We start from the raw sequence: 72,089 nt of genomic DNA on the forward strand, positions 1-72,089 counted from the left end.
TATTGACTGTGACATGCAAGAAAATGAAAGAAACAAAGACAACTTGCGTCGTGCACATGTGCTTGTTATGTAAGATTCCTCCAATGCATGAGTGATGGGATCGTGTAGTTTGAGTGGAGGAAGCATAATCTGTGTGTGAGATTGATCTTCAATGCATACAAATGAGTGATGAGGAGCCTTGGGTGTTTGAACAATTTCCTGATTAGAATTGAAACCAACCTCAGGACAGCGAGGGCCTGACATAACCATCAACTCAGGTTGAAGTGCTTCGACAGTCTGCGGGGTTTCAACTTCGTCAATAGATAGATCATCATAGACCAGTGTCTTAGACATATTAACAACGATTGAATCAACATCATGATCATATGAAGAATTAGAGAGATCACGACAACCAAGATCAGAAACTTTAGGATGTTTGTCGGCATCCTCATGATTTGATGAATCACACAGAGGGGTAAATGAGAAGCACAAAAATTCATCCTCTATGTTTCCGAAAAAGGTAGATGAAAAATCAAGTGGATTTTCAAAGAATGATTTGTCCTCTCCATTGTCAGATGATGGACTGACATCCGGTGTGTTTTGTGAATGATCAACAATGGGTGCATCCATAGACAGAGATACACATGCGAAATCAGGGATGGCAGAATCACCAAAGATGTCAGGGAAAAATGGAGGAGGTGTAGATAGAAGGGAATCATCCTTCGCCATGGGTTGATGCTCAGGCTCCCATTCATACTCTTCATGAATGACAGCGCAGGTTGGTTGTGCAACACCAACTCCGTCGATAGCTTGATCCTCGTTCACAACAGGTGTAGAGTCTGGAATGGAAGAACACAAGATAGTGCAATCTAGAGGATCAACAGAACACAAAGACGGAGGTTGAGGTAAGACATGCATGTGACAACCCATGGGCTTCGCAACCAAATCTATGTGAAAATTGAGAGAAGTGATGTTGGGAGGATGTGACCATTTAATGGATGTGTGTTCATGTTCTCCCACATCACTCTGCGGTGGTGGAGCTGGGAGGATGTGACAATTTAAGGGATGTGTGTGCATGTTCTCCCACATCACTCTATGTTGGTGGAGTTGTTTGATGAGGCGACAACACACAACCACTTGTGACAGCGACTGTGTCTGTCTGTGATTGCGTAGCTCCATCACAAAGTATGTTGAGTGGGTTTTGAGCTTAAAATTCTTCATGGGATTGACAGGTTTGGTAAGACAATATTCAAATCTGTCCATGAGATACTGGAATTTCATCTGACTTTTCGGAGCTTGAAACTGCAATACATGGAAGCGGTCCCAAAAATCCATAGGTGACTCTTACGGGGTCTTCCGTTTTTTTAACAGTTTTTGGTCAAGAGGTTCTAGATCAAAATGATGGATAGTAGATTCAATGAGATCACATAACTACTCAAGTGAGTGCACGCTGCTAGGTGGTAGACTCTAGCACCACCATCGTGGGGATTCGCAAAGTGTGTATGCAAGTAGCACGTTGGCCTTTTTTGCATAGAACTCATCTGCAAGGAATGCATAGAAGTCTTCTAAGTATTCAAGCCAAGCTACTTTGCCTTCACCAGCATACGTGAAATCAAACAAGAGATGAGAAAACTCCCTCGTGATGTCGATAGGTTCGGCATGCGAAAAATATCGCGGTGGGACGAGTCTCATAGTATCCATGATAAATATACGAAGATTCAAAACAAGACGAGAGGACACATCTTATCATCTAGCCCTCCTTCTAGCGCCAAAAATGTTGATGGTGCTGGACCTGCCAAAATGTTAAAGGATCTCCCCGGCAAGAAGTCCCAACTAGACCTCAAACCGTTTGGTGTAGGAGTCCTAGCAGTGGGTCATACATATCACCTTGAATGTAGTTGCGCACAAAGGTAAGTAGTATGTCCTTGTTGGTAGAAAGGGTGTGACATGCACAGCAAGCCAAGGAAGGTGCATGAATGGTTCTAACACACAGAAGATAGAATGAGTGTGCCCTTTAGAAACTTGTGCAAACACGCAGCTTGCAAGGGAACACACGAGAAAAGATGCATCACGAACTGGAAGGAAGGTGAACCAACAATCCAAAGTGATGGTTAAACCAACAACACATTTGAGTAAGATTCATACATACATATACATAAAGAGTCTATACATACATGTGTAAGCAAACATCTATATATATATATATATATATATATATATATATATATATATATATATATATATATATATATATATATATATATATAAGTATAAGTTAACTAAAATACAATAACAACATATGCATGAAACGTGTTGGCTCTATTATATTAAGAAGTGAATGTTCCAATCATACAGTACAACCATGACTAGCCACTAGTCCTGATAACGGAACATTACAGTCACTGTTGCCTTCTCCTCTAAAGAGATGTATTAGCTCTGCACTGTAAAGAAGCCAAGGCTTGTTACAATACTCTCCAAGCTTTCTCTAAGATACTCCTATTGGAAGCTTGGCTAACCAAAAGCCCTTACAATGAGTTATGAGGTTCTATAAATAGAAAAGGGTGGGGTGACCCTTGACATTCCCCTTTGTGACTCTTCACCTACCCTCATGACTCTTCAACTACTACATGATTGTTACATTCAACTTTCGACACTTGGACTTTCACTTTACAAGATGTTACATCAAATCTTCACATGTACCCATGTGAGATAAAATAAGCTTGAGCAAGCCATGCAAGCTATCACTAACACTCAGATAGTTGTGGTAAGACCAACTCTTCGACATCCTTGTGATGATTGATGATGGCGGACTGATGCCAATCTTGGTTGTCCATGATGGTGTACGTGTGTTCAATGGTGACATCCTTTTGAAAGCGAAATCTTGCCTCCGTTTCATTTGGGTACACCAATACGACTCCTCTATCCAACTCATTTGATAACATGCACATCATCGTCTTCAGTGCAGCTAGACCACCAACATACTGATGCATAGTGTCTGTGCTGATCTCCAACTGTGTGCTTGTGACTATGTGTGTCAACCTATCGAGATACATGTTTAGCTCCAGTCGAACTTGGTTCTTGTCTTCACCTCGGTGAGTGTGCCAATGGGTGGGATCACATGCGTGCACATAATGACATCCATGCTCCTGAACACCCTTGCATGCGATTGATGGAACTGCTCACCCTGTCTGCTCCATGCCAGTTGTTGGGCTAGGTCTATAACCTATATGGAAGTAGTTTCATCATTTTGTACATGTTGCGCCTCCTATTGTACTTTTTCTTATTGCAACTCCTTCTCTTCTCTATGCAGCTCCTGTTCTTCCTTAAGTTACCACTTCAACACCTGCAACTCCTTCACTATTTCTCTCTCTTCCTTCACGCGATCCTCTTGTTAGGCTATCACCCCATAAGCTCAATCTCCAAAGCTGCTTTCATCGCAATTGGATTTGCTTGAACTGCAACTTTTCTTCACCTCTTCACTGTCAACAACCTTCCTCTTGCATTTGTCGCATGTAGGTCTGCTACCCTCTGCTATTGCTTATGGTGTTGCTCGCTATGACAATACTGCCATTTCACCTTGATATCCTTGTCCATGAACAACTTGATATATTCATAGATAGGCAAGTTCATATACACTTAATCGACTGGATCCCCATTTGCGCTCTCAATGATGTATTTGACTCTACTGTTCTGGAAGCCATTGTACCTATGCTGCTGAGAGGCAGACGAAAACTTGTGATACCTAGAGACATAACAACACTCATAACAAGAAATCTATCAGTTGAAAACCAAAACAAACTAGAGGACTGACATGCAACATACATGTGTGACTGTCTGTGAAGATTGCACAATTTTCACTTGGAGGCTGGGAAACTAACTGCTAGAACTGCGCAAGGCACAGTCTAGGATATCGGGAGGCTGGCTGATTGCTAGAACTACGCAAGGCATAGTACGGGCTATCGGGAGGCTGACTGACTACTGGAACTGTGCAATGCACAGTCGAGCCTAGCCTGCTGAGGACTGAAACTGTGCAATGTGCAATTTCAGCCAGTAGCGACATGCAAACCAGCAAACTGCATTGCATAGTTTCTAGGGCTAGCGAGGCACTGCCTCCCAAAATTGCGCAATGTTAGCGGGGCAAGGCAAGGTCCGAGCCAAGGCAGCCCAGACGCGCCAACGGGCGATTGAGAACATGAGAAGTCTAAATGCATGGTGAGATTGAGTGTAAACAAGAGTGAATGATCATGCATGAAGACAGTCAGTGCACGATTCAGAAAACGAGAAAGCATGCATGTCTGTGAAGCGAGTAGCCGCAATGGTGACCGTTGGTGCAAAAATAGTGTCATGCATGCGACAACAGTGAGATGTGAACGAAAACTGAAACGATGCTTTTACAAGCTAACATACATTAAAATGACAACAAGCACTCATTTAAATCAAGTAGACAACACTTACACAAAGCAAAACACAAAAACTGATAGAAATACGACCTAAGACATGAGAAGCAGACTTACCCTGAAACAGCTAAGATGAAAGTGCCGAAGACTCCTAGATGCAATGTGGGATGTCAGAGCTGCAAGATCGATGTGAGGAATGAGCTTTGCAGTGTCTGATTCATAAGTTTTGATAAGATTGAGGTTATGACGTGCATGCCACAAATCTAGGAAAAAGTGACACTTAGTGGGAGGTTTCTAAAACGATCTTTGCATGTAACCTCCAACTACTAAAAATAGATCCCTCAAATCTAGGGATGCCTTTTGCATGTTGCCTTTTGCTATTTCAGGAAAAGAAATTCATGCATGCAAATCAACTTTGCTCGGTCCTGGAGGGAACCAGACAACCTGAAGGGACATGCATCGGTCTGTGAGCCTAGGATGAAAATTTGTGCAGTTTCTGGGCTGAGGCCCAATGATGGGTCAGATTGTGTAGTTTTCTAAAGGAGGAATATCTGACTATTCTATGCAATTCTAGAGCCCAACAGGCTGCTTGTGCAGTTTCTGGGCTGAGGCCCAATGATGGGTCAGATTGTGTAGTTTTCTAAAGGAGGACTATCTGACTATTCTATGCAATTCTGGAGCACAATTTCTGGAGGGAAGGTTGCTTCCCCTCCCGAATTGTGTAATTTTCTGGGGAAGTGTTTCAGCCAACAAATAGTCTAAGTCCGCAATGTCGACCTGCAAGAGGGAGACAAACAAGCTGACATGCATAGGCCGGCAGGCCACTAAAACTCAGCTGAAGCTTAAGTACTTGATAGTGCAAGACATGCTCCTAAGGATGGTAGGTAGGGAGGCTCCTAAACGAAGCTAAGGAAAAATTTTGGAGGGTGGTTGTAGTCGGTACAACAGGTATTATTTTGCACAATAGAGACACTTTTAATGATTTGTTAGGCTAATTAGACCCATTGAACTATTAGAGGCTCATATAAATAGAAGTGAGCCCTGATTTGTAACTCATCATCACTTGGATTTGGATCATTATTTCTTTTGGAATTTTTCTATAGCTATTGAAGGATGAATTGAAGATTCTTTAATGCATTTTGATGTTTGGGTTAATGTTATTCTATTTTGAGTTTCTCTCTTACAAATGTGATGGATGGATATATTTTTCTCCATGTAAGTTTCTCTTTTATGTGAAATTTCCATTATATAATGTATGGAATACTACATCATGATGCTTCTTGTTCTCTAAATTATGCATAAATCTTGAATCACTTTGGTAGTCTTGATCTATTGCATGTGTTATTCCTTGGGAAAGAAAAAGTGAATGTTCCTAAGGGTTGTCTTTGAAAATCTAACCCTAAAACTCCATTATTTGAAAAGTGGAAGTATAAATTCTTGTTGTAGCTAGGTAGTTGCTTCATTAGGGCATGCAAAGATGCAATTAGGCTCCTTGATAGAGAAAAACTCTAAATCAATCTCATTCTTGACTCCATTCTCTCAACAAACTAGGCATTGGTCCTATATCCTTGGTGATCACATCAACTTAATTAAATATCATTCTTTCACCTCTTTTTTCCTCTTTTCTTCATCCCCTAAGGATAAGGAGATTTTCCTAGGTCTTGGTGCGAAATTTAGGGAGGATAAACTTTAGGATTCCATCGAGAAAAGTTTCTTCATTTATGTCTCCTATCAACATCCTCCAATTTTGAATGAATTCCGATAGTGGAATTTCAAACAAATTGATTCCCTAGCTATTTCACCAAGAGGGAACCCTTGGAGCTCCTTTAACTTGGGGATTTCTTGAAGGTTTTCACTTTGTAGTTCATAATTCAAAACCTTTTCTCTTAACTATATGTGATCATTAGATGAGAACTTACCACAATATATCTCTCAATCCTTAGTCTCTTATAGTATTTCTCTCAAGGGTTTTTTCATGGAAAGTCACCCTAGATTCTCCCAAAGGTCACACTTTAATTGAATCTTTTCATTGGGTGAGCCATCCTTGCCTCACTTTGAACCCTAGTATAAAAACATCAATCACAAGTGAGTGATTTTGGAATTTTTTATCTTAGGAATTCATCATTTTTTAATATTCCTAAACCCGAGATCATCCTTCCCTCAAGCCTTTCTTGGAGAGCCTTTCCTTTGCCTCTAAAAAAAACAACCTATTATCTGAGCCTCTTCTTTGAATGGCCATTTGAAATGATATTGTGCATAATTATTGATCTCATCATTCTAGTGATTTCCCTTTAGCAAGACTCCTCCCATCGGTGAAAGCTCATAAAGAGCAGGGAACATTGACTGAGGTGACAATGGGTCCTTCTCCCATTTTTTCCACTTGATCTAGTAGTAGTCCCTTTGGAACCCCTCCTAGGGCCCCTACTAAATTAAGCATTAACATTTTTCAAGAACAATTATAAAGAAGATGGATACTTGACAAGAATAAAGCTAGGCTTGTGGTAAAAGGTTTTTCACAGAAGGAAGGGGTCGATTATGAGGAGAATTCACCTCACACCCCCCCCCCCCTCCCACAATAGAAAAATGGGATACTATCCAGACACTCTTTACCTTGGTAGCTCAAAACGGTTGGAAATTCCATCAAATGGATGTAAAAAATTCTTTCTTTAATGGATATCTGAAATATAATGTTTTTATGTCCCAACCAGAAGGATTTCTTGTGAAGTGTCAGGAACACAAAGTATGCAATCTTGTAAAATCCTTGTATGGCTTCAAACAAGCACCGTGAGCCTGATACGAGAAGTTGGTTGAGCATCTTTTGAAACTCAATTTCAAACATTATGATCTTGATGATTCAACTTTGTTAAGTTGCAAAAATAGTTGTGTATCTTCTGGTGTATGTAGATGATCTTTTGATTATAGGGAACAATGAGAACTACATTGCATCCATAAAGAAATAACTAAGGAAAGGTTTTGAAATGACAAATTTGAGCTACGTTCACTACTATCTTGGTATTGAAGTAACCCAACATCCGAACTTTATATTCCTCCCTCAGAAGAAGTACATTGGAGATCTGTTGAACAAGTTTGGCATGGTTGAGTGCAATATTTTAACTACTCCAATGGAACAGGATGTAAAGCTCACATCCATTGAAGGAAAAGAATTTGAGGTTGCGACAAAGTATAGACATATTGTAGGAAGTCTTAACTACCTTACTACTACCAGACAAGGCATTTCATTTTCTATTGGGATCCTCTCCAGGTTTATGCAAAAGCCTTGTGAGGGTCATTAGTTTGCTGCAAAAAGAGTTATAAAGTACTTGGAAGGAACTCAAGACTTTGGACTCAAGTATACATAGGTGGGTGACTTCAGCTTGATTGGATACTCTGATTCAGACTTTGATAGAGATAAATAAATTGAAGTATCTACTTCTTGTTATGTTATGAGTCTTGGATCAGGAGCTGTCTCCTAGAAGTGACACAAATAATCAATTCTAGCAGATTCCATAACTGAGTTAGAATATGTGGCAACAACTGAAGCAGCCAAGGAAATTGTGTAGCTTGGGAAAATTCTAGAAGATTTGTAGGAGAGACTAGTATATTCAACTCCTCTTTTGATTGATAATAGTTATGAAATAAATTTGGCCAAGAAACTAAAGTTCCATGATTGAACGAAGCACATCAATACAAAATACCATCTGATTCAACATCATGTTGAGGCTAAAACAATCCACCTACGACATTGTTCCGCAAATGAGAAGATTGCAGACATCTTCACAAAAGTGTTTGGAAGGGAAAAGTTTGAAAGATCCAAAATGATGCTTGGACACACCAACATCCCTTTAGATGTGGGGGAATGTTGAAACCTAATCTTTAGGATTAGGAAAACTTATGTAAATAGAAAAAAATAAAGGAAATTAGAAGACAAAGACACATTGGGAGATGAAACCCAATAATCTCCCTCTCCTTGTATATATTCATATTCTCTCTTAATGAAAAACATAATTTGATTCAGATTTACAAACCTGGCCTAACAGGAAAGACACTTAGAATAATCATATTAGGTAAATGAGAGTAGTAAACATATGATGGAATGATAACAAGCACAATCCTTAGACATTTGTTTTCCTTTTATGGCATGCGAAGCATCAAGGGGCTCATACAAGATAATTGAACAAGTATAGTATGAAGACAAGGGTAATGTGTAGCATATGGGATGAACATATGAGGGTAGCATGAAAGCATGTAGAGAGGAACCCATTAGAATGAGTTGAATCAACTAGAGTGGACATGGCATTATAGCGCATGAGTCGGGTGAGCACAAAGGAGCATAACTAACTATTGATACGGGTTGGTACAAAATATCATTTGGGCAAAGTATGTGATACATAACATTAACCCATTCGAAATGGAAGGATGCAACCTTCTTCAATTTGCAATGATCTCTTGTAAATGCAACAAGATAGTTGGCTAAGGAAACAAGAATTTAACCAAGTACCATTTGGATTATAAGTGCTAACGTGAGATGAAGAGTTGGTGAAGGAGTTGGAGGGGCAATGCATAAGTTTATATGGGTTTGGATAGTGTGCAATCACCCAATGTCTAACATGATTGGGTGGGTCATTGCACAAGTCATGACACAATTTTCTTACATGACAAAGTGTAGGGAGATAAGTTATTGTTAGTCAGAGGCAAAGATAAGTATGTAAGAACAAGATAAATAAATACACAAGATTCTACTTGAATAAAGAATTTCTATTCATTAATTATTCTCTCATATACATCCATCGAGCTACAACTATTCTCTCTTCTTGCTTCACATTACAATGGCCCAACCACATGTATATAAACACCAAACTTTTTAAATATGGAATCATGCAAACTCTAACTTTCCTTTCCTCATGCAAACTAAGACTTCACGCTTTAACTAAACTTTTCTAACTTTCCTTTAACTTAACTCAACATTTTTCTTTTACTTGACTCAACTTTTCTAGACAAAGCATTAACCTTCTAACTCTGGCTCACTTGACTTCTAATATTAGACTCAAATTTCTTTCCTTAACTTAACTCTACTCTTCATGCATTGCATGCATATGAGAGTAACTACTATTTATAAAACTTCCCCTTAATTACTACCATATGAATCAAACTTAACTTAATCGTTACTCAACAATGCATGCTACTCTTGCAATCAAAATTGACTAAAAATACAATGCAATCTTTTCTTTTTCATTTCTTCCATATTTGTACCTTTGAAACTACTTCATTTTCGGTTGGCTTTCTTGATGTAAGCTCCATATTTCTTCACTTGCTTCTACTGCAATTTTTCTTTGACTTCTTTTATATTTTTTCTAAAAAATAATTTAGGCTTTCAAAGCCTATCTTCTATAGCTTCCTCTTGAAAGATTCATTCACTCATGGACTACTACCACAACTCTTCATCTTCAAACTATGAAATTTTCCATGCTTCTTCCGCTTCATATTCTTGATGTTCTTTCTGCCATATTTCTTGATAGTAGAATTTGATCTCTTCTTGACTCCATTGTTGAAAGGTTGTTTCAATTCTTTCTTCTTTGTCTTCAAAAACTTCCATGCCCTTTCCTACATATTTTTCTTCATCTTCTCTTTTACCTATAATTGTAACTGGATTATTGTCTTGTCTACTTGCACACTCAAAATTAATGTTAAAAACATCTTCATTATGCTCTGCAGTGAGAGCTTTCTTTGCTTCTTATTTCTTCTCTGCCTCTTCAACTGCATTGAGGCTATCTTCCACTGTTATGATGTTAGTGGATATTCTCATAAAAAACTCATGAATCACTTTATCCTCTTCTTAATCATCAATTGTTGCTAGATCACACATTGCTTCATGAGAAATTCTAACTATTGCTTCATAACTTACTGCTATAGTGATATCTTCAACCTTCAATTCTTCATAAAACATGGAACTTTCCATATTTCCACAATCAATCCTTGTTTCAAAAAAAAGACCACAAATTTCATCAACATAATTTTTGTCCACTCTATGGTGAGATATTTGAGCATGCATGTGCTCATTAACAATTTCAACTTCACTAAATTCATCATTTGTTGTTGGATTCATGAGAGATGCACTTTCAGCTCTACAAACCATTACTTCTTATGAAAAATTGTATTTTTTATTCTCAAAATTAAATGCCTCAAACTCTCATAAAAATAGGTCATCATCAACTACAATCATAAGAACTAGATCACACATGTTATTCAATTTTTTATTGGAAGCTTCACCATCATCAACAAGGTCTATTATTGGATTCACCAATTCACAAATCACTTTGCAATCACCATCCACATGTGTCTCGTCACAGTGAGATTCACCATCATCTTCACCATCCATGTTACAGTGGGGTTCTCAAGAATCTATATGCTCTTGCTCTACTTCACACGTAGAGGCTTCAAATTCTCACTCTACAATATTTTTTGTGTCTTCTTCATCCATATGCATGTCTGCATGATGGGTTTCACTTTTATAGTCTTTATGACCATCATCCACATTTGAGTGGGATTCTCCAAGCTTTGTTTTCCTCTTAGAGTCTTGCTCATTTACTATCAGACCTACAGTTTGCTTTCTATTGATTCTGTAATAGATTGTAACAAAATTTGTTGCATTATGTCACTTTCCTTTATACCAAATTCTACTTCTAAGGTCTTCCATGCTTCCTAGGAAGATGTATCTTTTGCTACCTTACATAAGGACATCTCATCCAATTCATGTTTTATAAGATCCAATATTAAGGCATCACGTACTTCATCATATGGGTTATTAAACTGATACTCAATCAACTCTTTACATCGAATAAAATTTTTCATTTTGACAGTTCCCAAAAATTAAAATTTTTACCAGTAAATTTTGGAAGTGTTACCAGATCTATCCTGATCCATTCATCCTCAAATTGTTCTACTTCATCTACTTGTATTTTAGATGCCTCGATTGTGGTGAGAACCTCTATGATCTCTTCGAAATACTTTGGCTCTTCCTTTCAATTTCTTTTCTCGGTTTTCTTTAGTCTTGATTTGTGACCCATGACTGTTGTCTTTCTTTTCTCTTCTTTCCTTATTGTGTCATCCTTCTAGAAATGAATGTCACATACACTTGATTATCTTTAAAACTAAACATTTTAACCTTCACTTTAACGATGGCTCCCAACAACTACTAGCAACTTTGCTAAGTTCTTCTATGCAGACTCTTATGGAGGCTCATGGCTACAACTTATGATGGAGACTCATTCTTTGGTCAGTGGCGGTGGCTCTTTCCTCTTGATATGGTGGTGGCTCTATAGGCTACTCACCCTAATATTTTAGTAGTTGGGTTTACAAACTCTCAATGAGATATAGTTTCTACTTATGGATCAATGGATGCAAACTTTGATTTGTGGGATACTCACAATAGCCAAGGCTCTTAGTGGAAGTAGCTCATGACCTTCTTAACTCCTTTGGTTCTTTGAAACCTTGCTAAACCTTGTTCTGATACCACTTATTATTTAGAGGTAGAGATAAACATGCAAACATAAGACAAATAAGTACACAAGTTTCTGCTTGAATAAAGAAGTTATATTCATTAATTATTCTCTAATATACATCTATTGAGTTGATGTTATTCTCTCTTCTTACTTCACATTACAATAACCCAACCATGAGTATATAAGCACTAAAATTTCTAAATATGGAATCATGCAAACTCTAACCTTTTTTTCCTCGTGCAAACAATGACTTGATGCTTTAACTAAACTTTTCTAACTTCACTTAAACATAAATCAACATTTTTCTTTTCCTTAACTTTTCTTGACAAGGCATTAACTTTTTAACCCTAACCTTGACTCACTTGACTTCTAATATTAGACTTAACTTGCTTTCCTTCACTTAACTTAACTCTTCATACATTGTATGCATACGAGAGTACTTACTATTTCTATCAAATTAAACGTTTTTTATCTATGACAAAGTTGCAATCAAAGGTAGTAAATCAAATAGGAAATTTTGGGATAGGTTTGTATGAATTGTGTGCTCTTATAATTTTAAATTGCTATACAAGACTAGAGTTCACGTGGTTGTAACATATTTGAATATTTTACAACTTTTAGGCCAGTTAGGTTGTTGATTATATAAGGTTACCTTCATTCATATCATTTGTATATTGGTTATGTTAAGGCATAATTGTATGGAATGATTATCTACATACTTCAATAAGTTTTAAACTTGTGAATTTTAATAATCATGAAATATAAAAAGTGAGGTGTAGTATGGAATCACGTAGTTTCAGATTGAGAAAATTGATGAGATGAAATGAGTCACGATGCACCACAAACCTATAATGATGGGCCATCTTGGTGCACTAAGTCAGCCTCTGATGTGGGTGACTATAGGGGCATGCAAATGGCTTTTTAGGTTAAATTAAAGTTTATACTAGAGGTACTCTTTCAACCTCATTAATAATTTGTTTCCCTAGTTTGAGATGATATCAATTACTAATATTACTTATTTAGAGGATGTTCTTTAATTCTTGGATGAGGAGTTAGTTTCTAATTTCTTGCAAATTTATATCAAAGTTTTAGTTGAAGTAATTTAAAAAATTTCATATATTTAAAAATAAAATAAAAAATTAGCTCATGGAGTGTAACTCAATTGACAATCACCTTGTTATGAAATATTATGTAAAAGCATGAGATTCAAAGTTCAAATCCTTGTGTGTTAAGCCAGCCAAAAATAATATTTTTTTATCTATTTATTTATTATATTTTTAGAATATGGTATGTATATTGTAATTGTTTTGAAATCAAATTATCTTTAATTTATTACTTTTATGTAATTTTTAATATAATTTTCAAATAAATATACATTAAATTAAATACTTAAAAATTAGTTAAAAATATTCTAACTTTTCAAAATGTTATATTTTAATTTTATAATTAATTAAAAATTAATATAATTAGCATATTCTAATTTTATATTTAATTTAAAAAGATTAATGAAAAAGGAAAAATATAATATAAAATAAAGAAATTAATATGATTAAATTTCATGTTCTTTGAATATCTATTTTCAAAAATTAAAAATATAATTATTCCCTATCCACTCATGGAATCTTTGTGGAATCTTCCCTGATGCAATGACAGACAAGTTGTCTCTAATGGTATTAGCAAAGATCAAAATGAAATAAGAGGAATTGATGTCCTGGAAATCTTGTCAAGAAAAGTTGTCCTGTTCTTCAGAGTAGGCTACCCCACAAAATAAAGAGCCCAAAAAATCATTGATGTGTTCTTTAGAGTAGGCTACAACAAATCATTGTCTTTATCTAAGATAACGTGAATGGTAAGAGAAATAACAGTCTCGATATAGGTGTGAGATAGTAGTAGCCTGGAAGCTGGCTGACTTACTGTCAGAGCCAATTTTGCAGGTGTTAGATAATATTGTCTTAAATTGATATGGTTTTGCATTAATTGTTAATTGTCTTAAATGAGTTTCGTTTTAATTGTTATTGTCTTAAGTGGCCATTGTCTTAAAATGCTTTTGTCTTAAATATAAAGTTGTTTTAAACTATTTTTGTCTTAAATATAAAAAAAAATTCTTAAAATATTTTTGTTTTTTGTCTTAAAATTAGACTATTCAATTTATGTAAAATGTAAAATTTTAATGTAAAATTAGACAATTCAATTCATATTATCCACCATTAAAAGGCCTCCCAAATCCACAGGATATTATCCACCATTAATAGGCCTTCCAGCAGTTCCACAGGATACAGGAAGGGAACTGTAGTATGCGTAGTTAAATAAATTTATTGAAATTTATAAAGTAAAGAAGGAACGTAAAGATAGGGCCAGGCTGCAAACAATATCAAAACCTCCATACATACCAACACTGCCAAACTTAGCGACGAAGTTGTTCAAGAATTCCAGGCATCTCATGTATCCAACATGCATGAAGATGTAGTAAGTAGAAGCAGGTGAGCCTGATAAAGACCCATCTTGACTTTGAACATCCAGTATTCTTTCCCACTCCAACATATCTTGAATGCCCTCCAAAGATGACAACAGTGTTCCGCCATGAATTTCGGCCCTGGACAGACTGCAACATTCATTTTTTAGAATTTGCATAACATTAAGTAATATGGTCTAATTCAGTTGTTGAATTGACAATATGTTAATTCGAATTCACATACTTGGCTGTCTCTACTGTCGTTTCAACTGGAGCATACGCACATAAGACAAGTCGTATGAAAGTCCAAGGTGCAGAGATTGAGCTTCTCTTATCAAGGAAGGAAAGATGATCTCAAAGTCTATTACCAAGTTGTCTTCATATCCTTCATCCTTTATTGCTTCCAGACTGTTTTTTAATGATTATTACCAAGAAATTTCTATATTCAAAATAATTGTGGGCATATGCTAAATAAATTATTCCATATTATAGAGAGAGTCAAATTATTTTGCCCCGCACACCAGGCGCGCACCGAAAATTATGCAAAAAGACAGGGTCAATCACCTGCCAACATCAACACTATCAGTAACCAGGGCGTCCAAATTCAATTATAATTCTGTGTCTCTTCTTCCTTCCCGTCTCTTTCTGCTCCTATTTACTCAATTTCCAATTTCACGTCACCCCAATTTCTTCCTTCCCTCTTCCAAATGACAACTATGGATCGATTGGGTTTTGCTCGTAACCATGGTGTTCATTTGTCAATTATCTACAGCCTTGGTGGTTGGGAGGTTTAATGATAACTTCTTCACCTGTTTCCATTCACAAGATATGATTATGTTGAAAAAATCTTGAAAAATAGATTCTATGTACGGCTATGTCGGGGCTTTTCAGTACTAAAAAAAAAACCATGGTGTTCATTTACAACTTGAATTTTGTGTCTCTTCTTCTTTCCATGTTTCTTGTACGACTGGTTGACTCTATTTCCAATTCCACCGATCAACATCGACATCTATTTCTTTCCCATTCAATTACATTGGTTTTCTTTCAAGATAATGCATAGTTAGCAAATTTTAATTTGAGTAGGATTGTATATATTGGTTTTCTTTGAAGTTAATCCATAGTTACCAAATTTAAATTTGAGTAGGATTGTATATCATAGATTTTTTTTTTTCACAAAGATATTCCAATTTATTTATTTTTAATATTAATTTATCATGTTTAAGATGTTATAGACTTCTATCTAGAAATGAGAAATAAAATACATCAAATTTACTACCATTGCAGTTTGGGAAAATATGTAAAAGTAAGATTTAATATGAACCATGAAATTCAAAGTTGGATTCCTATGCAAAGATTGAGACATTGGATATTAAAAATATGGTCTATCAAAAATAAAACTAATATAAAGTCAAATAAGGCTTCTACAAGTGGAAGAGATTGAAATAAGATACAACTCCCATTAAATTTCTAATTGATGATAATCTTTTCTTTTCTTTTTAAGGAGGAAAAAACTAAACATTTTCATTAATGAAATGTTTTGCATTTTCTTACATCTTGTTTGCTTTTTGCTAAAAAAATATTACCTATCTAGATCGGTCTCACCAACATCATACCCTGCATGTTAGCAAAATAGAGTAGATAAAGAAAACGACTGCTCCAGAGAGAAAATATACTAAACCAATAGACATTACCATGGATATATCAATTGTAAACATGGCAGAAGATGATCGGCAACTACCCAAAGAGAGGAATCACACAAGGCTATCCAAAACACTCATCATGAAAGAAATGGTCCAGGAAACCATTCTGCCAATCAAGGAAAAATAGAAGGAAAGAAAAGTCAAAAAAGAGACAAAACCATCCCCTGTGCACACCATTGGATGACCCAAAAGAAACCCAACAGGGACTGAGCTAAGACCGAGCAGAGCAAAATAACAAGGCAATGAGACTCGACAACTACTGCGAAAACTCATAAAAATACAAAAGAGCCCTGGCTCTGAATAGTATTGACCACAACCTTTTCATAGTGCATAAGTCCAGGCAGAAGAGATAGAGCTCTCTTTGAGAGGGAATCAATTTCACAGTTCTTTTCTCTGTGAAAATGTTGGAAGGTGACCTCCAAGAATAGAGCCTTAAGGACAATAATTTGTTGCATCCAATTATGAAGAGATGGAATCTGATCAATGAAACGACCTTGGATCCATCGGATAGTAGACAGGGAGTCACCAACCACTTGAATTCTTTCAAAGTAGAGTCACTAGGCCACCTGTAAAGTGCCCCATAACCCCAACATCTCAGCTCGACTGTTGTTACCTAGGCCACCAAACCATTGGAAACAAAAAGATATAGAATGATCCATATGAAGTGTGACACTGCACCCACAAGTCGAAGCCCCATCAAAATAACAAATAGGATGAATATTATTCAGATTAACAAAAATTTCATTCTGACGGAAAGCTTTGGGGACCCATGGTCCAGTCTCCATAAAGTGTGAAATGACATGGAGGGAAGACAACAGTGGATTTGGGGGTGATCCTTCAAAAATATATTCACTACGAGCCTACCAAATAACCCAGATAATCTAGAGAGGGACTTCTCTATAAGCCTAATTTTGGCTTTCCCAAGAGAAAATCCAATCAACCACTAAGGACATATCAGCTATAATTTGTATGCCCATAAGAGAATTCACCCCCTTCCAGATATCCCTAACGAAAGGGTAGAGGATGAAAAGATGGCGACAATGTATAACTGTATATGTTGTTTATTTATTCTTTTCTTTATGTGTTGTGTTTAGCTCTGAAAGTAGGTGGAATTGTTTTTAGGGATATATTGAAGCAATTGAGGATAGAAGCTCCTTTTTTTAATTTTTTTCAAATGGCCTTGGCTTAAATTAATATATAAATTGAAATTTTTAGAGATAAATTATTTTCCATAGGTAATACATGTAGATTATTTAGTTGGAATTTTTTATTTCCAATGTCTTGACCTATGTTAAATGTAATTTTGTTTTTCGAATTTATGGTATAAAGATAAAAAAATAATTCTTTTGGAAAAAATAAATAATTTAGTTCTCAAATTATAATATTTATGGGATATCTTTTAACAAAACTCTTAGTCGTCCATTGTGTCTTGTATAAATGATGATCAAGTGTGCTATTAGGGCACTCCTATATGTTAAGTCACTGGTTCAATTCCCCACTAGATTGGGCATTATTCATGGACATGACCATGATGTAGCCTTACAAATGCAGAACTTAAAATAAAAAACAAAATCAAAAAAGTTATATTGAATTTGTACTTGAAATATTCAAGATTGATTTATTGAATGCATATTACTATTTCTAATTGATCCTCTTTGCACATTTCCACTCAAACGATCATATTCTTTCATATGTGTTTAGAGTAATATCTATTAACAAAATATTTGGAGTAAGCTCTTGTATGAGCTAGGAAATGTATTATTGAAAAATGTTGCAATACTAAGAGGTCTATCATTAAGGTAAACTCTATTTGAAAAATTATAAAATGATGTTTTGGTGTCGTGTCAAAGATGTGTCTTTAAATCCACATCCCATTGCATGAAATTTGATCAAATCACATTAACGATTTCAATTACACTATTACAAAGGGTTTGTTGTATGTGGTTAGGGGTAGACCATGGTGACTATGATCGTGAAAAATTATACACAATTTCTATCAACTCTATATTGTATTATGATGAAATTGAGAGATAAAGAGATCTTTTTTTGGTCTTGACACATTTGACTTACATGTGATGAGATAACCATAAGTTCTAATGGTTGCAACAAAGCTTGAGATACATCCCTAAGCTCGAAATCATTTGATTTAGCATTAGGTCACATAGATGGTCTTAATTTGAAAGATTATTATTGAGTTAAGTAGCACAATGCAATAATCCCACCCCACATTGTTTTTCCTCTACTTCCCCTATTTGTCTTTCCTAAAATGAAGAATTGTGAATTAAATATTAGAAATCAAGTGATTCCTCCTCTAGTACATAGAATCACAAGTAGAATAAAATTTTTGGATTAAGCAGGTAACAATGAATTAAATATTATAAAAGTGATTCTTCCTCTAATACATAGAGTCATGACTAGAAAAATATTTTTGGATTAAGCAAGGTAGCAATGGAATCAATGGTATAACCATCATTATTTGTTCATAAAGAGATTTTAGAAACATTGATCATTTAATGTTTCAAGCTTTATTTAACATTAAATATCACAATACCTAGAAACACCTATAAACCTAATTACTCTTGTTCATATCTTCAACATTTGTTTATTCAACCTCTCTAGGGTTCCATGTTTATCAAGGATCTAAAAAAATATGGCACCTATTTTAATATAAATTTTAAATTCTAACCTAAATGTAAAAAAAAAAAAAAAAAAAAAAAAATTATATATATATATATATATATATATATATATATATATATATATACTCCAATGCATTGGGGATGCTACATAGTGTTGGAAAAGTAACTAGGTTCGGTCTTCATATCAATTTGTATTTATGTAAATAAAGAAAAATAATTTTATTTGTTCAAGCATGGGTTTCATGCAAGTCTAGGTTAAGAATGTTCTTCATGCTTCTACGTTTTGATTGAGTCAAAGAATTAAATTTGAGTCAAAGTCCACTTGGACTCTTTGTATGAAAAAGGAAAAGAATGTTGTTTAAGTAAAAAAGAGTCAAATTGACCTCCATAAGACCAAGTCATCCCTCCATATGGTCAAGTTGGCTTACTCAAAAGGATGTGTCTGTTCGCATGTAAGAACAACTATTTATAGGCATGATTCCTCCACCAAAAAGAAGACATGTCGTGGTTTATTCTGAGGTAAGATATGTGATTCCCTGTAAGAATATATGTGATTATTTTCCTGTAGCAAGTTTGTGGAAGTTCTCAAATAAAGATCACTAAATTTTTCTATAGAAAGTTCATGGAAGATCTGAATGAAGACATAAGAACATGTGCGAGTTTTCTGTGGAGTAAATTTAAGTTGTTTATAATTAAGAATTATGTGAAACAATATGAGTTATAACATACTTCCTTCATGATGATATGTGAGCTATTGGAGGGTTGTAAGATCCATAAAATACAAGCTACAAGAAGGACAAGGAATCGAAGGACAAGGAATCTTTTGATAAATCAAGTTATCTTATTGAAGATGAATCTTGATAGAGAATGGAGGGTTGGCTTGGTGTTTGGAGGAAGTCTTGGTATTTGGGTCTTGGAGGTCTCATTTTGATCTGATTCTATAAGAAGAGGATTGTTAAGGTTTTCCCCATTTGTGGGGGTTTTCCCTAGCTTGGAGCCTATACCTTGTGTTCTTTTTGTCTTTGTGATCTTCATGATTTGGTAATTTCTTGATGAAGAAGTAAAACTAAATAGTATAATGCCAACAAAATATCACAAGTAATTATCACGTAAGTAAAATCAACATTAATCTACAAATACCTTGATTTTCCAAAATGGTATTAGAGCTAAGGTCAGTAAAAGGAGGCCTAAAGATCGCTCTCGTTGGCTTTTAGATTGAACAAAATTTTAGATCCCCTGTAGATACAACAATCTAACCTCTATAACGTGAAGAAGACCATAATTTCAACTTGATAATTATCAATAGTATGGATTATACCATGTGATGGCTTACATATTGGTTCGATTATCTTTGTAGAAAGATTACAACGACTTGAATGGCATGACTACGGACTCATACTTTTTTTGCTAAGGCTACATTTATGATCTGAAGTTAACATTCCTTGTAACTACTCTCATGTGGTTGTGATCTGTGGTTTTCATGGATTACAAACTAGTCCCTTTCATAGTCTGTTTCTGCTTGTCATCAAAAGTTAATAAAAGGAATCGAAGTCTGCACTTGGTGATCTAATCTTAAAGGTTGGAGTATGTATTGTCTTTGCTTTCATATAAAGAATTGAGTTCGGGGTTTGAACCATTGTCAAGAAAGGAATCTGAATCCTGAACTATTGCAAAAGATCGAAGTTGGTTTAGGATAGAGGTCTGTCACAAGTACAAAAGTCTGAATCCTATGACATAACAGATAGTTGAAATTTGTAGTAAGAAAGGAAAGGTTTCTAAAATTGATCCCTGTAGAAGAAGTCTGTAATATCCAAGTTCTATTATCTCTCTAAAAGGATATGAGTTCTGTTCCTGTGAAAGAAGAAGAAGACTATAGTACTAAATTAGGAGTTTGTCAAGTCTAAGGAGCGGGTGTATGTTCTTCTATAAATATGAAATTAAGATGAAATTCTAATATAGAGCATCGACACATATACAGTGGTGTTAAATCTATTACAAGTGGCATTACCTCCATTCTAATGCAACTTTTCTAAAAATACTTTTGTCAAGAAGGATCAAGTTCTCACGGAGTAAGCTCGGTTTTATATTTTGAAATCTAGTTATGCTCATGGAGGACTTGTTCTTGCAATTAAGTAGTCAAGGGATCATATTAATCAAGAGATCTCATAGAGATGTAGTCCTTATGGAGGCCGAGTAGGCCTATTAGGGCTACAAGAAGAAAAAGTTCACTGGTGCATATTTTTCAAATGAAAGTTGAGCACAGGAAGGCCACTTTCCTTAGCTCCAAGAAGAAGACGATAACATGACAAGAGAGATCGGATGGTCAAGTTAGAAGGAAACTATGAGCACATGTTTAGGAGCTCATCTAAAGTGAAGGAAGAATATCACACATTCTGATTTCTTGTGTTTTGAATAGGGCTGAGTTATGAGAGATACTGATAGAGTTTATTAGCATGGTTCTAGGGATACACTTGGGTAGAATATCTCATAAATAAGGACCAAATATTTTGTGTATGTTTGAATAGGACCAAGTCACCTGTAGGAGGGTTGGACTACGATCATGTGACCTGCATTGGAGTTGAAATACTGGGATGAGGGTTCTAAGAGACACAACGAAGAAGGGAGGTTTCAATTTTGAGGTATGCAAAGCTATTGTAGGAGGTTTTGAGGCCAAGTTAGGGTTGACGTGTAGCTGTTGCAAATACCCTAAAGAGGACTAAAAAACCTTAGTCTTTTGTCAGAGAACCAAGACCTTGTGGGAGTAGATTAGACTTCAGTTCAAGGTATGTATCTTTTCTTTCATGTTGATGAATTCAAGGTGATGATAGATAATAGTATTTGTGCCCTAGTACAGTGAATAAGGAGAATACTTTCTACTATTAAGAGGGAAGTCTTGGAAATCCTATGAACTGATAATTTTGGAACAAATATCAGATAATGAACTTTTTGTTCAAGCCCTAGGTCTATCATCTTAGAGTAGCCAAGAGATAACAAGAGGGAAGATTTGGTGATGTCATAGTTCAGTGAGTTCATTGATAGGTGGGTAGATTTGTGGAAGCCTTTAGAACATTGAATGTAAGAAATTATTTAAGAATCAATCAATTTTGTCATCTTAAGAGTAGTAAGGAGATGGTTACTGGGCAGATTCTTGTATCCCTAGTTCAATGATTTGATAAATTGATGATAAGAGGGCTAAGTATGTAGACCCAAAGAGAAGTGATGTTAAAGCAGTGTTCTCATTACTAGAGGGTAGATTTACTAAAATCCCTAAGAATTGGATACATTGAAGAAATAAGAGAAGAAACTAGAGGGAAGAATTATTTGTGTCTATGAAGTTGTGTTGACTGATAGAGATTGATTGGAAAATTCAGCCAAGTTGTGTTCAAAGTTGAATAAATAATGGATTGGTTAACCTTGTATTGTGATTATCAGTCAATTGAAGGATCGTGTGATGGACTATTTTCAAGGCAGGAAGCAATGAAAGAAATAATGTTGGACACAGTGAAGGATCCATCAAGTAAAGACCTCGAGTGCAGAATCATGGACTACTAGGAGGTAGATTGCGAGCCCTAGTTCAATAGTTTGCAGTAGGGAAAACTCAATGATAAGATGGTTGGTTGAGGAAGCTACAATTATTGCATGTAGCTGATGTAAGGGGAGTATGAGTACTTCCGACACAATTTGAGGCTTGTTGATGAATTCTCCCTATTTAAGAGGGAGTTAGCATGGACTTTTCCTATCAGGTTGAGAGGGAGTAAGGTTGGACGTTGGTTCTCCCTGTGTCATGTACTAGACCAAAACTAATCATTGTAAGTCTAGTGCATGCGTCAAGGAAAGGGAGAATGGATTGAATACACATGATTCTCCTTGTGTCAAGTACTGTGATGGATTAGGATTTATATCCTAAGTCAAGTACATGGACATGGATAAGGAGAATAGTGGATTGGATAAGCATCTTGGATATACATTCTTGAGTCATGTACTATGATGGATTTGGATGGAAATCCTAAGTCAAGTATATGGAATTGGATAAGGAATGGTCTGATGAAAGACATACTTTGGGTATCGTAAGTGGAGTATGTACCTTGGTGAGGTGGTGTGATGTCTCGTGAATGCCTCCCAACATTATGCTTTGATCTTCTGGAAAGATAGAGTGTACCTGTCAAGCCCTTGGTACTGTGACAATGATGGCTATGATGATACTGTGATGCTTATCAATTAAGAACCCTTCTTATGAGAATATTTCAACTTGAGATATACATGTTCAATCATTATGAATAACTCCCTTGTTAAGAGGAAGTGTTGGAAAAGAAACTAGGTTTGGTCTTCATATTAATTTGTATTTATTGTAAATAAATAAAAAAGAATTTTATTTTTTCAATCATGGGTTTCATGCTCAAGTCTAGGTTAAGCATGTTCTTCATGCTTTTAGGTTTTGATTGAGTCAAAGAATTAAATTTGAGTCAAAGTCCATTTGGACTCTTTGTAAGAAAAAGAAAAACAATTTTTTTTTAAGTCGAAAAGAGTAAAATTGACCTCCATAAGACCAAGTCAGCCCTCCAGATGGTCAAGTTGGCTCACTCAAAAGGACGTGAATGATCACATGTAAGAAAAACTATTTATAGGTGTGATTCCTCCACCAAAAAGCAGATAGTTCATGGTTTATTATGAGGTGAGATATGTGAGTCCATGTAAGAATATATGCAAGTTTTTTCTTGTAGCAAGTTAGTGGAAGTTCTCAAAGAAATATCATTGAAGTTTTATGTAGTAAGTCTGAGGAAGATTAGAATGAAAACAAAATAACATGTGCGATTTTTCAGTAGAGTAAATGCAAGTTTTCTATAATTAAGAATTATGTGAAACAATATGAGTTACAACATGCTTCCTTCATGATGCTATGGAAGTTATTGGAGGGTTGTAAGATCCATAAATACAAGCTACAGGAAGGACAAAGGATCACTAAAGGAAAAGGAAGCTTGTGACAGATCAAGTTATCTTATTGAAGATGAATCTTAAAGGGAATGGAGGGTTGACTTGGTGTTTGGAGGAGGACTTGGTCTTTGATTCCTAGAGGTCTCATTTTGGTATGATTCTATAAGAAAAGGATTGTTCATGTTTTCCCCAATTGTGGGGTTTTGCCCTGGCTTAGAGCCTATATTTTATGTTCTTTGTGTCTTTGTGATCTTCACGATTTCGTAATTACTTGATGAAGATGTAAAACTAAATAATATAATGCCAACAAAATATCACAAATAATTGCCATGTAAGGAAAATCAACATTAATCTACAAATACCTTGAATTTCCAACACATAGGACCATCAATAACATAATACTCAAATATAATCACTAAAATACATAGAGAATCTGCATAGGACCATGAACAACCTAGAACCCAAAAATAATCACTAAAATACTTACCTATGTAATAAACATGATCCTTCAAGAAACATTGTGTGAAAATCATTTAATATAGTGAATTTTTTACGTTTTATGAAAATGATTCTAATTTTATGTAGCTTTGGTGTATATTACAATTTTTTATATTAACATAGTTAACTTTTCTATTATTTTTTAGAAGGATGTATACTACTTACTTGGAGGAATGGGGCATTAGAAAAAAATCTTCTTGGTTGAATTCATTGGAAGATCATAAAGGCCTCCCATATATGGTTTCTTAGGAAATATGGATCACATGAAATGAAATATTATTTTTGAGTAGATATTTCTCTCTTCTAGGATTCTTCCACCCACACACACGCAATTGTTTATAAGATCCTTGGAACATCTAGTCCTTAAATGGTGCACAAATCATATGTATGGGGTTATTTGGATAGTGTTAACTAGGGAAATATAGGTCCATGAGGTGTTGGAGGTGTCTTCTATATGCCTAATGGATTAAATTTTTAATTTAGTATATCCCTAGGTCCTAGATCCAATAGTTAGATTAAAATATGTGTAATTTTAAGCCATATGAAATTGGTCTTCAAAAAACATTTAAAGAACATAAGTCACGAGTGACTCTATGTTGGTTATTGAATGGATTCAATGAATTATTACACTTCAAACCTTACTCGTAAGCAATTTTTAAATCAAATAATCAAAGCTATTAATTTATTTAAGATAATAAGATTCAGTAGTCCCAATTGAAAATACAATTTTAAAGCCAATAATCTATCAAAATTAACACTCATATCAACACACAAATAGGACATCTAAAAGTGAAGAGATTGAAATATCAGTACAATCCCCTCCAAATCCCTAACTAATGATAGCCTACAAGTGTATATGTTGTTAATTTCTCCTTTTCTTTATGTATTATGTTTAGCTCTGGAATTAAGCAGAACCTTTTAGGGATATATTGAAATATTTGAGGATGAAACTCTTCTTTTTACTTTTTTCAAATGGTATAGGATTAAACTAATGTTTAAATTGAATTATTTTTTTTAGAGTTTAATCAAATGTGATAGGTAAACCATTAGGAACATTTAGTAGAAAAATTGTTATTTCTAGTGCCCTAACGCATGTTAAATGTAATTTTAATTTTCAGCTTTATATAATAAAGTTGCAGAATTTTCCTTTGGAAAGAATAAATAAATTAGTCCACAAATTTTAATTTTGGTGGGTTAAACATTCATATTTTGAATGCAAATGTCGTCACAAAAACTATTAGCCTTAAAATATATTGAATGTATACTAGAAATGTTTAAGATTGATCTATTGAATGCATATTATTGCACATTTCCAATTGATCCTATTTGCACATAGCCATTTGAACATTCTTATTATTGCATAGACATTTGCAGTAATATCTATTAATTAAATCTTTCGCTTAAGCTTTTTTATGAGCTACTGAAAGCATTATTGAAAAACTTTGTGAGATGAAGCTCTATCATCAGGGTAAACTCTATTTGAAAAAATATCAAAGAATATTATATTATTTTTTTCTTAATTGTTATCCTTAACATATTTTTTCATTGTGCATTATTAATATAGCTTATGCACCATTGGCTCTTTTATTCTTTTATTTTATTTTCATTTCTATTTATTCTCCTTTCTCCCTCACTAAACTCGGGACTCCCATGTGCTGATGCCCAATATCCAAGTGCTCCCTCCAAAAGGCTTAAAATACAACCTTTATTATTCCCTACCACAGCAGGGTAATAACGTATTCAAAAAATATTGATGTTGACATTAATTTTAAATTTAACAAAAATTAAATGATCTTATCTAATATTTACTTTTGAAAAAAAATTAATTTACTTTTTTATTTTTATTTTTAAATATATTTATTTCAATTTTGATTGGTTCACCTCTTATTTTACAATGATTACATTGCACCACAAAATCTGTAATTTGTTATACCATAAAATCTTTTGTTGTACATACTGACATTAAATCACTAATTGTAACATTAATTTATTTTGAAACAAAATCATTAACATAATTAAAATTGTACAAGTTATTTTAATGTATCCCTCCATTTGGGCGTTGAATACAAAGTAAAGGTCAACAAAATATCACACCCAGTATTCCTAGAACCCTGCAAATCTGCGATGCACATTAATGATTAAACCAATTACTGAGTTTTTAGTTTTCTACTCACTACCCATACGCATGCGTGCATTAATATATATTCATTCACGTTCAACTTGGTTAGTGGGTTATTTGTGGGTTAGGCAGATGCTAGTACAATCGTCTAGACTCGTGTTGACTCAACTGATGTGGAATATGAACTACTGTTGAGTTTCCATACCGCTTTTGTTTTCGGCCTGTTTGGTGAAACTGAGCCCATCCTAGTTTTAAAAAAATTATGACATTTTATTTATTTTTATTAAATATGTATGTGAAAAGGAAATGGTGAAGGTTGTATAAAACCTGCCAATGCTTTAAAACTGTTTTGTTTGGGTAAGAGATCGTTTTATTTGGACGTAAGGAAATAGTTTAACAACTTAACTTAAGACCCAGATACATCTGGCAAGAATGAAAATTTTCCCCCTTACGAACTACTACCAAGTTATTCCAGGTAGGGTGGAATAGTTTAACAACTTAACTCAAGACCCAGATACATCTGGTAAGAATGAAAATTTTCCCCCCTACGAACTACTACTGAGTTATTCCAAGTAGGGTGGTTTTCCTTGAATAACAATGATAAGTCAACCTGCATTCACAGTTATTCCAGGTGGGGTGGTTTTCCTTGAATAATAATGATAAGTCAACTTGCATTAACAGTTAACAACCAATGATAGTTGTCTTCACCACTAATTTGACAACTAAATTATATTAAGTTTTCCCACCATATATATATAAAAAAACCAACAACAACAAACAACCAATGCCCTACTTCAACTTTCAAAATTTTGATATAAACCTTCTTCCCATTTCAATCCATGTAAGATTCATGCAACCCCTCTGGTTGACATAGAATATGGACAATGCTCTTCATATGATTAATTAATTAATTAATTTATTTATTTATTTTTAACTAATAATGTTAGATCAAAACTCATCATAGCAATACAAAGTAAATTAATAACTAAATCAAACTAAGCGGCAGGAATGCTAGCTATGCGGCCTTGTTTTTATGTTATTATTACCCTGCAATAATGTATTCAAAAAATATTGATGTTGACATTAATTTTAAATTTACCAAAAATTAAATGATCTTATCTAATGTTTACCTTTGAAAAAAATTTAATTTTTATTTTTATTTTTTTTAAATATATTTATTTCAATTTTGATTGGTTCACCTCTTATTTTACAATGATTACATTGTACCACAAAATCTGTAATTTGTTGTACCATAAAATCTTTTGTTGTACATACTGACATTAAATCACTAATTATAGCATTAATTTTTCCATATTGATTGGGTTGCTGGGTCAATCTGTTTCACTCTGCAGACTTCCAAACGTGACGGGAGGACTATTGGAACACAAATTTGCAATTTTTCGCCACTATTTTGGAATGTGAATTGTGCCCACGCTCCACGGGACTCGAACTAGTAACCTCTGCACTGCACCATACCTGACATTTAATGCTTCATGGCAGCCATTATGACACTTTCGCATAACGACCTGTGACTCCCACGTTGTGCTTTCACTTGTTGACGTTGCTGCTAGGTAGGATTAGCAATCTGTCACTTCAAGAAGCTGCCAACTCTTATGTCGATGCCCAATATGCATTTACAGTAAGTGGTATGACAACCTTTCCCGTAAGATATTTAAATTTTAAAATATTAATTGAAGTCTTTTAGTGAGACTTAAATTTTGAATTTTATATTAGATTTTATTTCATAAATAATGAAATAAAGTTCAATAATTTTATCATAACTTTGTTTAATAAAATTTATTTAAATTAATAGAAAAATATTGTAAATATAAAAAAAATTATAAAACTTTTAATTCAATAAATTTTTAATATAGAATAAAATGTTAAAAAAAAAAATTAAATGATTGATGCAATAATTTAAAATAAATATCAAAATATTTATTTTAAAACATATTTTTTATTTGAAAAATAAAAAAAATTATATATAAAAATTAAATACATTATAATTTGATTATAAAGTATTATATATATATAAACAAAAAGAATTTAATATTATAAATAAAGATAAATTTCAACTTTATTTCATAATTATTATTAAAAATATTCTATAGATATTTCATAAAAGTTGAAATCTCTACCATAATATAGCAACATTTTTTGTGTTTTTTAAAATTATAAAATAATATTCTTGAATATTTATTTTTAATCTTAAAAAAATATAAGACATTACTATAGATTTTGATTCTGTATAGTTAATTATAGAACTGCTCTTACGATATCCAATTTGGCTACCGGAGCAAACGTTTCTCCAAAATCTATTCCCGGTTGCTGCGAGAATCCTTTTGCTATAAGTTGTGCTTTAAATCTGTCAATTTCACCTTTCTCATTCAACTTTGTCTTGTACACCCACTTTACACCAATGAGATTTTTGTCCTTTGGTAAATCAACAAAATCCCATGTATCATTCTTTTCAATAGCTTCAATTTCTCCATCCATGGCTTGCACCCAATTTTCATCTCTGATTGCTTCTTCAAACGAAGAAGGTTGGCATGACAATAATGCAAAATTTGAACTAACATCCAAATCATCATAAATATCTTTCAGACTTCTTATCTTTCTCTTACCATTGCTTGATTCATCACCTGATTGATTGCTGGGAAAATCTTCATCTGTTGATCTACTTGAATATCCATGCTGCTCTGAAAATCTTGGAGTCCTTGTTGGTGTGTCTCTGTTTGGTGTCTTCACCTATGATTCTTGTTGCTCCTTTTCTGGTACATCATCTTCTTCCATTAGTGGCACTTGTGCATCAACTGTTTTGTCTACAGTTCCATTCCATGACTCTTGTTCCTTGAACACAACATCTCTACTAATTATGGTCTTATTTGTGACAGGGTTATACAATTTGTAAGCTTTTGATTGCTCACTATAACCAATGAATATGCATTTTTCACTTTTATCATCCAATTTGCCTCTTCACTGCTTAGGCACATGTGCATAAGCTACACATCCAAATACTCTGAGATGAGATATGTTGCAAGACATACCTGACCATGCTTGTTCTGGTACTCTGTTCATCACACTCTTTGTAGGAGATCTGTTGATCACATAAATAGCACATGCAACTACTTCTACCCAATACTCATTAGACAAGTTTCTTCCTTTCAACATGCTTCTTACCATGTTCATAATTGTCTTGTTCTTTCTCTCTACTACACCATTCTGTTGTGGTGTGTACCTGGTTGTAAACTGTCTTCTGATCCCATGTTGTTTGCAGTAATCATGGAATGCCTTTGAGTCATATTCTCCACCATGATCTGACCTCAATACCTTGATCTGTCGATCACTTTGGTTCTCTGCTAAGGCTTTGAATTCTTTGAACTTTGCAGAAGTTTCAGACTTCTTTTTCAAGAAGTAAACCCAAGTCATTCTACTATAATCATCAATGAATATAAGGAAGTAACAACTTCCACCAATCGACCATGTCCTCATAGGTCCACACAAGTCTGTATGCACTAGCTCAAGAGGTTGCTTTGCTCTGTATGCAACTCCCTTTGGAAAAATTTCACGGTGTTTCTTTCCCAAGATGCAACACTCACAAGTATTAGTAGGTTCTTTGATGGGAGGTAATCCTCTGATCATCTGTTTCTGTTGCAACAATCTTACACCAAAAAAGTGCACGTGTCCAAATCAAAAGTGCCATAACCAATAATCATTAGAACATGCGACTATAAAAGAACTCACCTAACCACCGTAATTCAAAATTAGAGGAAAGAGTTTGTTCCTCATCATCTGCACCTTTGCTACCAGCTGCTTTCTTGGGGGCTTGTCATATATAACACATTCTTGACCTTGAAAGATAACTCTGTATCATTTCTGTGTCAGGTCACCAACACTTAACAAATTATGTTTGAGACTAGGAACATAATATACCTCTGAGATTGTCTTAAGCTCCCCCTGCTTGGTCAGAATGTTGACCACTCATTTTCCATCTACTTCCACAGCCTTGTCAGTCCCCAACTTTACCTCTATTTTCACAGATTGATCGAAATTGGAGACCAAATCCTTGTTGCCTATCATTTGGTTACTACAACCACTGTCTAACAACCACACACTAGCAGATGGTTCATGCATGGTATGGCAAGCTAAGAACCTGGTGTTAGAACTCTCTGTAGTGACATTAGCTCTTTGGTTCCCTTAATCAACTATCTTCTTCCTGCAATCATGAGTATAGTGACCAAATTTATTGCAATAATAACATCTCACGTTTGATTTGTCAACTCTTTGATTATTGTTGAAGCTTCTATAGTTGCTTCCACTTTCATGTTCATGCTCTTCTCAGCCATCTCTCTGACCACCATATCTTCCGCTTCGTCCTCTGCCTCTCGATCTACTTCTGCCTCGACCTCTGTCTCTTGAAATAGAAACCTGACTTTTGAAAGTAGTCTCTAAAGTGGAATCCTTATTTCTGTCTATCCTTGCCTCATGTGATAGAAGTGATCCCATTAGCTCATTAACTATCAATGATGCCAAATCCTTGGATTCTTCTATGGCTACTACCACAACATCAAATTTGGTAGATAAAGATCTAAGGATCTTCTCAACCACTGTTTGATCTTTAATCTCTTCACCATAAATCTTTAATTGATTTACGACAGTTATGACCTAATTCATGAAAGAATTGATGTCCTTTGTTTCCTTCATCTGCAGACTTTCAAAATCTCTCCTAGTATTCTGCAACTTAACAATATTGACTTTGGCCATACCTATATAGTTTGTCGCCAAAGTATCCCATGCTACTTTTGTTGAAGACGTGATCATAATCTTCTGGAACACTGCTCAGTCCACTCCTTGCTGGATAAGCTGCAACGCTTGTGCATTCTTCTTCTTGTTTTTCTTCCATTGTTCCCTCTTTGTATTACTGAGAGCTTGTTCTTCTTCTTCATTCTTAGGTTCTAAAAACCCAAATTGGACATAATCCCAAACATCATGTGCCTGCAACGTGGTCACCATCTTAATGGCCCACACATCATAATCTTTCCTTATAAACGGTGGGAACTAGGGCTGGAAATTTGAGAAAGCCATCTTTCTTCAAAAATCCCTTTTTGAAAAAAACCCTAAATTTCTCCTTTGTAAAACTCTTTTAAAAAAAAAAATACACTTTTAATAAAAGGCAAAAACACCCTTTTTGAAAATCTCAATTAATTTTTATATATAAAAGATTTTTTTTTTTTTAATCTTTATATATAAAAAATAATAAACCTTTATATAACTTTTTAAAAAACAAACTTATGTTAAAGTTTCACATGAACGGCATAAATTTTTATGAAAAAATATAACAGTAGACCTTATTACTCCCATGCAAGTTTTTCCTGCTCCAAACCAAAAACGACATAGGTAATTTTCCAAATTTTCCAAACCCCTGTTGACTTTTAACTTTTTTACGCATTTGTTGTGAACTTCTCATGCGATTAACATACTGCACGATGCCCAGCGCCGACATTAGTCTGTTAATGCCATGGAAACGAGCTTGAACCGCGTGTTTGGAAAAGTGCTTAAGTCAAGGCTTGTTAATCCACCTGAAAAATTATATTTCTTCTCTCATAGGGATTGTTGTTAATCTTTTTTTCTTCACTTTTTGTAACCTCGCTCTGATACCAATTTGTTGGAAAGGCGGAGGAGACAAAGAACAAATAATTCACACATAAACACGAGTTGTGAACTGTGTGCTTGCTGAAGATGTGATCATAATCTTCAGACTTCTTAATAAGGATCATAATCCGTTCTTTAGGATCATAATCTGTTCTTTTTGCTCTTTGTAGCCTTGCTATGATACCAATTTGTTGGAAAGGCGGAGGAGACAAAGCACAAATAATTCACACATAAAACACGTGTTGTGAACGAAGTGCTTATTGAAGACGTGATCATAAATTTCATAGAGATGTGGTCCAACAGTTAAATGGAGAAGTTTGGTCCTCGAAGATTTTGTAATCCAATCTCAAGCAAAACTATGTATATGTCTGTGAACTGCTCCAGACACAATTTCTTCCATTAAAAAAAAACAATATTCATTATCAAAATCCCGCCAACGTCCTTCATCATATTTGAAATCCTTCGATGAACATGTAGCTATCATTTTTATCAACTCGACTCTGAGTTTCAAGAACAGACACTTCGATGTAATTTTGCCACAAAAAATGTCTTCACTGCCCATAGAAATGTTGTAGCTGCACAGGTAGCATTTCCTGTTGACAACCTAACAGCACTACCACTGCCACAATTTGTTGTTAGGGTTATTCACAGATGTATCTCCTGTCTAGTCTGTCACAGAAAGTTGAATAACCTACTACACTGAGGCAATATTCTCGACTTTTCTTCGTTAAATGAAATAGTTGACTGGTTGAAATAGCTGCCACAGTTAGACATATATTCGATCTGTTATAACTGATGTTTCAGATGAGAGCAGCCAACGATCAATCTATTCAAACACACTGCGGTATAAGTGATATTATGATTTCGAGTGAGTGAGTGATAGATACATATATTTATTTATACATTTATTTCTTATTTATTGAAGTTTAGATTTAAATTTATTTTTTCTACCCTATGTAATGCATAATAAGATTGGCATTTGAAATATTTTCACATACTTGGAAGCTATAATATGTACATATCTGATTCTTATATATTTCTTTTTATTCTTAATGTAATAATAATTATTTTTATTGTTAATAAAATTAGACATATATATTGTAAAAAAATATTCAAGATTGGATTCTATTTTATTATGGAGATTTTTAATTTGTTAAAAGACTTAGTTATAATAAAATGGCTCATCAATATCACATAACCGAAATAGAACTATAAAAATACTTAATTATAAAAAACTAACTCATCAATATTACATAACCCAAAAAATACCATAAAACATTTTACATAATATCACATAACCCAAAAATTCATAAAACATTTTATATATAATTTTTTTTAATAAAATAAAAAAACAAAAATTACAATTTTGAAATAAATCTCAACCTTCATATTTATATATATAACTTAATTAAAAAAAAAAAAATCTAAAATAAATTACTATACACAAATTGATAATTAAACTAGCACAACCACATTTACCAGTGTGGTCAATATAGGCCGATAGGCGTATATGAAGCATATATATAACCACATTTTGTAATGTGGTTGATATACACCGATAGGCTTATATCAACAACATTAATAATTATTATGTTTAATTTTTTTAAATACCAACTATTTATTATTATTAATAACTATATAAATAATAATAACCATATTATTATATATTTATATATATTATTATATGATTATTATATTAATATAATAATAATAATATAGTAAGTATTATATTAATAAAAATAAAAATAAAAATTATTATTATATTATATTGTTGAATTTAAGCTTCTGTGATCCATATCAAGTTTTTTGAGAAGATTTTTTGGTGTAAATCACATTCGAATGCATTTGTTGACGTGTTTCGAACCAATGAGTGTGGTTCATCATCAGGACAAGTTGAAGATTCAGATCCAGGTTGCATGTTAAATAGACAGAGCAGAACATCCAACGACTATATTGAACTAGTCAGCTAGAAATGCTAACGGCTATATTTGACTGGGAAACGGCTAATAAGACTGGACCAAGGGATATGGACAGGCGAGTATAATGGTTAAAAAGTTAATAATTCAGTTAAATGCCTATTATCATTTTTAAATTAATTAATGAGAAATAATTAGTTATTGAAATGACCTATATTTAAGTAAAATAAATAAATCTTTGGTTAATTAGTTTAAAATCAAATATAAACTAGATAATGTATTTATTCAAAATGAACTAAACATATTATTTATATATATATATATATATATATATATATATATATATATATATATATATATATTTGATTTTAAACTAACTAACCAAAGATTTATTTATTTTACTTAAATATAGGTCATTTCAATAACTAATTATTTCTCATTAATTAATTTAAAAATAGGCATTTAACTAAATTATTAACTTTTTAACCATTATATTCTCTAGTCCATATCCCTTGATCCAGTCTCGTTAGCCATTTCCCAATCAAATATAGTTGTTGGATGTTCTGCTCTGTTTATTTAACATGCAACCTAGATTTGAATCTTCAACTTGTCTAGACGATGAACCACACTCGTTGGTTCGAAACGCATCGACAAATGCATTCAAATGTGATTTACATCGAAAAATCTTCTCAAAAATTATATTATATTATTATTATAATAATATGAAGCCCCTGGGGTTAGGCCTAGCTATTGGCCGCGGGGCTTGATACCCTTGATCAAGCTCAAATATTTCCGTGGACGTAGCCACCACCCAGTGACAGCGGGTGTCTGTGAACCACACGTTGAAAAAACAAACAAACAAACAAACAAACAAAACAAAACAACCATATTCTTATATTTTTATATATAACTCGTAATAATACTAGTAATATTAATTAATAATAATAATAAATGATAGTATAATAATATAGTTATTATTATATTATTATAATAATAATATAAAATTATAACAATAATAATAACAATTATATTGTATTATTATTATAATAATAATATTAACCCATAATAACAACGATGGTTCAATAATAATTAGAATTGTGTTAAGGGAATTATTATTTATATTTTTTTAAAGATTTATGATTATTAATAACTATATAAATAATAACAACTATATTCTTATATATTTATAATTATTATATTAATATTATATTAAAGATATTAACTCATAATAATATTAGTAAAAATAATTAATAACAATAATAACTGATAATAATATTATATTATCATTATATTATTATAATAATATACTAATATAATTATTATTATAATAATATATTATAATAAGAATATAAAATAATAATAATAATAATAATAATAATTACTATATTGTATTATTATTATAGTAATATAATATATTTATTATATTATTATTATAATAATAATATTAATTCAGAATAACAACCATGGTCCAATAATAATTAGAATTGTGATAAGGGAATAATAAACCCAAGGGATTAATACTAAAACCCTAAGGGATTATGAACCCAAAGGAAGAATATTAACCCCAAGGGACTAATATTATAAATCAAAGTATATAAACCTTAAGATAAATATTATAAACACTCAAATAAACATGATTGACCATCATTGATTTTCACATTAAGACAATCCTTATCACAATTCCATGTTGGACCATGGTTGACCATGGTTGACCCAAGCGATTGATATTACAACCCCAAATGAACAATAAACCCAAGGGATTAATACTAAAACCCCAAGGGATTATGAACCTAAGGGAATAATATTAAACCCAAGGGACTAATATTATAAACCCAAGGTATATAAACCCTAAGTGGAGACAATTTTTGCCATAATGCAAGATCGGACCATGATTGACCACAATTGAACATGGTTGGTTATGGCTGACCATGCTTGACCATGATTGATATTATAAACCCAAGCTAATAATAAACCCAAGGGATTGATATTATAAACCCAAGTTAATAATAAGCCCAAGGAATTAATACTAAAACCCCAAGGGAATAATATTAAACCCAAGGGACTAATATTATAAACCCAGCATTGGTAAACACAAATATAAATATTACAAACACTAAAATAAACATGTTTTATTTTCATGATAAGACAATCCTTGTCACAATGCAACACTCAACCATGGTTAGCCATGGTTGGCTATGATTGACAATGGTTGACCATGAATGATACTATAAACATAAGGGAATAATAAACTCAAGAGATTGATATTATAAACCCAAAGGAATAATAAACCCAAGGGATTAATACTAAAACCTCGAGGCATGATGAACCCAAGGGAATAATATTAAGCCCAAAGGACTAATATTATAAACCCAACGTATATAAACCCTAAGGTAAATATTATAAACACTAAAATAAACATGACTGACCATGGTTGATTTTCATATTGAGACAATCCTTATCACAATTCCATGCTTGACCATGGTTGACATCATAATAAACCATGGTTTATTGGGGAATAATAAACCCAAGTGATTGATATTATAAACACAAAGGAACAATAAACCCAAGGGATTAATACTAAAACCCCAAGGGATTATGAACCTAAGGGAATAATATTAAACAAAAGGGACTAATATTATAAACCCAAGGTATACAAACCCTAAGATAAATATTAAAAATACTAAAATAAACATGGTTGAATTAATAAACCCTAAGAATTAATATTTTAAACTCAAGGGATTAATAAAACAAAGGGATTATTAATATTATAAACCCGAGGAACTAATAAACCCAACTGTTTAATATTATAAACCCAAGGAATTAGTGAACCCAAGGGATAAATATTAAAAACCTAAGGGATCAAGAAGCACAAGGGATCGATATTACAAACACAAGAGATTAATAAAGCTCACCATGATTGATATTATAAACCCAAGTTAATAATAAACCCAATGGATTACTACTAAAACCCCAAGGGATTATGAACCCAAGGCGATAATATTAAACCCAAGAGACTAATATTATAAACCCAACATTGGTAAACCCTAATATAAATATTACATACACTAAAATAAACATGGTTTATTTTCATGGTGAGACAATCCTTGTCACAATGTGACATTCAACCATGGTTGATCATGGTTGGCTATGATTGACAATGGTTGATCATGATTGATATTATAAACCTAAGGGAATAATAAACTGAGGGGATTGATATTATAAACCCAAAGGAATAATAAATCCAAGGGATTAATACTAAAACCCCAAGGGATTATGAACCCAAGGGAATAATATTAAACCCAAGGGACTAATATTATAAACCCAACATATATAAACCCTAAGATAAATATTATAAACACTAAAATAAACATGATTAACCATTGTTGATTTTCATATTGAGACAATCCTTATCACAATTCCATGCTCGACCATGGTTGACTATGGTTGACATCATAATAAACCATGGTTGACTCGGGAATAATAAACCCAAGAGATTGATATTATAAACCCAAAGAACAATAAACCCCAAGGGATTATGAGCCTAAGGGAATACTATTAAACAAAAGGGACTAATATTATAAACCCAAGGTATACAAACCCTAAGATAAATATTAAAAATAATAAAATAAACATGGTTGAATTAATAAACCCTAAGAATTAATATTTTAAACTAAAGGGATTAATAAATGAAAGGGATTATTAATATTATAAACCCAAGGAACAATAAACCTAAGGGATTAATACTAAAACCCTAAGGGATTATGAACCTAAGGGAATAATATTAAACCCAAGGGACTAATATTATAAACCCAACGTATATAAACCCTAAGTGGAGACAATTTTTTTCATAATGTGAGATCGGACCATGATTGAACACAATTGACCATGGTTGGTTATGGTTTCCCATGATTTATATTATAAACCCAAGTTAATAATAAACTCAAGCGATTGATATTATGAACCCAAGGATTAATACTAAAACCCAAGGGATTATGAACCCAAGGGAATAATATTAAACTCAAGGGACTAATATTAAAAACCCAACATTGGTAAGCCGAAATATAAATATTACAAACACTAAAATAAACATGGTTTATTTTCATGGTGAGACAATCCTTGTCACAATGCGACATTCAACCATGGTTCACCATGGCTAGCTATGATTGACAATGGTTGACCATCATTGATATTATAAACCTAATGGAATAATAAACCCAAGGGATTTATATTATAAACCCAAAGGAATAATAAACCCAAGGGATTAATACTAAAACCCCAAGGGATTATGAACCCAAGGGAATAATATTAAACCCAAGGGACTAATATTATAAACCCAACATTGGTAAACCCAAATATAAATACTACAAACACTAAAATAAACATGGTTTATTTTCATGGTCACACAATCCTTGTCACAATGCGACATTCAACCATGGTTGACCATGGTTGGCTATGATTGACAATGGTTGACCATGATTGATATTATAAACATAAGGGAATAATAAACCCAAGGGATTGATATTATAAACCCAAAGGACTAATATACCCAAGGGATTAATATTAAAACCCAAAGGGATTATGAACCCAAGGGAATAATATTAAACCCAAGGGACTAATATTATAAACCCAACATTGGTAAACCCAAATATAAAGATTACAAACACTAAAATAAACATGGTTTATTTTCATGGGGAGACAATCCTTGTCACAATGCAACATGCAACCATGGTTGACCATGGTTGGCTATGATTGACAATGGTTGACCATAATTGATATTACAAACCTAAGGGAATAATAAACCCAAGGGATTGATATCAGAAACCCAAAGGAATAATAAAACCAAGGGATTAATACTAAAACCCTAAGGGATTATGAACCCAAGGGACTAATATTATAATTCCTAAGATAAATATTATAAACACTAAAATAAACATGATCGACCATCGTTGATTTTCATATTGAGACAATCCTTATCACAATTCTATGCTGGACCATGGTTGACCATGGTTGACATCATAATAAACCATGGTTGACTCGGAAATAATAAACCCAAGTGATTGATATTATAAACACAAAGGAACAATAAACCCAAGGAATTAATACTAGAACCCAAAGGGATTATGAACCTAAGGGTATAATATTAAACAAAAGGGACTAATATTATAAACCCAAGGTATACAAACCCTAAGATAAATATTAAAAATACTAAAATAAACATGGTTGAATTAATAAACCCTAAGAATTAATATTAATAAACCAAAGGGATTATTAATATTATAAACCCAAGGAACTAATAAACCCAACCGTTTAATATTATAAACCCAACATTGGTAAACCCTAATATAAATATTACAAACACTAAAATAAACATGGTTTATTTTCATGGTGAGACAATCCTTGTCACAATGCGACATTCAACCTTGGTTCGCTATGATTGGCAATGGTTAGCCATCACTGATAACGTAAACCTAAGGGAATAATAAACCCAAGGGATTGATATTATAAACCCAAAGGAACAATAAACCCAAGGGATTAATACTAAAACTGCAAGGGATTATGAACCCAAGGGGATAATATTAAACCCAAGGGACTAATATTATAAACCCAACGTATATAAACCTTAAGACAAATATTATAAACACTAAAATAAACATGATTGAGCATCGTTGATTTTCATATTGAGACAATCCTTATCACAATTCCATGTTGGACCATGGTTTACCATGGTTGACATCATAATAAACCATCATTGACCGAGGAATAATAAACCCAAGCGATTGATATTATAAACCCAAAGGAACAATAAATCCAAGGGATTAATACTAAAACCCCAAGGGATTATGAACCTAAGGGAATAATATTTAACCCAAGGGACTAATATTATAAACCCAAGGTATATAAACCCTAAGTGGAGACAATTTTTTTCATAATGCAAGATCGGACCATGATTGACCACATTTGACCATGGGTTGTTATGGTTGACCATGATTGATAGTATAAACCCAAGTTATAATAAACCCAAGGGATTGATATTATGAACCCAAGGAATTAGTGAACCCAAGGCATAAATATTAAAAACCTAAGGGATCAAGAAGCGCAAGGGATCGATATTACAAACACAAGAGATTAATAAACCCTACCAATTGATATTCTAAATACAAAGGTTTGATAAACTCACATGATTATTAATATTATAAACCCAAGCGATCAATAATTGTTAGAGATTGTTAGTATTATAAACTCAAACCCATGGGGATAATAAACCAAAACCAAAGGGATTAATACTAAAAACCCAAGGGATTATAAACCTAAGGGAATAATATTAAAGTGAAGGGATAAATACTATAAACCCAAGGTATATAAACCTGAATATAAATATTATCAACTCTAAAATAAACATGGTTGACCATGGTTTACAATGATTGATTTTCATATTGAGACAGTCTTTGTCACAATGCGACGTTGGACCATGGTTGAGCATCGTTGACCATGGTTTATTTTTATATTGAAACAATATTTGTCACAATGCAATGTTGGACCATGGTTGACCGTGGTTGACAATGCTTGATTTTCATATTCAGACAATCTTTGTCACAATATGACATTGGGACATGGTTGACCATGATTATAAACTGAAGGGATTTATATTAAACTGTAGGATTAATATTATAAACCTTATGAATAATATTTCATGTTGAGACAATCTTTGTTAGAATGCTATGTTGGACCATGGTTGACTCTCATATTGAGACAATCTTTGTGACATTGGGATGTTGCATCGTAGTTTACCATGGTTGACCATGATATATTTTCTTATGGAGACAATCTTTGTCACAATGTGATGTTGGACCGTGGTTGATTTTCATATAAACCCCAATATTATAAACCTAATAATAAACCGTAATATTATAAACTAATAGTAAACACAATATTAGAAACCCTAATATTAGAAACACTAATATTAAACCCCAATTTTGTAATGTCACGTTGCAACGTTAACTAAATTTCAATGTAATGCTAGTCTACAATTGATTATATTTTACCATGATAACCTAGGTTGACCATGTTTGACAATATTAACATTGGTTGGCCATGTCAAGCATGGGTTGATAATGGTTTTTAAACGTTGATTGTGGTAACTATGGTTGACCACATTAGTAAATGTGGTTAACTGATTTTTAAATGTCACATTGCGATGTTTGATAAATTGGCACATTGTGGCACCATTACGATGTTCAACAAATTTTTGTCACACTCCACAATGTAACATTGCAACCAGGTTTTTCATAATGAGACAATGGTTTGTCACATTGAGATGTTTGACTAATTTGATGACGATTGACAATAGTTTTCTATGATAGATTATGGTTGTCTATAATGATAATGAGAGGATATGGTTGACTATGTTGTCACTATGGTTGAACATGGTTGACTATCGTTTTCCACGTTTAGGCTAGAGAGATTGACTATGTTTGACTATATCATCACGTTGACTATTATTAAATATGTTAAACATAGGGTTGACCAACTTCAATCATGGTCAACTATTTAAACATTGCCCATCAAATATTATATATATAAATTTGATAAATATAATATAATTATATACTATAATTATTTTAATTATAAATTGAAATATATATTAATATTAATAAATAGCTAATATTAAAATTATCATATTAACCTATCATATATTATTAATATATTAATAATTATGTATATTAATTAATCCTTATTATTATTAATATTTTAATTAACCTATTTACTCATATTTGTATTTATTAAATTATTTTAAATTATATATATATATATATATATATATAAAATAAAGTTAATTTTACAAACTTAATATTAGAAACCCAATATTTTAAAGCTATATTAAAAATATTATATATTAAACCATAATATATATAAATTTTAAGAATCTAAATCCTATATATCAATCCTTAATACTATAAATAATTATATTTATTTGATTAATATAACATTATTTAACATTTATATTATTAAAAATATTTTACTAATAATTTAACATTTATCAATATACTTTTAATAATATATTTACCAATAAGTATATTGACTTTAAAATTAATATTAATATTAAAACAACTACATCTACCGACTAAAACAATAAAAGTACTACAACGAAACTGATTTTAAATTCATTAAGTTTTCATTTTCCATTGTGCCTAATAAAATGCGTTTTCATTTTCCATTATACATAATGAAGTGCTGCCCTAGATTCTTCCTTAAAACGAAATTTTTTTATATATTTATGACTCCACTTAACATCATTCTACTTTAAACCATTGATATCACGTTTGTTTGGAAAAAAACTCATAAATTTGATTTCTTTATTAAAATTTTTATTAATAGTATTTCCATGTTTCATATTTTCCATTTTCACCAATAATCTTTTATAAAAACTCAATAATAAACCAATTTATTAAATTAAATATTCTTAAAAAAAATTAGAGGCATTCCTTAAGTTCTCATTTCCACCAATGACATCGATATTCTTTTGCAATACATGAGGCAATTGCAAAAGTTAAAAGAACAGAGAAGTGTTGTTGTAGATTCTGTTGTAGATTAGGGATATAGATTCTGTTGTATATTAGGGATATTCAAGTACATTCCAGATAGGGTTCGGTGGAAAAATGGTTCTCAATAGTCAATCAGAAAAGCATGCTTGCATGACTCTTTTGATCCAACAATTCACCTTTCCACTCTGCTAAAAATAACAAGATGTAAGTGAGAATGTAGACTATTTCAATTGGTTCAAAACAGATTGGATTAAAATTTTAGTTTCAATGAAATCTCTATTATATCTAATTGATAGTGGGGAGTTAATTTTTTATCCAAGAAATTTTTTCTAACTCGATTAAAGTTGAAATTTATTAAATTAAAAATTTCATCTAAAGAGGTATATTTAAAAAGGTTCATGTACTATGTCTAACTTGTATATTTAAACAAAGAGATCAATATCTTTTGTAATAAATTTTGATTTCCAATCAACTTTATTAAAATACCCTACTCTTACAAAATGAGATCATTATCTTTTGTAATAAATTTTGATTTCTAACCAACTTTATTGAAGTACCCTACTCTTACAGAATGTATTAATGTATACAACATGCACTAAACTGAATGTATATTATATAAATTGTATTGTAGAGTTAATAATTGCTTGGTATCAAATGACTCAAGGGATGATGAATGCTTCCTTTATTTTATTAATCACTTGCATCAATTTTTTCATGTGATTGTCTAAGCACAATATTAAAAGGTTGAAATGGAAATTTCAAAAGTATTAAAGCCTTATAAACAAAGCATCAATTTTTCCATGTGACTGGCCAAGAACAATATTAAAAAGCTTAAATGGAAATTAAAAGAGTGTTAAAGCCTAATAAACAACACAACATATAAGCTTCAAATCCACAAATTTATTTGTTTTCAAGATTTTTTTGCTGGAAACCAGTTATAATTTTTTTAAGAAAGACAAAATAATTTTAAATTTAAAAGTTGATTGAAAATAAAACTCAGAAAATGAATTTTTAATATATTTATATTCTAAATGATAGTCATGCCAACATAAAGAAGAACACTAAACCTGAGAATTATTTATATGTATTTATCTTTAATGATTCATTTTGAGTTTCAATTGAAAGATGCTTCATAGATGAATTCTAATAATTTTATTTTAATTTCAAGAAAGTTCTTTCATTGAAGAATGATGTGTTAAGTTTTTTCACAATATAAAAATCTATATTATATTCAATTAAGTTTATTTGATTAGAGATTTATATGTTATATAATAATTTAAAGTCTAGGTTTTTGTTACCATTATTGGCTTTCATAATATAAGTTGTTAGGATTTTCACTTGATACACAATATTCAAAGGATTTAATAATTTATAATTTTGAATGGTTATATTTAAATTCCTAATGAATTTCCTTAAGTCTGATTTGGGTACATTATAAACACTAAATAATTTTATGGTGGTGGCAACTACTTAAATAATTTTATGGTGGTGGCAACTACTTATATATTTTTCAAATATATTGCTATTGGTTATTCCATTTTTTAAGTTTTAATTTTCTCTTGATATTTAAATTGTTAGATATGACTTTAGTTTCTAAAGGATGTTGATTATATAGATCACCTGACATTTTCATGGGAAAAAAAGAACATAAATACAAAATTAGCTATAACCCCTTTGTATTGAGACTAACCAAAATTTGAAGTTTGAGGATATCTAATGTTTTGTGGTTTTGAGTATGGAAGGTGTGGCTTTTGTACACAATATTATTGTATGTAAAAATGAAAAAAAATGATCTAATTTAATTTTCTTAAAACATTCTTTTCAATAGATTAAAAAGCATAATAATTTATTTGTTTTAGAAATTTTTTGTTGTTGGAAATCCATTATTATTTTTTTAAGAAAGACAAAATAATTTTAAATTAAAAAGTTGATTGAAAATAAAACTCGGAAATTTTAATATATTTCTATTCTAAATGATAGTCATGCCAACATAAAGAAGAACACTAAACCTTAGAATTATTTATGCATATTATTTATATGTATTTATCATTAATGATCCATTTTGAGTTTCTTGAACATTTGGTAAAGTTGTTCTTGGTAGCATAAAAATGACAAGAAAAAGAAACTAAAGGTAATTGAATGTACATATAAAAAACAATGTGATTTTATACATCCATATATATAAAAAATTATATTTCAACATTCAGTTTAGTTTTTAATAAATATGATTGTTAATAGTCAATCATAAATATCATTGCTAATAGTCAATCTATATGTCACCTCACTTATTGACTTTGATAGTAGTATAGTCAATCTACCCAATTGACTTTGATAGTAGTATAGTGTTGCAAAGAATATAATTTATTTAACATTGCATACAAATTGGGAATGTGAAATTGTTGTGTAGCTTTCAATGTTTTACAGTACATAAATGAATTTTGCACACAAATTGGTCTTACTCCACTTTTAATTTTAAATTTATAAATACCTAAAGAAACAATGAATCTATTTGGATAAACATTTGCTTTGTTAAGGTTATCTCTCTATAAAATATTATTAAGAACATTAAAGGGTGAAATTGATAGACATGTTAATGAAATTGAAGACAATTGTTATTTGGAAATGGACACACGTTATCAATGTTTTGAAACGGATAATCATCTTATTATCTTATTCCAAAATACACCTTTCCACTACTATGACAAGTGTGTGGTAGGTGTGTGTAACATTTTCCATTCTCGTTAATCTTTATAGGCGTTAATTAACAAATAGCATAGTAAATTTGTAATCAAGCTTTGTAAAAATATAATTTATGATTTAGATATGCAGTAAAGTTAGTGGTGTGAATCAATCCATTGATATTGTGCCAACCACCCGAATGAAAATACACTGGTATCTTTAAATTTCAACTGTGCGATCAATTTTTTTAATTAAGAAAATGATCACGTAATTAAAAAACCGCAAACATGCCGAGATTCTAAATTCCAAGCCTCCTCGTTCAATCAATATATCTTAATTCCATTGAACGTCTGCGTCACTCCGTGAAAGCTCAGACTGAAACAAGTCGATCAGCTGATGTATGCACATCTTCGTCTGGAAGGCAGGTCTCAGACTCAAAGTCACATCACGGCAGGAAGGACCATATATATGATTTACAGTGGCAGTGGTTCAATTAGACACTCTTTGATGTAGTCCTTGATTTTTGTTTTAGAAATGCCAAAACCATCTCCTTCCTTGAATATCACCATCGTCACTCGAGTCTCTTCCATTAGCATCTTCTTGCACTGAAACGGGATGTCCACATCTGATGTGTCGTCGGGCTTCAGAAACTCCGAGGTGAGCTCCTTCACCGCCGGCTCCAGAAGGCTGTAAATGTAATTCACAGCCACTTCCTCTGTACTTCCAGGATGTTCTTTCATATAACATTCAATACTGGACGCCAATTCTCCACGAGCCTTCTCAGCCTTATAAGTATGTATGTCGTCGGCCAGGCGGGTAATGATGCAGTTGAGCTCTGTGAGAACACGGCTTCCTGGGTAATCTAATTGCTCCAATGCCGCTTGGGGAAGGATTTGCCCTTCCATCAATAACACTCCACTCACCAGAAGTATACGTTGGCCGATGGAAATGATCCCGTTCCTTATGTATTCCTCCAAGCTTGGCACGTACTCAGATGCTAACCATTCAGCTTCTTCATAATACCCCAGAAGATATTCCTCCCACTGATGAATTCAAGATTAAGATTAGAAAATAATTACAATATTGATGTCTGCACAGTAAGTCAGATAAAAAGAATTCACAAATTCATCATTACTACTTACTCCCTTTCTGAAAAAGCTAAGCAATTCGCGCCCCTGTAACTTCTCTGCCTCCCGAACCACTTCGTGAACAATTTCGTAAAAGATTTTGTAGCAGAGTTTCATATAGTCTGGAAGGCTTTCTGTCAAGGAGAGGTCCCACCTGAAGAGCCAACATAATAGAATTAGAATTAGGCACACAGGATGATCCACAATGCCAATGCAGATGCTAATGATAATTGCAATAGCATCCTACCTTCTGACAGCCTCAGTGAATAGCTTCAATTCATCGAGGGTTCCATATGTATCATACATATCATCCAGAACAGTATTCAAGCACGCCACTTTTGAAAAGAGGAATCTGCATTTGGCATACTGGGGCTCATACGTGCCAGCCGCTACTATGAAGAAACATTCCACAGGCCTCTCTCGACCGAAGGGTAATAAAGGGAATTCCGAATGTTTAAACCAGCTGTGGTGCAGAATCAATCAAAGAAGGAATTAAAACAAGTTTCATCATTCAAAGAAGGAATTATAAGAAATTTGAAACTGAGTAAGTAATTTCTTTTCTAATTTCTGAGTAATCAGAATATGGTGGATATATACTACATTCTGGAATAATAGCATAAATAATTAGGTTGGTTTATTACGTGGTGACATTCTTCATCTCTTTTTGATGAATTGCCTGGATAATGTTGAAGTCCAGTTTAGCCAATTCTAAAATCTTTTGGTTGTTTACTCTGGGAAGCCTGAAATTGGATAAAAATGCAGCACCTGGTCAGTCTTATTATTATTATCAGCCAGGCACGAAAGGAAAGAACCCGCAAATTATGCTAAATTTTGGAAAAACGATGAAGAGAAATTATGAAAATGATATTGAATCTGGGGTCTCACTTACTTATAAACACTTTTGGCTAAGCGTGCATAATCTGAACTATACCCTTGACAATATCTCTTTGCTTCTACTCTGGAAACACTGGCATGCCAAGAATTCTCCAGCTCGTATTGAATCTGGCAATGGTAAACAAAATATTAGAAACTCATTCAATCGCTTCCGTGGAGAAAAACAAATAAGCGAGTCGACATGTCTGGACAGTAGGTTACCTCCTGGCTTAGGTTTTGCTTGTTGTTCCATGCAGTGAAAATCTCACTTTTCTCAAGAGCTTCTCTTAAATATTTTGTGGCAAAGTCTCTAGCTTCATCCAAAATAGTTTCTCCAGGGAATGCGAGCTGGGAAGCTCTATACAGGCTCAACATGCTTGCTACATTTTTGTTAAATTGACTGGTTGAGCAAAAGAAATGCCCATCAGCATCTTTGAAATTCTCGAAAACCGCTGTTAATACGATGTCCAAAGGTCAGAAGAGAGAACTGATCATGACGATAATTTATTCTTGTTTGTGAGATAAAAGGTTTGTGCTTTTAGGTAATTTGATTACTAAAATATGAGGAGCCCTGAACTTTTCATTGCAAATTTGGTAGTTTTAAGGAATTAGATGGACAATACTGAGGTAAAAATAAATAGAGTATTTTCGGAATTTACAATTTAGATAAAAGTTGATTCTATACTCTCTAAATTTAAATTTGTAACCTTTAAAAAAACAAATAAATTTAAACTATTAATAGTACCCAGGACACCCCACCTGGAGTTACACTGTACCAATGCAGCCGAAGGAGTCGAAATCCGAAAGCAGTGATCTCAAGATCTGCAACTGGGTTCAGACTTTCGTTCCAATGCCTGTATGCAGGACATGTCATAAATGTTACGTTGAAGGATTTTTCAGAGAAAATGTGGAAGGGAAGGTTAGTCAAATTAATTTTTTTATGATACCTGTAAACACAATCGAGAATTTCCTTGATTTCCTTTGCAAAGTGTCTATCGATTCCAAGGCGTACAATATTATCCACCATTAAGAGGCCTTCCAGCAGATCCACAGGATAATGGAAGGGAACTGCAGTATGCGTAGTTAATTAAATTTATTGAAATTTATAAAGTAAAGCAAGGACCGGGCCAAGATGCAAACAACATGAAACCTCCACACATACCAAATCTGCCAAACTTAGTGAGCACGCTGTTCAGGAATTCAAAGCATTTCATGTCTCCAGTGTGCATGAAGACGCAGGCAGTAGAAGCAGGTGAGCCTGAGAAAGACCCATCTTGGCTTTGAACATCAACTATTGTTTCCCAGTCGACCATATCTTGTATGCCCTCCAAAGATGACAATAATGTTCCGCCATGAATTTCGTCCCTGGGGAGACTGCAACATTCATTTATTAGAATTTGAATAACATTAAGTAATATGGTCTAATTCGGTTATTGAATTGACAATATGTTAATTTGAATTCACATACTTGGCTAGTTTCTCCTTCCGTTTCATCTGGAGCATACGCACACAAGGCAAGTTGTAGGGAAGTCCGACGTGCAGAGATTGGGCTTCTCTTATCAAGGAAGGAAAGATGATCTCAAAGTCTGTTACACAACTATCCTGATCGCTTTCATCCTTTATTGCTTCCAGATTGCTTTTTATGAATTCAATGCCTGTATATACAGATCAATGGACATTGTCATTACAATTACATGATCACGAGGTTACTGCAAGTTTTATATCCACAAAAATTGCTCTCTTGATGCAAGGAAATGAAATTTGAAGGATCAAAATTTTGGCAAATATATTTTTAAGAAAAAACCAGAAAAATTAACCCGATTACTAATATTAACCCTACATGATGAGAATGATAAATAAATTAAAAAAACAACACTCAAATCCCAATTTTAATTCTTGCCCTGCTCTACTCACACATCCCAACTTTCCATTTAATGAGAATTAAAAAGACAACTCTCAAATCCCAATTTCAGTTCTTACCATTCTCTACTTGCACATGCCCAACTTTCCATTTAAGGAGCGCAAGAACACATGAAAGAGTGGCAAGCAGGCGGTCGGACAGGAGAAAGTGCGACTCAGTTCCCCATGAACCATCTTTTAACTGGTTTTTCAAAATCCAATCAACTGTTTGGGGAAATTGCGGTCGAGAAGAACCATCAATGGCGGGCACCCTGGCTACCCATGCTGTGTCATAAGCAGATGGGGTGATCATTAAAGCATCTCCTTCACCTGTAAGCATCAGCTTAATCTCACTAATAAGTGTCTCCGCGCGTTCTCCATAGCAAGAATCCTGTTCAATTAACACAGTTAGTGATCATTATCAAAAGTGATATAAATACTTGATCTGATCAGAAGAAAGAATAGTGTTACTCACAGTATAAGGGGATTGAAGAGATTGCACAAAATCGTAATCCCAGACATTTGGATGAGGATTGGCCGTCCTCCTGATCACGCTGTTGCTGCTGCTACTTGTCGACAGAGTAGAAGAAGCAACAGAAATGCTAGCCATTATAGCAAATATTAGCTATATGCAATAGAATGGAATTTGGCCAACAAATTTTGCTTGCTTGATTGGCTTGCTTCGTAGACAACTGAGTCACCTGCTGGTATTATGTAGGTATATATAGTGGCCTACGTCGGTGGAAGGAAGCTCAGGCGGGGAAAGTGATGAGTTGAGTGACTTCCAAATTGTGGGCAGGCAGCGATAAATAAATTGTTGCATGTGAGTCACATTATTTTGCCCCGCACACCAGGCAGGCAGCGATAAATAAATTGTTGAATGTGAGTCAAATTATTTTGCCCCGCACACCAGGCAGGCAGCGAAAAGTACGCAAAAATACTTCGGATCAATCACCAATAACCAAATTCGAATTTGAATTCTATTTTATACTTTCTTCCATGTTTTTGTCTTTAATTCTTGGTCTTCGTCTTTAATTTTTTTTGTTTTTATTTCGTTTTTTTTGGTCTTTCTTTGCATGTTTTTGTCTTTAATTCTTGGTCTTCGTTTTTAATTTTTTTGTTTTTATTTCTTTTATTTTTTTTTGTCTTTCTTTCCATGTTTTTCTTTGCATGTTTTTGTATAGTTACCAAATTCCAATTTGAATTTTATTTTATACTTTTTTTCCATGTTTTTGTCTTTAATTTTTGACTTCATTTTTAATTTTTTTGTTTTTAATTCTTTGTCTTTTTTTCCATGTTTTTGTATAGTTACCAAATTCGAATTTGAATTCTATTTTATACTTTCTTCCATGTTTTTGTCTTTAATTCTTTGTCTTCGTCTTTAATTTTTTTGTTTTTAATTCTTTGTCTTTCTTTCCATGTTTTTGTCTTTAATTCTTTGTCTTCATCTTTAATTTTTTTGTTTTTAATTCTTTGTCTTTCTTTCCATGTTTTTAAAGACCAGTTCTCAATTTCCAATTCCACCTAACAACAAGTATATTGGTTTCTTGCCCATTCCTGGTACAATTAGTTTTTTCATTTTTTCAATAATGTATAGTTATCAAATTCCAGTTTGAATTCTATTTTATACTCCAAAAAGGTCAAATTCTAATTTGAATTGGATTTTATATCCACATTTTATACTTAAAAAAAAGTTCAAAAACATATATTTAATAGATTTTTAAATAGATATTTTTTTCAAAATTTAAATAACAGTCCTTATATTAAAAAAAAAAAAAAACTCGTTAAAATTTTCCTTTTACTTATCTCCAATATTAATCTAGACAATCTACCATGTCTAGGATGTTATTGACCCATCCTATTTAAAATGGTCTAGAAATAATGAGAAACAAAATGCATCAAATTTATTACTATTGCAAACTAAGAAAACACGTAAAAGTAAAATCTAATCTAATTCACAAAACTCAAAGTTAGGGCCCAATATAAAGATTAAGATATTGGATATTAAAAGTATACTTCAAGTGATATATGAAGAAATTTATGTGTGAATGTGAACAAACATTGAAACCACTCTAGGAGGGTCCCCTTGCACATATCCACAATCTCCAAGAGAGTTTTCTCAAAAGCCAACATAAATGATATCTGGTTTAGGATTGAATTTTGAATTTAGAACCTTTACTTCATAACCATTTTAAATTATAGTTAAAACAATGTTATGTACAAAGGAAATGTTTTTAAAGCTTACAAAACAATACAAGGAAAGTAATAAAGAATCATAACATTTTGAACCTTTACTTCATAATCATTTTATATTATAGTTAAAACAATGTTATGTATAAAGGAAACGTTTTTAAAGCTTACAAAACAATGCAAGGAAAGTAATAAAGAATCATAACATGTCAAACGAGAAAAATTCAATCATAAAATGTCAAAAATTTAAAACACAGCTTACAAAATAAGTGTTTATACAAAACTGGTGATAGAAATGAAAATTTTATGATCATGATCATAAATTAAAGGCCAAAACTATCTCAAGGTGTGTAGGTTATCCCATCTCCATTATCATCATCAACATCACTATATTGAGCGATGAGAGAGGCATTGTCACTACTAGAACTCTCATTTGAAATATCTCTAAGAAAGATATCATTCTCATTTATGTGATGTGCATATGTGGAAAATAACTTTAAATTTGGTGCTTGTGAAGTTGGACTAGATGCATTAAAAATAGGAGGAACCTCTCATACTATCTTTGAAGTTATTGTTTTCCCCTCCAAAGATTTCATCCACAAGTGTAAATTACAATGAGTTCTAGCCAAATTTTCCAATTTGCTAGCTCCTAAATGGTTTCTTTTCCTGCTACAGATGAACTAATGAATGCTCCAACTCTTCTCACATGATGAGGAACTAGTGACTTATTTTTTTCTACATGAAAATAATATTAATATTAGTACAAGAATTTACATGTAACAATTTGCAAATATACATAAAAGGTATAAATAATTATGATGCCCTACATACTTGACTCTACACCCTGATTGCAAACATTTATACTTGAGGCATCTCATATCCATCGAGAAACCAAGGATGATCTTCAAATGGTGCACATCTCGTATTAACCTAGTTGTAGTGAAACCATTGTCGGTCCCTTGCCTATATGATATTGATTGTATTTGTATAATATTGTATCTTAGGATCATGATACATCATATCCATATAATTATAAAATCCCTTCATGATATCCCTATCTTTAGGAACATGAAATTAATTAGGCACTAGGAAAATCCCTGCAACATGTAATGGTCTATATAACATACACCACCTTTTGTTGACAATGTCCCATATCGATTTATACCTTAAACTATCATTATTATATATCAATGATATATGTTCTCTTACTCTCCCCATGCCCTCATATACAATACCCATGCATGCAACATTGGAATCTACCATCCTCAAAATTTGTACTATAAGCTCACAAATAGAAATATATTTTTCTATACATGATCAAAATATTTCTTTGAAGATTATTTGCTCTACTAGTTTACCACCTTCTGACCTTGAAAAATGAGAATTCACCCACTCATCATTACATACAAATGATCTTAATGCATCTTTTTGTTCTATCACCCTTTGTAGTGCAATGAAATGGGTGACAAACCTAGTGCCATCGCGTCTTAGAGGATTTATAGTTTTCTATTTTCTAAACTTACTTAAACTCAATCAATGGTGAAGAATGAATTTGACCATTTTTTTTTATTTGAGATATATTTACTTGGACCCAACCTATTTTACCAATGTCATGAAGGGATAGATAAATAGAATGCCCTACACAATTTGTCCAAAACAACTTAGGTACATGTTTCATCAATAAGTCAAAAGTACAAACACAATTGGATGCATTATCAATGGCAACTTGGACTACATTATCCCCTCCAATGGGTAACATGGTGTGCCTCAATATCTTGAATAAATATTCAGCAAACTTTGTTTTTTTCATACAATCAATGGTAGACAAATGAATCACTCCCTAAGGACAAAAAATAGCATGTTCCCAAGAGGTCTAAACAAGTGATTGGTCTAACCATGACTAACTAGAGTGCATCCAGAAATGGCCCATGAATTTCTTATTGGTTTAACACTTTTCTCTATTCTATATTTGCTCCTTTCAACTCTTTTGGTCCTAAGACTTTTATAGCTTGGAAGAACATGTAATATAATTTTTTCCTAATGTGGTCAAGATGGACCTCTAGCGTTGGTGGCAGCCAAGTTACAAGAACTCATTAAATTTTTCCTTTTACTTATCTCCAATATTAATCTAGACAATCTACCATGTCTAGGATGTTATTGACCCATCCTGTTTAAAATGGTCTAGAAATAATGAGAAACAAAATGCATCAAATTTATTACTATTGCAGACTAAGAAAACATGTAAAAGTAAAATCTAATATGATTCACAAAACTCAAAGTTAAGAACCAATATAAAAGTTAAGATATTGGATATTAAAGGTAGACTTCAAGTGATATATGAAGAAATTTATATGTAAATGTGAATAAATATTGAGACCACTCTCAGAGGGCCCCCTTGCACATATCCACAATCTCCCACAATCTCCAAGAGAGTTTTCTCGAAAGCCAACATAAATGATATCTGGTTTAGGATTGAATTTTGAATTTAAAACCTTTACTTCATAATAATTTTATATTATAGTTAAAGCAATGTTATGTATAAAGGAAATGTTTTTAAAGCTTACAAAACAATGCAAGCAAAGTAATGAAGAATCATAACAAGTCAAACGAGAACAATTCATCATAAAATGTCAAAAGGTTAAAACATAGCTTATAAAGTAAGTGTTTATACAAAAATGTTGATAGAATTTAAAATGTTATGATCATGATCATAAATAAAAGGCCAAAACTATCTCAAGGTGTGTAGGCTATCTCATCTCTATTATCATCGTCAACATCACTATATTAAGTCATGAGAGAGGCATTATCACTGCTAGGACTCTCCTTTGAAATATCTCTAAGCAAGATATCATTCTCATTGATGTGATGTGAAGATGTGGAAAATAAATCTAAAATTGGTGCTTCTGAAGTTGGACTAGATGCATTAAAAATAGGAGGAACCTCTCATACTATCTTTGAAGTTGTTGTCTTCCCCTCAAAATATTTCATCCACAAGTGTAAATTGCAATGAGTGCTAGCCAAATTTGTTAATTTGCTAGCTCCTAAATGGTTTCTTTTCTTGCTACGGATGAACTAATGAATGCTCCAACTCTTCTCACATGATGAGGAACTAGTGACTTATTTTTTCTACATGAAAATAATATTAATATTAGTACAAGACTTTACATGTAACAATTTTCAAATGTACATAAAATCTATAAATAATTATGATGCCCTACATACTTGACTCTACACCCTAATTGCAAATGTTTATGGTTGAGGCATCTCATATCTATCGAGAAACCAGGGATGATGTTCAAATGGTGCATATCTCGTATTGCCCTAGTTGTAGTGAAAGCATGGTTGGTCCCTTATATGATATTGATTGTATTTGTATAATATTGTGTCTCAGGATCACGATATATCGTCTCCATATAATTATAAAATCCCTTCATGATATCTCTATCTTTAGGAACATGAAATTAATTAGGCACTAGGAAAATCCCTGCAACATGTAATGGCCTATATAACATACACCACCTTTTGTTGATAATGTCCCATATCAGTTTATATCTTAAACTATCATTATTATATATCAATGATATATGTTCTCTTACTCCCCCCATGCCCTCATATACAAAACCCATGCATGCAACATTGGAATCTACCATCCTCAAAATTTGTATGATAAGCTCACAAATAGAAATATATTTTTCTACACATGATCAAAATATTTCTTCGAAGATTGTTTGCTCTACTAGTTTACCACCTTCTGACCTTGAAAAATGAGAATTCACCCACTCATCATTACATACAAATGATATTAATGCATCTTTTTGTTCTATCACCCTTTGTAGTGCAATGAAATGGGTGACAAACCTAGTGCCATTGAGTCTTAGTGGATTTATAGTTTTCTATTTTCTAAACATACTTAAACTCAATCAATGGTGAAGAATGGATTTGATCATTTTTTTTGTTTGAGATATATTTACTTGGACCCAACCTATTTTACCAATGTCATGAAGGGATAGATAAATAGAATGCGCTACACAATTTGTCCAAAACAACTTAGGTACATCTTTCATCAATAAGTCACTAGTACAAACACAATTGGATGCATTGTCAGTGACAACTTGGACTATATTGTCCCCTCCTATGGGTAAGATGGTTTCCCTCAATATCTTGAATAAATATTCAGCAAACTTTGTTTTTTCCATACAATCAATGGTAGACAAATGAATCATTCCCTAAGGACAAAAAAAAAAATCATGTTCCCAAGAGGTCTAAACAAGTGATTGGTCTAACCATGACTAACTAGAGTGCATCTAGAAATGGCCCATGAATTTCTTATTGCTTTAACACTTTTCTCTATTCTATATTTGCTCCTTTCAACTCTTTTGGTCCTAAGACTTTTATTGCTTGGAAGAACATGTAATATAATTTTTTCCTAATGTGGCCAAGATGGACCTCTAGCGTTGGTGGAAGCCAAGTTACAAGAATGGTTTTTTCTCATGGTATTTACTATGGTGTTTTCCCATGGTATTTATTCATGGTATTTACCTTGATCTCGGGATGAAAGCCTCCCAATGAAATTTGTTTGGTGGATCCATCTAGGGTTCACAAGTGTGCTTTAGTGTTTTAGCTTAGTCATTTGATGAGCAACCATTCATGCCATTGCGACAAGGGATTCATTATTATTTGTATTGGCATGTATCGTTTCTCTAATTATTAATAGAAATAAGTGGTTACAGTTTCCATATTATTTTATGTTCTCTGTCGCATTTTGGTATCTGGTGAAATTGTCATATTTTCTTTATGAGTATTTAAAACAAAACATTATAGTCTCCTAGATCTCTTCATATTTTTCTTGTTTGAGATCTTACAATTGTATCAGACTTGTGCATCCTTCCAACCTAAGGGTTTTATTGGAAAATTCCAAATTATCTGTAGGATTATTCGAGTGTTTCGTGCAAGGAACTTCGGTGCGCTTTATTCTCGCCCTAGTCGTCATTTCTATCTTTGGTGGTATTCAGAATCACCCTAGTTGGTTTTATTGATCAATTGATTGAAAGGGGAGTTTTCTACATTGGTTTAAGGGTTATCGTTTTATTGCAAAAGAAAGCGAAAACATTAGTTTTGCCAAATTATTTATTGAAGGGTTATTACTTGGCCAAAAAAATTATTCAGAGGGAGCCAAAAAGAAACTTGGGTTGTAGCCAAATATGTATTTTGGTCAAATTATCCTATGTTTTATGTAGATGAGGAGTATTATTGTAAAGGGCTGTGAAAATAGACAAGGAATATTATTGTAAAGGGTCGTGAAAATATTTCATTATTGAAGAAGTCGTAAAAGGCAAAAATATTTCAACTTGAGGATTAATTACAAGGTTGAGTGAATTAGGGCCAAGCTTCCCTGTCAGTGGCATTTCGTTCTCATTGTTTTCCAGGTACCAAAGGTTGTCGGAAGTTTGATTCTTCGGTGTCAGTCGCACTATTGTCAGAAATTTTTGGTCATGGGTACCTTGAAAGTGTATGGGATTGTAAAATTATTAGAGCACAAATACGGATCTAGCTGAAGTATAATTACACAAACTTGCAAGAAATTGAAAAAAAAATAGAATTGAGAATGAATTTGATTACACAATATTGGTTTGAGAATCAACACATAAAGAAACTAAGTTAAGCTAAGTTGTACATGCAATAACTATGGATAATTAGAGCTAACTGAAGCTATGTGTTCTTTATGTTTTGTTAATGTGCACATGCACCACATGCAAGCATTAGAGTTAACTAACTAAAGCCAAGTATGTTAATGTGCACATGCACCACATGCAAGCACTAGAGTTAACTAACTAAAGCCAAGTCCACACCACATGTAAGCACTCAAGTTAACTAACTGAAGCCAAGTGCACACAACATGTAAGCACTCAATTTAACTAACTAAAGCCAAGTGCACATCACATGCAATAACTAGAGTTGAATTGAAGCTAATTAAGGCTAACTAGGTGCATGTACACCAACAAGGATAAGTTTAAGCATCAAACCACACATGTATGGACCAATCAGGCCCCACTTAGGTAATGTGACATCTAAAGGGAAGGGGATAGGATCTCATGTTCATGGTTCGATTAAATGGATTGAAAATTCCCGCAACTTGTCTCAACAATTTTTTGCAATAGCTTCTTTGTTCTCTCGCGCATTATTAGAGTAGTGTTGTATTTGTAAGAGATTGAAATCAAAGACGAGTATTTTTCTTATGGTTGTTGATTCCTTGTATTCACGCTAGCCAAATTGAGCATTAACTGATGGAAAGATTGAATTGGAGTTAAATTATCTAGTTGTGGAAGCACCGTTGTTGCAGGGCATTGTTTGCAGTCGAGAATCCATACCAAACAATCATTGCATAATTGTTTGAGGGATGCCTAGGTATTGGAGGTTGAGGCACCAATCAATCCCATCGCATAGTTATGGGGGACAAGCAAGCATTTGGAATGTTTTTAAAGCCAATAGGTGGAAATCTAAAACTGTGGGGCCATCATGCAAGCATATATGGACTAATCCAACAGTCCAAGATTGTGGAGCATCACACAAAGGGCGCGCAGGTGTTGATTGTATATCCATGTGAATCTGCACTAGATCATACAGTGGGCCAATCTAATAATTTTTTAGGTGGGAGGGAGCCATACTCAACTGTGCAACGACTGTCACAGAGGAGTCAAGGTTGAGAGGCCATACATCCATAGCACAAAATTTTCCAGGGTGAGTCTATTGTTCTGATGTAGGTACTAGGAAATCGTTGCAGCGATTGAGGCATGGAATAGTGCAAAAGAGTTTCTGAGATGAGGTTGTTGTTCTAACGCAAGGATTGGGCTAATCATTGCAGCAATTGAGATGAGGAACTAGTATGTTAGGTACTAGATACCATACACAACACATATAATGGTTATTCGAGAACTGAATATATATGTGTGTGTGTGTGTGTGTGTTCTAGTGGCCCTTTAAAGTTTTTTTTATTCATATAGCATTTTTTGTAGTGGAGAAAAAAATTATTTGCATGTGTGTTTGGTTGAAATTGATTCCCTTAGCATGGAATAATACTGTTTATTATACAAAACAAAAAAATTAGTGTGGAGAGATATTTTGGGCATTAAAATAATCATTTCATCTTTGGGGATTCTAATTGTGATTGTTTTTAATTTGTTGCCCAGAAAAGATACCACTTAAGGGATATCAAAGTATTCTTGCATATTTTCTTGCTTGGGTATCATACAATATCTAGTATGTGGGAAGATGGGTCTTGAAGAGTTTTTAGAAAATGCCAAGAAACTTCTTCATGAATTAGAGAAAATATGGGATTCTTTAGGTACTAATACCTTCCCAAACTAAATAAAAAGACATAGCAGCACACCTTTCTCGAAAAGATCCATACTGTAACAAAAGCATCCATGGGAAGGACAAGGAAGAGGGACTAATCTCTTTGCACTTGGATCTAAGTTGCAATTGGAACAAAGTCAGTAATAGTCCTTCATAAATTTGAGGAATTAAGCACATGTTTATCTAAGGTGGGGAAACCAGAATGGAATAAACTCAATTGGGTTGTCAATTCGTACATGCTTGCTCTGAAACAACCCAAATTCTTGGAGCATCCTTGTGAAGAGGTCAAGCTCACAGTCGCTTCCTATATTAGAAATATCATAGCTTTAACATTGCCACTATGTTATGAAACCAGCTCACAAAAAGATAGAAAAGATAAATCAACGACTTAGAAATCAGCCTCTTCGAGGGGGAAACCTCCTTTACATTACACAAATGAACAATTCTTGGATGATACAAATGACAATACCTCCTTTCAATATATAGGAGTCTAAGTGGTCCCAATACTATCAGAGCCTACATACCAATAATATTGTAGGGCCACAACAATAACAATAGTGGGCTTCTATGGGGTACAATAATAACAACATGGGGACTATATGGGCACAATAATACAATAATGGGGTTACACTAATAACAATAAGGGTTTACACTAGTAGTATAGGGACCTAACATGACACTCTCCTTCAAAAAGTGTTGTCCTCAACGCTTGAGTAGTTCTGGTTGCTTCTATATAAAATTCTCATCCTCCCATGTAGAATCTTCAATAGGTAAGTTCTTCCACTTGATGAGATACTCTGAAATTGATCGATTTCGTAGCTGTTGATTTCTTGTTTTTGTGACTGCTTTGAGTTCCAATATGATTTTTCCTTCTTCTTCAAGTTCTGGAAATATTGTTTGAACTAGGATCTTCTGCAACTTTTGAATGAGTGCCCACACTTCTTAGTCATTGTTCCATTCATTTTTTGCTTCGTTTATCCAATCTAATTGGATAATAGAAATGGCACAAAACAATGCTTCCACATCCTCATCCTTTCTTGAGAGTGCATCTGCAACAACATTTTGCTTCCCTTTTTTGTAGATGATTTCAAAGTCATAACCCAACATCTTTGTGACCGATTTTTGTTTTTCTTATGAAGATCATATTTGTTCTAAAAAGTATTTAATACTATCATGATCTATTTTTTACTTTGAAGTGCCTTCCCATTAGGTACGGTATGATGTTTGGAGGAACACTTCCTGGAATCAAATGAATAGCATGATCATGATCACAAAAAAGTGGGAGGCCTTTGGGAGTCTCAAATACCTTGGAATGATTGTCCAGGACTTTTTGGAGATCTGGAGAAATAGATGATCTCGATGTGGGAACCTCTAGCGAACATAATTGTGCAATTACACCTCATTGTTCTTTCTTTAGAAGCTTTGTCATTTCGTTAGAGCTGATTATCTTTCTCGATTTCCATCTGATACCCCTTAATTCAACTTCCTTTCCTTTTGAAAAAAAAACATGAGAAGTTATTGAAAATTAAAAGTCATTGTACCCAAGGATTGTAGCCATTGGACGCCTACTACAACATCAACACCACACATTGGAATGGAAAGCATTAGGCTATTCAATACATATTCTCCAATGGATAGCTTGATATTATGGCACTTTCCAGAGAAATTTATGGTTCCTCCACTTGCAACCGTCACTTGACACTCTGGTGCTGGATATAGGAAGCAATTCAATTCCTTTGCTATCTTACAATGAATAAAATTATGGGTACTGCCCAAATCAATCAACACTATTACCTTTTTCTTCTTGATATGTCATTCTATCTTGATAGTTTAAGGAGTGATAATTCTGGCCAATGCATTACAAGATATGGTCGGATTCATTTCTTCTTTATCTAGGGTTTGTTCATGGTGTATATCCTCTTCTTTTGACGTTTCTTGTTCCTTTTCTTCCTCCTCTTCACAATCTATGTAAAATAATTTATTCTCAACACGCTTATGAGCTTTAGTGTATTTTCTATCACAACTGTAACAAAGGCATTTTGCTCTTTCTCTTCCAATTGTTGTGGTGTCAACCTTGTAGGTTGTGGAAGGCTAGGGAAAACAACACTTCCATATTTATAGTTGTGAGTGGTAGGTTTCCTTGTTGCCATAATTTTTCTTGCCAACCTGAATGCCTTTTCCAATGAATCAGGTTCTCAAAGACGAAACTCATGTTGAATGTTATCCTTTAAATTCCCTATGAAGAAATCAATCCTCTGCTTCTCTGGAATATCATTTACCCTTAAATTCAATTTTTGGAATTCCTCAATTTTCTTTGTCATTGAACCGTTTTGTCTGAGATTTATTAATTGGCTAAAGAAAGTGTTTTTTTTTGTATCCTCATAATGTGCTATCATTTCTTCCGTAAAAATTACCCAAGTGACAATTTTTTTACGAGAGCAAAGCCATTGATACCATACAATCTGATTTGGTTCCAAATATAAAGTTGCAATACACACCTTTTGTGTGTTTTGCACATTATGGAGATCGAAATATTGCTCCATTTGTAGTATCCATGTTACAGGATCCTTGGCATCAAACTTCCTCATATCGATCTTTGGAACATGGTGGGTCTTCAATCCACCGTTAGAGTCTATGAAATCATGATTAACATTTATTTTGTTCTCATCATGAGTTTTCTCTATTACCTTTTTGCCATTAGGAAGCCTTTCTTGTAGAAACTTTGTCAAACCTTCCTTCAAACCTTCCATGTCTTTCTTCAAATCTTCAATATTTTCATTCTTTGAATCATGATTAACATTTATTTTTTTCTCATTCTGAGTTTTCTCTACTGCCTTTTCTCCATTAGGAAGCCTTTCTTGTAGCAACTTTTTCAAACCTTCCTTCCAACCTTCCATGTCCTTCTTCCAATCTTCAATGTTGTCTTTCATACCATCCATCTTAGCTTCCACACCTTTCTTTAAACCATCCATATTATCTTCCACGTATTTCTTTAAAGCATCCATTTTATCTTCCATGCCTTTCTTTAAACCTTCCATCTTAGCTTCTATTAATTTTTGTGAGAGTAAAATTTTTTGCACTTGGTCTCGTAATTTTGATATATCATGTTGCATTTCTTCCTCTTCTTCATGAATCATGCTAGAGCTTTCAGGTTGCTTACTAGTTGTTTCCATTTTATTTCTTCAGGACATCAATTAATGATAATTATGCTTCACTATGCCCTTTGAATTCCTTCAAACTAATTTTTCAAACCAGACTTATGAAAAATTAAAAGAAAAACTACACACATTTTTTCACTTTCTAGGAGCTCAATATCGAATCTGATGTATCTCAGAAATTTTGGATCTCGAAGGTCTAAAATTGCAAACTGTGGTATCCCTCTGAGTCCTCTTTCCAATGCCACCAGTCTGATTGAAATTTGATTCTCCAAGAAAACATTATTCCCAATCTCCCAAGATTCCCTGATTATACGCTTTTTTAGTAGAGTGAAATTGTACGAAGTGCCATGTGTCACTGTTTCAACCTTTAGACATGAAACCAATGCTTAAACAACTACAGTCCATCTGATTTCTATAACTTCTGACAAAATTTCAATCTGATACTCAGAGAGAAAGTTATGACGATTTTCCCAAGATCACCTGTTTGGGATGTAATTCGGGAGCCTGAAAAAACCCTAAATGTCTTGAACCATATTTTCGCAAATATAGAGAAACAAGATCTGAAATTCAAGCCCAAGCTTAATTTAGTTATCAAGTCAAATGGGTTTTAATTTCAGTGTTTGAACCTTCTAGCAAAACACCTATAGTGAAAATGTCACAATGACCTATTTGAGATGGAATTTTAGAGATTGCAAAAACCCTAACTTCCTCAGATCATATCTCTACAAATATAGTGAGACTGTTGGAAGTAATGCTTCCATGTCTTCCAATTTGTCCTAATTTGTATTGTGTGAGTTCCTAGGTTAATAGGTGTACTAGCTATTTTTCTTAATCTAGATCCACCATTCTCGGATCTAGAAAGATCATGTATTCCTATATATGTAATATCTGTGAGATCAATAAGATATATTGTGTTTGGTGTTTTGTTTAATGGATCTCTTTTCTTTCTCTCTATTTTCTAATATGGTATCAGAGCTAGATCTGGCTTGATTCCCTCATGGGAAAGCTAGGAAGATGAGAGATCCTTGAATATTATTTCTCTGTGAATAAAATAGAATAGGAGATTGTGTTGTGTGAGTAAATTATATTATTTTTCATTTGTATATCTATTTTGAGGGAGATTGGTAGTGTCGTAGTGTTAGGTTTTATAGATCTATATGTTGAATGCTTATTGAAGTATTGAGCTGATCCATTGTGAGTTTTCAAAGAAAAATATTATGTTAAAGATTCCATATGCCGCTGCAAACAATTCAATATCTAAAGGGATTTGTTGTTGTGTTGCTTCTGCTACAATGTGATTGTGTTCACAACAAATAGGTGGCTATGTTCATTTGATGGTTTAAGGATACATAAGGGATTAAAGATTAAGTTTTTTTATGGTAAATTATTTTGTGGTGAAAATTTTTTTATGGTGCGTGAAATAAAGATGTGATGATTAGTTGGTACGTATTAAAAAAAAAGTTGTTGGTAAAAATCAAATGATGCAGAACCATAAAGAACAGGCCAATTATTCAACAAATTAATGTGACCCATTGTGCTTTGGGAGAATTAGTCACAGGTAGTTCTTAATAAGGTCAAGCTAGTGTGACCCGTCGTGCTCTGGGAGCGTTAGTACAGGTTATTTTATAAGGTCAAGTTGTAGAATTGTCTGCTGAAGACATTTTGTATCCAGAATGCTATCCTAGATAACTGATGAAGGCTGCGGAGGGCCATGGATTCATAGATGGTGGAAGTTCCATAGGATGGTTCAGTATCGAGATTGACCCGTTGCGCTCCGGGAGGTTGAGAAGCATCAATTCTGCAAAGTTCATTAACGATGGTCAGAGGCAGTTACGTTTTAAATGGAGATCAAGTGATAGCTTGAATATGTGGTGGTGAAAGAGCAGTGTTTGCAAGATTCCAGAGTGGATGTGGGTGTTGATGATGACCATATCAGACAAATCTGAAAAAGATTTATTTATTGTTATAATATGGGTTTTTTATATTTTCTACATGTAAGCATTAAGGGAGGGTGTTGGAAGTAATGCTTCCATGTCTTCCAAGTTGTCCTGAGTTGTATTGTGTGAGTTCCTAGGTTAATAGGTGTACTAGCTATTTTTAGTAATCTAGATCCACCATTCTCGGATCTAGAAAGATCATGTATTCCTATATATGTAATGTCCGTGAGATCAATAAGATATACTATGTTTGGTGTTGTGTTTAATGGATCTCTTTGCTTTCTCTCTATTTTCTAATAGAGACAAGATCTAAAATTCAGACCTGAGAATCATCGAGATTTCAGCTCAAATGGGTTTTTGGTTTAGCTTCTAAAACATCGCATAAAAAAAGTTATATAGAAAATTCCATGATGACCTATTTTGGAGCAGCGAAACCCTAGAATCCAAAGCTCTGATACCAAATGTTATGAAACTAGCTCACAAAAAGATAGAAAAGATAGATCAACTACTTAGAAATCAGCCTCTTCGAGGGGGAAACCTCATTTACATTACACAAAGGAATGATTCTTGGATGATACAAATGACAAGACCTCCTTTCTATATATAGGAGTCTAAGCGGTCACAATACAATCAGAGCCTACATAACAATAATATTGTAGGGCCACAACAATAACAATAGTGGGCTTCTATGGGTTACAATAATAACAACATGGGGACTATATGGGAACAATAATACAATAAGGGGGCTGCACTAATAACAATAAGGGTTTGCACAAGTAGTATAGGGACCTAACACATTACCACCTTACAATAATTATATCATGAGGAATACATTAAAGTTGATAGTATAAACCTTTCAAGGGTTGGACAACATCATGTTTCCTACCTTTAAGAAGAGGCGCAAAATTTTAGAACTCATGGAAAAATTCAGCTTTGGCACATTCATGTTGAATCTCGAATGTAACAAATTAATCTTTCAGATGCTCCATTACTTTTTCACTGGCATTACAACAACTCATCCAGAAACTATCAAAATAAGCAATAAAAATCTTGTGTCCCTATTCTTAGGTGGATATGTTGACATCTGCAAAACACTAAGATCCAAATTGTTGGCCATTTGGAGAAAGAAACTAAGTTTATCACCAGATACCTATGAATTAGTTGAGAGGCTAGTGAAGAAGAACATAAACCTACTTAGAAGGGATCTAACCAAGAAGGAGATGGCAAGGATTGATGGAGAAAGCAATAACAAAGGGAGTAAAACTAGCAGCAAGAATGAGCTAACAAGGAAAGGTTTATGTTGTATCTGCAAGGGACCATGGGCACATTAGGGGAATTTTGAGGTCTAAAATGGGCCTCCTAAGAAAAATGTACAACCAAAATAAACTTTATAAGAATCAATAGGGTTCAAGATGATGATGTCAACCATGGGATGTGATTCACCATTTTTGGATTAAAAACGTGAAAAGAATAAAAAAGAATAAAATAATAAAACTACATTTTCAAATCATATTTTTAACTTATCTCCCTAAGTTTTTACTCAAATCTTGAGCAGGAGTACTCGTTGGATGAAAAATTTAATTCCTCATCCAAGGAGTACCCATGTTGCATACTTTCGATGGACCCTACTACACGAAAAATGAGAAATACATGAAAAAAACGTGATTGCAATCATGTTTTTCATGTATTTCTCATTTTTTGTGTAGCAGGGTCCATTGAAAGTATGCAACATGGGTACTCCTTGGATGAGGAATCAAATTCTGCATCAATGAATGTTGCTGCTTGAAATTTGAGTAAACCCATAGGGAGATAAGTTGAAAATACGAGTTGAAAAAATAGTTTTTTCTTTTTTTCCCTCTAAAATTTGATGATGTAATGTAATCTTATTTTATTATTTCCACTATTATTTTATAATTTCCTTAGGAGGCCCATTTTAGACCTCAAAAATCCCCTAATGGCCTAACCATTCATGCCTAGGTGAGGCGAGGGAGACAACAGGGGTAGTACAGGAGGAGATTCCTTCTAATCATGGGGATTCTTCTATAGTTGGGTCCATTAATCTTTAGGAAAGAACACAACAAGAATCTTGGCGTTCAAGTCTAGATGGTGAGCAACATCATGATATTATTCAGAGAGAATTACAGGATAAGTTGATATTCAACCAACCTAACAAGCACTTAGAAGTGCATGGAGAAGGGAAGGAGGAAATTCTTCCTAATGGTATTGATGAGGTAGAATCTTGTACAACTAAGTCCATAGATTTCCAGGAGAATGTTCACGAATAATATGAGCATAAAAGTGTCCCAATGCATCCATGTTTGAAACTAAAGAGGATGAATCAGAGATTGTCTCCATAGGTGGAGAAGGTCAGGGGGAAGACATTCACGGAGACTTGAGTGAGGAGCCAATAGTATTGAACCATCATGATGAGCATGAACATGAGGGGGAGCATGACAAACATAGTGTGTAGGATGAATCATTTCCAGGGAGTTGGTCAAAGGCCCAAGTTGGAGCTATGATAATTGGGAATTCGGTGCAGACAAATATAGAGACATTTTTCAGAGCACCGGAATTTTAAGGAGAGGACTCCCAGGAAAATATTAAGCATTTCAAGACAGATCTTATGATGTTGAAGTAAAGAATTGAGATAGTCTGAGGCACTGTAATACATGATAATATGACAAATGAGGAGCTCATAGGGGTATGTGTTGAGTATGTAACTAGGTTGTCAAGTGTTGAAGAACAACTCAAGTCCCTCATAAAAAAGCAATAGGAATATATTTGGGTGTCATAGAGCAACCCTCTTTAAGGATACATCAACAAAGCTTGTAGCTCTGTTAGCACACCTCCATGCATTGGAGGAAAAGGAGATAATTTTTCTAGATGGATCTTATGGGATCCCTCCATATGTGTTTTATAGTTGAGCTCGGATCGACCAACGATCTAACAACTTAGGAGCATCCCAATTAAAATCAAAGTAGCATATCATCAACATGGTGGGATTGTTCTTTATATGAGTATGTAAACACATGAGATTATGAGATGGTACCTGATTGATGAGATGATTCTTGAGAGGAAATTCTTATCCAGGGACATAATATAGTTATAGCCATCGTTCATGAGCTATGAAGTTTGGTTATGGTGGCATTGGGATCCAGGAGGATTAGTTGATGGCAAGTGGAGTTAACAATTTGATTGGGATCCAAGAGGTAGTTCATACATCAGTGGATTTATTGATGGGCAGTGGACTCGAAGGTTGATGTGGGATCTAGGAATCAGGAGATCCATCCTTAATTGGGTAATATAGTGCCATATTATGATGGTTTAGTGGTTCATATGGGACTCTGTACTCAACTGCTTCAGACATCCATACTAGTAGATAGTTGTGAATTTATTAAGAGAAAGCAATCTTGGGGTGGGAGGATTTGTAATATTCCCTTTTTCCGATGTGGTCAATATGGAACTCTAGCGTTGGTGGCAGCCAAGTTACAACAATGGTATTTTTCTGTGGTATTTACCATGGTGTTTTCCCATGGTATTTACTCATGGTATTTACCCTCCTTTTCGAGAGAAAAATAATAAAATAAAGACTTCTAGAGAGTCCATCAAGCCTATAAAATGGGAGAGGAGCAAGGCATTTGGATCATCCTGGATTTCTCTATCTTATTGTGTATTTGTTGAGAACTTGGCGTGGGCGGTTCCACCTTGATCCCAAGACAGAAACCTCGTGGTAAAACTTATTTTGTGAATCCATCTAGGGTTCAAATGTGCTTCGGTATTTTAGCTTAGTAATTTGATGAGCTGCACCATTCATGCCATTGGGAAGGGCCTCATTATTATTTGTATTGGATTGTATCATTTCTCTAATTGTTAATAGAAATGATTGGTTGTAGTTTTCATATTATTTTATATTTTTTGCTGCATTCTGGTAAATTTCCATATTTTATTAATGAGAATTCAAAACGGAACATTATAGTATTCTAGATATCTTCATTATTTTCATGTTTGGTATCTTAGAGAACAAATGAGGGAACAAACATCCAACCATATTTAAGATAGCGTGAAATAATTAGCTTTTGATAGTGTTGAAAGAGATGCTATAACTAATGAAAAAATTATAAACTGCATCATCTACCTCATTTCATTCCAATGGTTTCCAAGCTCTCTTCAATGTTTATTGTGTTGGATCAACATTTGGTAAAATAGGTTCTCTTTGTGATCCATATGACATAGAAAATGTTGTAGATGTCATAAATGATGGAAAGGAACTTGGTATTGAATTAATAACATTTTATTTTCCTATGAATGTATCTTGTGTTTGTTTTCCACTTAAACTTTTCTTCACACCTTGCACAATTTTAGTACATGTTGCCACTCCAATTGCACCTACAATATTGAGAAAATGATATCTTGCTCAAGTCGCTGATGTCCCACAAGTATTATTTCATAACTTGTAATAAATTTCTCCATGGGATTTTCTTTCAAGATATTTGCATTCAAGAAGTTTAGATCTAAGTGTCATCAATATTCCCTAGTGTCTCAAAGTATCTTATTGGCAAGAAAAAAAAACATTCATTCTTATTCAATTAACTATATTTGCACATATTTTGAGAAACACAATTTGTCAAACTACAGTGATTACAAAGGAGTCAATGCAGAGAGGACTAGCTATGATGTTACCTATAATTTAACTAAAATTAGGGCATTCTGTGTGAAACTAAAACACAACATTCCTGAGGAATCTCATAGAAAATTGTAAATGTGGCATAATACATAATTTCAAAACTAGTACCACAGTTTTAATTGGGTAGATACAAGGAAATTACTATTTATATGTATATGAACAAATAACACAAAATATTTGATGGCAAATAACAAATAATAGTTTTAATTTAATTTCAATTTAGTATAGGTGAATTTCATAGGCTAGACTCACATATTTCACAAAATAATTTGATTCACACACATTTTGTTCCATGGATGTCATCAAAGTGGATTCATGCTACTTAGCCACCATGAAAGTTGCATAGGGAAGATTCACCCAAAAAAAATAAAAATCAATTGCTGTGTATAGATACCATTATCAATGTTCATGTTGCCCAACCAAAAACCTTATGCTTGTTACATCTCATGGGTCATTGTGTTTTTGTTCCTCAATTTCATATTTGTGTGAATCTCCCCTTGCAATTAGGGCACTTGCATGAAGATGATGGTAAAAAAAATGGTAATGGTGTGAGAAAAAATGCAATCACAAAACAATGAACTCATGTTCATAGGAACATGCACGTATTCCTAGATTTCTACCTTTGATATTCCCAAAACAACCACCAATGGGCACCAAATCAACATCAAATAGTCATTTATGGAAATTCACGTGCATTCAGACCAAGAACACAAACACATTCCTCGGAACATGCATGCACTCTAGGAACATGTATGTTGATGTTGGAAATTTTTATAAAATGCCCATGGATGATCTATTTCACCAATAGACCACACTAGGTATTTTAGGGGATATTGAGAAAATGTGATAGAAGGAATTGAGGAGAGCTTGACAAATCACTGCCAACTATGATAAATTGGTCTTCAATTCATTCCAATTATTTTGATGGAATTTGTTGTTGTTGTTGTTTTCTTTTTTAATGATAAGAAATAAACTCAAATTTAATGTTACCTTATCAAATTGCAACACACTTAATTAATATGGATTCTAGAGAAAACCCAAAGCCAACATTACCTTAGGAACATGATCCAAAACCCAATTCACAACTAACAAACATAAACATGAAAATTGATGCAAAGTTGAGGTCTTTTAGAACCCTTAAACAAGAAATTATGAAAAACTAGAGAAGAGAACCCTCATGACTATCATTAACTACTTTCTTAGACACCATTTTATCTTCTATTGCAAATGCCCAAAGCTAGTTAACTCAAATTTCATTTTACAGGGTCAGAATGTATGAATTTTATAGGATGGGGCTAAATAAAAGACAAGTTAGAGACAAAAACATTTCAAAACAATAGCTAATGACATTGTTTATTGACTCAAGGAGTAGGTTACAACAACCAGTCACAAACTAACACGTTTGTATGGATTGGTGCTCCTACCAACCATTTTTATACTAATGGATAGGTGGTTTATGGTTTTTGACAAACCTACCTCCCTGTAATAATAAGGAGGTGCCTCTATATTTCCTTAGAAAATTGTGGGCATAAATGATTTTAGGTCTCCATGTCAACTACTTTGACATTAGTGAATTCCAAGTGGCATGCCACAGGTTTGCACATGATAAGTAAAATGCCAAGTGTGACCCATTTCTAAGTCCTTTTCATCCTAGGTGAAGTTATACACCCCCTCCCTAGCATTATCCCATCACAAAAGCATAAGCCAAACATAGACATCCATATCCACCTTGACCCATAGCCTAGTGCAACATATCACTTTTATAGGATTATCCCACCAAGAGAAACCTATAGATGATGTTGGATGAGGGGCTAGGCTTTCAAGCCTTGTGATATAGTTTAGATAATAGAAGGCATATGGATGGACTATGCATTCAAGTGACCCTCATAGATGTTGGGACAGCGTCCCCTGGGGTCAATTTTGCAAATAGTTTTGTTATTTTTGTAAAGTCTCCGCAATTTGAGGAGTAGAGTGCAAAGGTCATTAGAAGTCAAAGGGGATTTAGAAAGGTCAAATACCCTTATTGTTATAGAAGTTAAGTTGTTTTGTGACCCCCCCATGGTTCACGGACCATGGTATTGTAAAAGAAGATGATATAAAAGAGTCATAGGAGGTCATAGGGAAGTCAGAAAAAGATAGCGAAGAACACAGATAAGCAATTTTTGGGTCTATATTTCCTACTATGTACTTTGGCAAAGGGGAAGGCTCCTGCAGTTGTGTGCGCAGAGACCTTGGTAATTTTGTAGCTGAGTGCGCGGGCCCCTGTATGTGTGTGTGTGGGGAAGAAAGGGTCTGTAATAGAACATCTGAACATAATAAAGACTATTTTGAAACAATATTTGTGTAATCTGTGTGTTTATGTTTACTTCTACAATTATTGTGAATTCACTTTGTTTATTGCAATTATCATAAGAAACACTTAATGAATGTGCAAAAGTGGTAGATCTGTTAATTTACTTAATGTTATGAATGTTTAAAGCAATCATCGTAGAGTTAGAATCTGTTATTTGTAAGTTGTTGTAATTACGCGTTTTAAGTATTAGGGTTCGTGAAGGTTTGAATAAAGCCCTAGGAGTAAGAGAAACCCATCACACAAACCTCTAGATGCAGAAACTTGGTTCTGTCATTCCCCAATACTCCCTCAGGTGAGACTGCAGCTTGCGTTATGCAGGTTGTTGCCGAAAGGGCCGACAATGTAGGGTATTGTTGGTTGGCGTAGCTAACTCTAAACTTGGGTCCAAACCCCCTCAAGCCAACAAATGGCTCTATTGTCAGGACCGGGATATGTCTGAGGAATGTGTGATGTCAAATAAATGATTCCCAACTAAGAAGGAGATTGAAAAGTGGATAGATTGGAAGCTGCATGAATTTGCAACCCAGGAAAACAAGAATTCTGACCTATTAAAGGAAGAGTGGTTGAATAGATACCTATATATAGACGAACAAGAAATTTTATTCTGCTCTTTTCCGTGCGAATTACATGAGTGGTTGTATAAATTAGCGGACAATTAAGGTACGTGGAAGTTGGATAACCCTATTGTGTGGACCCCAGAATTGGTGAAACTCCTAGAAGCTTCAGAAAACAATATCATGAGGGTTGTTGATTACTAGATCAATAACATTTTAGGTAGATTCATTACTGAGTTCGCAATCGATACATTTATCAGTTATAGTGAAGCTGAACACTGGTTTTTCAAAGGACCAAGAGGTAAGTATTTGAAGTCCCTAAAAACTTGGATTAAAATGCTATTGTGTGAGAAAAGGGTTATGCCATTGAATTAATGTTTAGAAGAGACTTGACGGGAACTACGTGAAGTGGAAAGACATTCAGAAGAGATCTAGATTCAGGTGTTGAGTACAGTCCTCTGTTGGGAGCGTCTGATAGTGACGAAGAAAGTAGTATTCTGAAGACACCTCAAGGTGTGTTTCAGACGGTAAATCAAGGAATTGCAGGAATACCGCATCCATCCACTCCACCTCCACCATCACCACCGCCTCGCACACCTACAGCTCCACCTCCACCTCTACTATTCAACATGGCGAATGATATGAAGATGCTCATATTCAAGGGTCTGGGGACAAAAGACCCTGAAAATTTTTGTTTTGTAGCAGATGTTGTGTGGAAGTCATAGCAGATTGTAGATGATGATCTAAAGAAAGTGCAGCTAGTCAAAGCATTGCAAGACACAACACTGAGCTAGTATATTAAGTATTGTTCAACTCATCCAAATGCGATGCTAAAAGAAACAAAGGAAGTGTTAAATAATGAACTCAAGAAGCCTAAGTCGCAAGACCATTTAGTAACAGAAGTCAAAGAAATCCAACAGAAGGTGAATGAGTCCACGTGGGACTTTGATTAGAGG

General features: G+C 33.5%; 1 protein-coding gene across 1 annotated transcript; it reads right to left on the bottom strand.

Annotated features, from left to right (window-relative positions):
* Nucleotides 1–45,291: 45,291 nt before the first annotated feature.
* LOC149142896 (alpha-bisabolene synthase-like) lies at nt 45,292–49,584 on the bottom strand. Its single transcript, XM_089447573.1, has 12 exons — nt 49,380–49,584; nt 48,986–49,295; nt 48,474–48,660; nt 48,168–48,379; nt 47,953–48,073; nt 47,765–47,859; nt 47,228–47,457; nt 47,022–47,134; nt 46,774–46,872; nt 46,380–46,595; nt 46,148–46,286; nt 45,292–46,048 (listed from the first exon to the last, which is right to left on the bottom strand). Exons 1-12 carry the CDS (start codon nt 49,512–49,514, stop codon nt 45,479–45,481), a joined length of 2,427 nt encoding a protein of 808 aa, XP_089303699.1. The 5' UTR covers nt 49,515–49,584; the 3' UTR covers nt 45,292–45,478.
* Between the last annotated feature and the right edge of the window lie 22,505 nt (nt 49,585–72,089).

The sequence above is a fragment of the Pinus tabuliformis genome, chromosome X, assembly GCF_031772625.1.
Source record: "Pinus tabuliformis cultivar Carrire ecotype Pingquan chromosome X, CPIR1, whole genome shotgun sequence".
Classification (NCBI taxonomy): Eukaryota; Viridiplantae; Streptophyta; class Pinopsida; order Pinales; family Pinaceae; genus Pinus; species Pinus tabuliformis.

Coding starts and splice junctions, on each gene's coding strand:
- LOC149142896 (XM_089447573.1), bottom strand. CDS start 49,514: ATGGCTAGCATTTCTGTTGCTTCTTCTACTCTGTCGACAAGTAGCAGC. Junction 48,380..48,473: donor CGGAAGGAGAAACTAGCCAA/GTATGTGAATTC, acceptor TGAATGTTGCAG/TCTCCCCAGGGACGAAATTC. Junction 47,458..47,764: donor TTGGTACAGTGTAACTCCAG/GTGGGGTGTCCT, acceptor TCGTATTAACAG/CGGTTTTCGAGAATTTCAAA.